The 72,089-nt window shown below is 41.8% G+C and overlaps 2 protein-coding genes across 2 annotated transcripts; one reads left to right on the top strand and one right to left on the bottom strand.

Annotated features, from left to right (window-relative positions):
- The first annotated feature begins 34,951 nt into the window (after positions 1-34,951).
- On the top strand, positions 34,952-64,061 carry pard6a (par-6 family cell polarity regulator alpha). Its single transcript, XM_076732592.1, has 6 exons — positions 34,952-35,380; positions 40,420-40,642; positions 56,558-56,847; positions 57,074-57,199; positions 57,569-57,768; positions 58,367-64,061. The coding sequence occupies exons 1-6, from the start codon at positions 35,315-35,317 to the stop codon at positions 58,686-58,688; spliced, it is 1,227 nt and encodes a 408-aa protein (XP_076588707.1). The 5' UTR covers positions 34,952-35,314; the 3' UTR covers positions 58,689-64,061.
- A 2,826-nt stretch (positions 64,062-66,887) lies between these two features.
- LOC143321838 (spexin prohormone 2-like) lies at positions 66,888-70,537 on the bottom strand. The gene is made up of 5 exons (XM_076732509.1): positions 70,511-70,537; positions 68,791-68,865; positions 68,656-68,704; positions 67,894-67,971; positions 66,888-67,130 (listed from the first exon to the last, which is right to left on the bottom strand). The coding sequence occupies exons 1-5, from the start codon at positions 70,535-70,537 to the stop codon at positions 67,039-67,041; spliced, it is 321 nt and encodes a 106-aa protein (XP_076588624.1). The 3' UTR covers positions 66,888-67,038.
- Positions 70,538-72,089: the final 1,552 nt, after the last annotated feature.

The following is a 72,089-nucleotide window of genomic DNA, read 5'->3' as shown; positions in this document are numbered from 1 at the left end:
TTACACTTACTTCAGGCTATAAGAAATGATCAGTATTTATACTTGGAAACAGAAACTCATCTCCGGGCAGCACCCTTAGAAAAGAGGAAATGCTGATTCAGTCTCAATCTGGACTTGAACAGTGACCGAATTCATGGTACACACAGACCACGTAATCAACTTCATCGTGAATGATACGCTTCCAGAACTCTACTATCTACTTATATCTGAGCAGGACAGATGAATTTGTGGGAGCACAGGAGCCAACCAAGTGGCCAAACCTTCACTGAAGAGTGAACGTAACTTAATACACCATTCAGCTGCTTGTTGGAAGCACAATGGAAATACCTTAAGTAAGAAGGAGGTGGGTGAACATTGCCAACATGTGGGCCACCCCCTGGGGCGCTCAGGCATTTCCAGCAATTCTCAGATGCACTTCTTCCCAAGTGGCAGCTCGGCCATAACTATATCTGTCTGTCTGTCTGTCTCTCTCTCTCTCTGAGTGAAAGAGGTGAGCATGCTAAGCAGATGTGTGACAACAGTTATGATTGCTTTCTATTTTTATCTTTACCTGTTAATGTTGTAAATAGTGGGTGTTGATGTGATGGTGTGTACATATATATTTGAGTGTTTTAGGAGAGCTGTGTGTGTTTGTACGCTGGTCGGCTTCCTTAACACCTGTATGGAGTTTACCAAAATGACAAAGACCAATGGCATCAAGATTGCACTGGCTTTCTCTTGTACAGTGGACTGCAGTCTGATTGTGGGGCAGGTTGTCGGTCACAGCAGCATTAACTCCACTAGTCATATGAACAATGATGAGGTCATCTCTGTAGAAACTCTTGAAAAGGTGACCATGGTGGTGGAGAATGGGACCTTAGTGAATGATATTTTTGTATCTGTTGTGCTTCTCCCCACAAAAAAGTGATTAACGTTCCCCTGTTCATTAGTGATGAAGTGCTGACACGGGAGTTATTTCGTCATGGATAAATAGTTTCCCTGATAAAGGAAGTCCCCTCAGGCTCTTAGCATCCTCTGTTAAAATATGTAGCATCACACAGAAGGCAGCTACACATAATCCTGAATAACAGGGATGAGGAGCTGAACTCTGAGTTTTGGTTATGTGATATTTGCAACATCAGATATAAAATGTGCTTGCAACAAGGCACCTACTGAGGGGAAACTGACCAGAACTATGAGACAGAGACCGTAAGACAAGACAATCAGGGCAGTGTGGAGGGACACGAGGAGACAGGTGAAGTACCATAGGACAGGTAGGTGTGTGAGACTGGAGACTGGAAACTCTAAATGAAAGAGCTATGGAGGATGTAATGTTGGAAGGAAGTGAAGCTGACATGGAAGGTGATGATGAAGTCTTCAAAGTACCCCATCTGAAAAAGAAAAATAGAAGGAAGTTCACAGACAAAGAAAAGTGACAGTCAGCTTGACATGACGGGTGAGAACAACAAGCTGGAGAGACCCAGGGTCTGGCTCCAGTATGGAGGACGAGTCTGCTGCTGACAGTCAGAGTGAATCTTCTGACTCTAAACTGGCTGGCAGCTGTAGGATCAGAAGAGCTTACTGTGTTGGAAAAATCAAACAAAGAATTTTATGAATGTGTATGCTCCACATTCAGTGCAGTCTCAACAAGTTCTGTTTTAGGTCAGGTTAATGTTGAGGATCTTCTTATTTCTAGGAGATTTTAACTGCACTGAAAATAATTTCATAAATAGAAATCAATGAGAACCTCACAGCGCACGCACCATAGCATGTGCTGAGGCAACTACTGGAAGCTACTGATTTAGTGGATGTGTGGAGAAGGATGGATGGTGATAAAAGACAGAATTTGGGTTTGGGTTTGACAGGTTTTTAGTGTTTTAAACATCATTTTAACATCTTTGAAGAGTGAATGCTGCCTGTTGGCTTTGCTGATACTATTATTGGTTTTAATCACAAAATTTAAAGTCTGTAAGTGCATACTGGTTACAGCTTTATTGTGTGATGTTAATTTTGTGGGTTTTCTTTTGTTTTTGATTTTTTGAGAGGTTTTGAGAGCAGGAAACAAGATTGTAAATTTCTGAGACAGTAGTGGGATTATGAGAAAGTCGAGATAAAGCATCTTTGTCAGCAGTACACTCAGTGTCACATGGGACCTTACTAGATCTGTGGAAGATTTACAGACTGGAATTGGGGAACTGCAGAGTGTAGCAGAATCTACCAGAAATCAAGGTCATGATGAAGAGCTGAGTCCAGTCATTTTTCCAGAGTGCAGCACTGATGGATGCACTGTCCGAGCTCTTCTTTGGCCTTAAGAAGAATGGGCTGAGAAGGTTTATTCATGCTCTGCGTTCTGCTACAGTACAAGACTTAAGTAGTGAGATACAGAGACGAGTAGCGTCTGTTGTCTCAGAGCTTTACAGCAGTGAGTACAAAGAAGATGAACTGTTTAGATCCTCTTGTGAAGGGTTGCCCAAAGTCCCAGAAGATATTAATGCTGAGTTGCAGGAACCGCTGGCGCTACAAGGGCGTCTCACAGCCATGCAGGGCATGCAGGGGGAATGATGCCCCTGGCATTGTTGGGATTTATAAGAAGTTCTGGAAGGTGACACGTGAATATCTTTTAACAGTTTTTAATGAGTTTTTAAAGACATGTTGCTACTGCTAAGCTAAAGGAGAGTGGTCTTAACTCTTTTACCAGAAAAAAAGGAGATCTACAAGAGATCAAAAACTGGCATGCTATGCTCCTGCTCTGTTCAGACTGTCCAAAGTCCAAAGACAGAGATGATCAGTGTTATCATGAGCATACTGAAAGAGCTCACATTTTTATGCAAACTGTGCCTGCCGGATCTGAAAAGCAAGTCAGAGCATCAGTCACATCAGCAATGAATTTGAAATGACACGTCGAACTGAGGCGAACCAGTCCTGGGAAATATCTCTGAGTGAATGATGATCTCAAAAAATCATTAAAAAGAGTAAGACTGACAAAGACTGAGGGAAACATACAGATTTAAATACGCTAGGAGGAAGACTAATGAGGCACAGGCGAAAACAAATGAGGGACAGGTGACACAAATCAAGCAATCACAAGGGTGGCAAAACAAAAGAAGAAGCTAAAGCTAAAGGTAACACATGAGGAAAACTTTCTACATAAAACAGGAAATAACAAAACTAAGACTCAGAACTATGACACAGATATTAGTGGACAGATAAACTGGGTGAATTAAACAGATGATAGGTTAGAAGAAAATGATTGCAGCATCCCAAGTTTTGGGGAACTGGGGTTGTAGACAGACTGGTGTAGTTCTATGGAACCATTCTACAATCAACATGTAATCGATCAGATGTATCCTAGCCAGTGTAGAATTGATCCGCTGCACAATAAACACGTACTCAATCAAACTGCATCACATCCACCATGTCAGCAATGAATTATACTGACTGCACCAGTCATGATTTTACAATGAAAGATAATTTATGATGGCATTCTTCAATCATCAATTTGATCCTCTCACTTTATTATGTTACATCACATTCATTTATCAGATGTTTTTGTCCAAAGTGTCTTACAATGAGTATGCTCAACCTGTACTGAAACAAGAGCTAGATAATATAGTTTTTATTTAGTTAGTATAAGCATGGGTCGTGAAGGTGTAGTCACCACAGGCTACCTGGAGTGAAAGAGCAAGCACTGTGGTGGTGCTCGGAGGGAGGGATCGACCATGGCTTGGAGGTGGGAGAGAGCAGTCCCTTCACTGTGCTTTAGAATCTTGAACAGGTGAACAAAGAGCCAGTGTAGTTAACAGAGCAGAAAAGTGGCAAAATCTCCGGAGGTTGAACTGGACTAGATGCACAGATGTGAAGAAGGCAATGCCGTAATTCAAGCTGGAGTTGACAAACGTATGGATGAGAATCTGATCCAGCAAGGGAGGCTAGAGCTTCCTGATGTTGTACTAGATGAATCTACAGGAGGGGCTTCTCTTCCAATGTTTGTACATGTGAACATAGGTTTGGGATCTCACACAATGTAATTTATATCCATCCAAACAAGGTAAAGGAATATCAGATACCTGTTTTCAAAGGGTAAAAGCTACTTTTATTGTGTGTTTCAAGAATAATAAAAGCTTAAAATTGATAAACTGGAATAAATCAAATTCTTTAGACAATAAACTCAAAAACAGTGAGTGGGGTTATCGGTCAAACAATAGACAGACAGTGTGCCCAATAATCCATTCGTAGCTGCTGACCAGGGTGAGAGTCGCAGTCTACAAAGCCGGGGGGGAATTTCAGGAAAGTCCCACTCTAAGCCAAAGAAAAACTTGGTAAGATAAAACATTCAGGGTGCAAACAGAGCAAACAACTCTCAACCCTGCAGTGAAACGAGCAGTCACATCTTGCATCAAGCTTTGGACAAAGGAAAATACACACTTTAGGTTTGGCAGATGGTGAGTAAACACACAAGAGCTAACCTTAACACATCCAATTAGAAGCCTCTTAAATACGAACACTGACAAAACAGCAGTCAGCACAGCAAGAAAAAAACAACAATACAATAACACACAGGCATGAGCCACTGCTGAAGAATGATCAAACACATTTTGCCTAAACAGTAACCGAATGTGTTCTTAATCAGCTCTTAACTCAGGGCAGGAACAGACATTCACCTCTGCATAATGCTGTGAGAAAGGTGGCTGAAACAGCTCTGTTATTGAAATACAACTCCGAATGTTTGGGGGGAGGATCCGGTGGAGCGCAGCAAACAGGTCCTGTTTGCTCAAGCATTGTGGAGTGCCACTGTATCACTGAAAGGACGGATGTCTCAGTTGAGGAACTCTTCCTTGAATCCAGACTGATGGCGCTAGTCTGGAGAAAAGGAAACAGTTGATTAAACTGGCTGATTTGAGTGTCTTAGAAAGTCAAGGATTAGAAGAAACAGTCCTGTAGTTTCTTTATGGTGTCTACATTCTTTAACTTACCCCTTTTATCTCATCAGGATAATTGTAAAATAGAATGAAATTGAATAAAATTACTGTGACAAGTTAGGGTTTCTAAATAGGAAGCACTCTGCGAAGTGGAGCTGTATTGGTAGCGACTCGATATACCATCAGCACAGCCTCTAGTCCTTCTTTGCATTTACCGTATACATCACCAATCATGCACACATCACTTGTGGTCTAACTGCTAGTTTGTGCAAGAGCATGCATAAAATTAGACCACATATCCATAGGTCTGTTGCCTCATTGTTTGGTGGGAGGAGTCCTGATGCAGCAACCCACTAAAATGCCACAATGCCCCCACCAGAGTGGTTCGCTATCCACAGGAACAATGCAATCATAAAGACGATTCAGGGATGAGGCTAACATTGTCGCAAGGTTGGCCTCATCCAGCCTGTCGTCACCTGAGGAATGACCTTATAGGCCGACTGTGCAAGCAGGTTAGTATGACCCAGACTTCATGTGAGTGCAGCGTCGGCCCCTTCCCTGAGCAGACCAGGGAGATAGTGTACCCCATGTTCATAAGTCTTGTCGCCCCAGTGTATGTTGGTAGGCTTTACTATACATCAATCCTCCCCAGAAAAAGTACAATCACAAAATAGAAGGATAGCAAAAAGGCAACAAAACTGCAACGTGGCAATATATCCACTTTAAGTTCTGAAACAACCATTTCCTTAAACCTGACGCAGTCAGCCGTTTTTGTTCTAAACACAACTCTATCTTGTACCTTTGTCATGGATTTTTCCCTTATTTCAACACATTAATGGGCAACTACTCCCTAATCTCTAACCATTAAAGTATTCAGTTTCTTGCTGATTTTCAAATGGATCTCTTTTTTTTTTTTGGCTAATTTGACAAAAGTGCAGAGGGAGGCGTAAACCAATCCTGGACAACCTGATTATCTGTGGTCATTTTATCTTTTAAGTCATCAATATGAGTCATTTTAACCCTGCAATTATTGGTTAGAGCAAGACAGCAAGTTATGTTGTTATATTGATGCCTGCAGTCCTCCCTATGCCTCACCACAATACACTCACGTATATATACAAGTTTCATACTGTCCAATGTCCCATCGCGCATACACACACACATACACACATTTCCAAACCAACTTTATAACTTATCTCACCCCATTCAGCCATGTTAATGGAAGCAGACCGCAGATCCAGCACAGTTTTAAATCCCACTGTTAATTTCCCACTGTTCACTAATGCTTCCCCCCAATTTACTAATGCTCTATTGCCACAAAAGCCACGAGTCAGCAACCCTCTCACACACAGAGACACACAGACTCACACACACACACAAACACACACACACACACACACACACACACACACACACAGAGGCCACTATGGCCCATTAAGTGGCATTAGAGCCTCTTTCTGGCAGATTATTCTGACTTCATGGCACCACAGCAGCATTCCACAGTCACCCTGTAAGACTCTAAGTCTCACCACATATTTCACATCACAAACCACCGCTAATGCACTGGTCACAATATTACAACATACTGCCGAGCATTACCAGGAGCTCTCCATAGAGCCCTGAATTTGCCATTCTGTCTCTGTTATCGTTTTTTTCCTGTGTTACAGTGACTTTGTCATACCATGGGTTTTGGAAGGGTACGTCAGACTATATATTAAATAGATTGCTTTTGTGCTCTGCAGTGTTTATCAAACTGAAAAAGGACCATTCTAGAGTATTGCTCGTAGCAGAGCTAAAAATCTATGCTTTGGATTATACTAGACCACACTTTTATTTTTATATTATGCTAGACTTTCTTTGATGCTTTTGGTCATTGGTGATTTATATATATGTACATTTTGTTGTCACCTTGTGAGGAAATGCTCATTGATGCGTTTTTAATAGTTGTTGGACAATGAAGCTCTATGCCACAGATGGCTAAGATAGATCAGGTTTTAGATATTGTAATAAAGAGTCTCTTATTTATGGCTGACTGGCTTCTCTTTGTGCAATCACAAAGTGCGCGTCTGTCAGAATGCAGTCCACCTGTTCCCCCAAGACTCAAAGATGAAGGCTGATGATCCGTTTATGGTGCCTTTATTTTCAGAACATCACCCTTACAAAGGTGGTTGTGCATGCGTATATACGTGTGTGTGGTTTTCTCTCTGGACGCACATCAACTCACAACCGGGTGATAAACTAACATGCAGCAGCATACGAACTTCATCCACTCGATGCAAAAACTACTACTTCCGAGTCTCTACTTCTGTCTCTACTTCCAGCAGTACACAGCTTGACCGGACGCGGCCGCGCCCCTAGCGGTCGGAGTCTGCACATCACCTGCCCTGCCACACAGTCTTCAGAACAGATATACACACAATATTTGGAAGTGGGATACATAAAGTGTTGTTTGGGTGTTTCCATGGAATTTGATGAGTATAAGAAAAATATAGAATATCATCAGACTTATCCTTGTGTCAGTAATAACTCACTATCATAATTGACTGACAATTTTTTATGGTAACATGATATACTAACAAGTCATCCAACCTTAAGGACAAAACAGAGAGCTTATCATTAGCATCCAAAACAAGCCATATTAGCCTCTCCAAATTCCATATGACATTACAAAATGATCATGTGTCAAGTGTGCCAGCTCTGTGTTTAAGATCTGGGTAACTTTAAGCAACTGAGCCTACTTAGTGATGGTTTGCAAAAAGATTGTGATTTTGGTTAAAAGAAGCAAACATTGACTGTCACTAAAGGCCACATTTCACATCCTGTTCCCTGCCTAACACGGTCAGATCAGTCACCCTTCACACGACCACAAGAAGTCCTTTGTAAGGAAAACATAAACATAGGCTGGAGACAATTACAAAAAACAAACAAACAAACAAAGAACAAAACAACAACAAAGAAATGGGTCTGAAATGACCCATGAATGATTAATCGGGGCTTTTAATATCATCGATGTGTCTTCGGGCTAAACAATTGCCAAGTCCAAAGGTTATTTTCTTGTAAATTGTCCCCACTGACAGAGAACTGTTCTGCAATCCACAACACATGCCCTACAGCAGAAACAATATGCTGCCCTCAATTCCTATTGGAATTGTAATACTGTGAATACTGCATTTGAAAAGCCCAGTACAGTGTCAAATGTAAACAAATGATTCACTGTACGCATATAACATACATATTACAACATGAAATAAACATAACTAAATATAGCTTATAAAACCGTGTCACCAGCATTCTGCTGCTAGTACATGAAGTGGCATTGTAGGAGCACTGCTATTCTCTCTTTCTGAAAATCTCCATTTTAGCTCCAGTCCTCCTTAAGGTTCAAGTGCTCTGATTGGCCAGTTCACACAGGCCGAAGCAGGCACCTCTCACTGTGTTTTCCGTCAGCTCTGCTGCTGTTTTTACCTTTTAATTAGCTTCACTTCCACCATGAGCATCACCACGATAATTGCTTCTAAAATGAAAACCACATGTTTGAGCAACAGTCTGATTTGTATTAGCTTCGGCCTCACTGCCCAGCCAACCACTTACGTTACAGCTTTGCAATGGCTTTGTACAGTCCGATCAACGTAGCTGCTGGATGCTAATCAAAGTTGCACAATGTTTGCAAGCATTTTTATGGCAAACAGTTGGCTACTTAAAAATACTGTGGTCAGTTACAAAAAAGCTTCAGTAAAATCCAAGAGCACATGTCATCCACAGATTTTAAGCATCAATCAGTTATGTACTAATGCAAGGCGTGTCCTGGTCCTTAAGCATTCTGTGTTGGTGTAAATAGTCCATTTCTACTGAAATAGTTGAACATTTGATTAAAAATTACTGACTATTACTGACTTACTGACAAGTAGCTTACTCTGCACAGGGAGTATATTAATAGGTCAAGAATTTGAGCCAGTGAAACATGCTTTTCCATCCTGGGGTAAAGGTATGATTTTAGACTCTTTCCAAAAGGTTCTACTGAGCAAACATCTGTTAAAGATATGACATATCTGTTTGGAAAGCAGCCTTGCTGCAGTTTTTTTTCATTCCAAGACCAACCTGGGGATAGCTGAAATAGTTACATATCTGCCACACATGCACTGCCACTGCTTTATTATTATTATTTATTGAACAATTAGTCTACAATGATGCACAGCGTCAGCTAGTGGTTTTGATAGTCGACTACAGAACTATTCAGGAAACCCCTCATGCACAGAAGACGTTTCTATCAAAAGTGAAGGTCCTCTTGTGCTAACTGGAGCCTTTGTTACTTCAGACATCTATAGGTACATTCAAGAACTGAAAATAGATTTCTCCACCAGTACAGGTTTTCTTTCTAGATAAACCCAGAAAACTCTGAGGAGAAAAAAACTATTTTTGCTCTCTTTGAGTGGATTGGGATTATTTGAAATGAAATGCAGCATATTAAGTTCAAGGCATGTTCACTGTAGACTTATCCAGACAAGCTGGTGTATTCGAGAAAGCTGGTGTTTGCATTGTGAACTGCTAATATGTGTTAAAAAAGAATGGGAAGGATCAGAAGAAGGCAGTTTGCCGAGAGGTTGACCTTGATTTGTTGGAATAAATGTATCAGAGTTATAAGTGTGCAGCTTTTCTTTTTTATGTCTGCCTGCAAACCAGCACATCACTATTATCAGTATGTGTTTTCTCATGAGTTTTTATATTAACTATTGATACAGTATGTGTGAACAGATCTTTTCATGCCTAAAGACGATGCTGAATCCATTTTGCAGCTGACTGACAACAGACCATACAGAGGCACGTGTGCAGCTGAAAGTATTAGCATAATGTTGTTCTGCCACTTGAGCTCAGCTTTACCACTATCTCCCTGTTTATGTGTTGCGTCGCACACAACACGCTCAAATTCACGCTATAAAGCCAAAAAGACACCCCCATAAGGTGTGGTGGATATGCATTCAGTCACTTTCTAAAATGGTACAAAATGCCTGCTTTCTAATTTGCCTCTCATTCACCCATTCACACACACAAACACACACACACACACACACACACACACACACACACACACACACACACACACACATGCAAGGTGTGCATAGGAAAAACTGGGGATCAATGGGCGACCTGCTCTACCAACTGAGCCTCAGTCGCCCTATGAATTGTAAACATTATGGCAACAAAATACGTTATCTTCGGGTCATTAATACACAGGAGATTAAACAAAAGAACAGAGAACCCAATTATAGAGAGGGCAACAGAGATATAGAGGGAGAGAGTGATAGTGGAAGAGGAATATTTAAGGGAAGAATAAATGAGGGGATAGAGACAAAATAAGAGGGAGAGAGAGATTTAAGATAAATTATAGTACTAAAGGCCATCCTCTCTTCCACATACATCACATCTGATCGTGTGTGTATGTGTGTGTTTAATGGAACGACCACAGGGTTTGTTCTTTATTAAAGTCATTACAAGGACATCTCCCACCCAGCTCACCACAGAAATCTAAGCCCATATTATCTGGAATACACACATAAACACAAACACACTCAGGCTTCTTGTTCATTCTACTGTAATATGAATTGCAGAGACTGGTGCAGGAGAGAAAGTTATAAGAAAGATGAGAGGGCTCTTCCATAAACACCGAAAAGGTCAAAAACTCCAACAGCACTTGGGGTATGAAGGAGAACTATTGGTAGATCAGCCACCAGTCTCATTCCCATGTCATAAACCCATCCACAGCAGCTGTATGATGTATGTAGATGCTCATTGGAAATGGTCTGCCCAAAGTAGAAGAAAGACAAACAAAGTCCTTGAAGGGGTGGAGGGTTGGGGTAGAGAGGTGGGTCATAAACAGGACCTTTCCCAAGAGACTGGGAAATTAAAACACGATTACCTTCATGAAAGTAATCACATTCAGTTTTTGTTGAAATTGTTCTGCTTGGAGTTTTTGGAGGCTGTATTCTGTGGTGCTGTTGAACTGAGAGCTGTTCCTCTTTTTTAGCCTACCCTTGGTATAAATACAATGCATAAAATAACTGAACGTATCAGTTACGTTTATTTCAGTTTTTAATCTGGAATCTGGATCTGAAAATATAAAAAATACAGAGCATACTACTTGCATAATGGTAGTAGAGTGAGTTATTAGTGTAATCAGAATACAGTGCCCTTCATGTGTTTCCTTCTTTCAGGGGATCTGATGTCTCCATCTGGACAAGCAGCTGGGACCATCTGCTGCTGCTGATCTGGACAACCTGCTCTGTTAAAGGTGCAATAAAGATGACAGTCCGACAGGCTGTAATATACCTACAGGGCGCTGAGGGGTTATTGATCAATACTAGTGGCTCAGCAGAAATTTCTCATTTTCTGAGGATATTTAGTGCTTTGATGACATCATTAAAACACAAAAAAAAATAAAAAGGTTGTCTTCACCTCTAAATATTGCCTGTTATGTTATTTGTGTTCCACTTAAAGCAAGAATAAAAGATTAACATGCAGTGTGTTAGTATGGTGCTGTTTCACCAAGAGGCTCCAGAACAACTTCAGTGCTCCTTTTCAAAGAATCTCCAAGTGTGTGCAACCCTTTTCAGAGGATGAGCAGCATTCTTCCAAAATAAATCCCCCATGGGCAGGGTTGTAACGACACCGAGGGCATGTTTTCAGGATTTTTGGTTTTTGCATTCTTTAGCTGTGTAACTTTTATATCTGGTGTGAATCAGTTGTGGAAAAAGTCAGAATAATAATCAATGGCTACATCAGCTTTTAGTTAGAAGCTCAAGCGTTAGCTCATGTATAGTCATTGCTTTTTTAGGAAATGTGTGTGCAATATGTGTGATCAAATAATGACATGTTGACTTGAACTTGGACTCATAACCTCATTATTTTGAAAATCTTGGCTATGCCCCTGGCAACTACACTGATTAATACAGTAATCCTCCAAAATTAGCAGGATGAACTGTAGAATGAGCTGTGTGACCTACACACTGAACATTTCCAGATTTGTGATTTAGTCAGAACAAGAGAGCAGACAGGCTGTCTCCTTTGGGAGAAAGCAAAGTATTCTTATTGTTGTTCATAATAATGTATAGAAAGCAGTTGTGGGTATTATGTGAGATAAAGAAATGTAAAAATACAAGTGCAAAACACCTGCCTCTGCTCTTGTCTGTCTTGTTCTGCTTAGGTAACAATACTAGAAATTAAATAGATGGCTATGGTGTGAAATTTACTAATCTGCAGGTCACACGTACAAAGCCACATGTCTTAACGGCCATGAGTCCTGGCATCTGCTGGGGCTAGACACTGACACTCTGTTAAGATCACTAATGAGCATCAGCTAACTAACAGGAGTGCCACTGAGCTGCTTTCACATGGGAACCCTCAGCCCTTGACCTTCATCATCTGTCGGGGAGTTCTAGGTTTCAGCTATCCTGTTTCCATGATAAGATCCACTGCTGAGACAAGATAGGACCACACTGAAGGAAGCATAGCGAGAGAGTTCATCCTGTGAACTATCACTATCACTGCAAGCTGAGGGATAAAAGGAAGAAACACATCATGTTTATGGCTGACTGAAAATTGCCATGAAAATTGAGAAGGAGAAGGATTATCACGTACTGTTATTAACTGCTTTTTCATATTACTTTTTTTGTTGTAATGTTCGAGGGTCGCACATGTCTCGTTCATTTGCATTAACAACAAAGCACAGAATTGCTGACTCATTTTTAAAGAAGAGAAAGAAAGTGAATGAGGTGACAAGAGCGAGTTAGAGTGAATGAGAGACAGGAGGCAGTGGCCGAGCGAGCTAGTGAGTAAAAGAGAGAGAGAGTTGCAGTAAAGAACAAAGTAGGTGATTTAGAGAAATACAAGTTCAGCAACAGCAAGAGGAAATACAAGGATGACTTTGTGCTGTTGTTTTATTGTGACATGAATGCATTTCAAACTCCACAGCTTTTTTTTTAATCAATTGTGGGTCTAATTTTCTGAATGTGCATGGTTCTTCAGATGTGGTGGAAATGCAGATAAAGAAAAGTTCATAAGATTAGTTCATCTGGTTTCATAGTTCCTGGAACTTCTTAGTTGAAAATGGGCTACAGGGGAGTCAGGTAAAGTTAAAAGACTGCGGACGTTTAGATTTGTTTTAGTTTTGTTCCATCCAGCTCTTAATGTCCAAAAGACAGGACAAAGCTTTGGTCGACAGTTGCAGTGGCACAAGGTCTTGGCGAACATACAAAAGTATATCATCAGGATAGAGGTGAAATACAAAGTTTTGTCTGCATGTGACCAGCTGACAGCATATAGAAAACAAAAGTGGTCTCAAAATTTATCCTTCTCGGACAACATTGATGAAGGAGGAAGATATGGACGAGGCCCAATAACCACAGAGAAACCTCAGCCAGTAAAGGTAGAAATGAAACCAGCTGAGAGCCATAATACCAGTCCATTTTTCCAGTTGTCCTACTAAAATGGTCGACTTCTCAGGCCCACACATTAAGATAAGTATCATTCAACTGTGAATAAACTTAGCAAGACAGTAAGACGTGAAAAAACATGAATGTGTCTACTGGAATATGTATGAAAATAATGTAATATAGAGTTCAGCTCAGTTTAGAAATTAAGAAACATCCAAATCATATATTTTCTGTTACTTTCGAGACCTATGGGCATCCAGTGTAAAGACAGTGAACATGTGAGTAAATTGAGATAAGCCAGCAGGGAGTCAGGAATCATTGTGGTGTTCCATTGAACTTCATTGAGGATCAGTGACCTTGTGTTCAGTGGCAGGCTATGGCGGCTCCAGTGTCGATAAGTGAAGTCCCAGTTGTGAGCACTGAGTCCACTCAGTCATGCTGGAGATGGCCTTAATGGCCATACAATACTGGAGCTGCTGTCTCTATGATGACTGCCCATGGCCACTGTGTTGTGCTCAAACTTCTGTGTGTGTGTGTGTGTGTGTGTGTGTGTGTGTGTGTGTGTGTGTGTGTGTGTGTGTGGTGTGCCTTTCCAACAGTGGAGCTTGGTGTTATTACTCATTCACCAACAGCGTGCCAGTGAGCCACATTTACGAGGTCCATTGTTGGTCAAGCTTTGAATCATGCTAAGATCATATCTAAGAGCCTCTGGAGTATTTGTTTAAATTTTAGCCCAGAGAGCCCCTGCAGGTATGTGAGTGGTCGAGTTCATTCTCAGCACTGAGCCCGGCAGGCTGGGGCAGAGATTTTCATGACTCCTGAACATGTTTCTTCACACTGCAGACTTCTACCAAACCTTTAAATTTGTGAGTCCCAAAAAATTCCCCTGACTGGATTTCAGTCAATTTCAAAATCATCTAAAATGCTTCTTTTTTTTTCTTTTTTTTTTTTTTTACTGTACACATTGACAGAGACCCTGTTTGCATTAACATACATATTTACACTTGTATTATGAAAAAACATCTTAAAACTCTATTCCATTTTTGATTTTGATGCTTTTTGTTTTTTTCAAAATGACCAGAAACAGAAATCCATCGTGGAGCCCACTGATGTCAATACAGGAATGTTGCTTGTCCAGATGGAGACACCAGATTCCCTGAAGAAGGGGGTGCTTGCTCTGTCTCCACATGTGCTCTCTTAAGTCAATACAACATACACCATGGTACTTTTTCACCAGATGCAGCCTTTGAACTTCATTATTGATTAGGTTAAGGTCATTCATAGTCTCTTTCTGTCTGTCTCTCTCTCTCTCTTGCACACACACACACACACACACACACACACACACACACGGTAGAACCTTGTAGATATTTGTGTTATTGAGTGTTCTTGATATTGTAAATGGTACACAGTCGAATATCAAATGTCATTTTTAAGGTTCTTAAGATTATGTCACTAACAAACAGAATGTAAAGACTACATTGTAAAGTTTTCAAACCAACATACTAACCTAGTGTAGAGCAGGATTTTCGTGCTTTGGTGGGAGCAAGCTGGGTCAGTCCGTCTATCAGTCCTCCTAAATTGATTGGTTGTGTGTGTCCCATTGCAAAATATAAGACTTGAATGCTCCATCAGCCTTGACTCCTGTGCCACATATGAGTCAGTCACAGCCATAAGAGTGGTTACATTACTCCTTATTATGCTGCTAACTATGTCACCTCCTGCCACAACATTAAAATACCATACCATATTCCTCTCAACATTAGCATTATCTATGTTATTCCATCAGTGGATATTGTTATTGGCATTATTTTTGTTCATTTCATTCCTTCGCATTGTCTTTCATAATCATAAAACTCTGTTCAGCTGGTACAGCATTGTCCATTTACTCATCTGAGAAGTCTTATTCTGTGTTCCACTCTTGTTGGACAACAGATGTGTGGAGACATCAAATTCCACATCTCCTAAGATGTGACATTTATTCAGACTGCTTCATTAATTGTCATTATCATTGCCAATATTTAGAACGTATTTTGTGTGCCAGTTTTCTCTGTGCCATTAAAAAACAAGTTAACCTCCTAAATGGAAGCCAGGCTCTTTCATGTCTTTAGTGGCAAATTAGTTTAACTGTCTGCTCAGCTGTGCTGGGGAAGCAGTGAGAGCATAATATACAGACACAACAAGCATTCAGTCACTCACACACCACATCGTCTACAGCATTAATAAAGAGATTGCCTTTGTATTATCATATCATGTTTCATGTGTATCATGTTTTTGTTCTAAAAAAAATTCAATATTTCCAGTTATTCAATGTTCATCATCATTGTGATTAGTTGGGGTCATATGTGTAGTCTTGCCAGTCACCCAACCAAGACACGGCATGAGTTTATGTGATCATTAGATCTGACACAGTGACCATCATGAAAGAATATTGTGTCATCTGATTCCCGCATAATACTAGAGCTACAAGTGCTAACCAATCCGAGGCAGAGTAGGCTGGGACATAACTTCACCGTCCACCCGCACCATCCCATCATCCCTTTCACCCCCAAATACAAGAAGAGGAAGACTTCTTCAGTGAGAGCGACAATGGCGAGAAGTTTCATTTTACATTGCAAACAAAAAGTGAATGATTGCACTCGGCTTTTACTTTCAATGGAGGAGCGACTGTGTTTTTGCGGCAGCATTAACAGGGTAATTGATTGACGGCTCCTTGAAGACTTTTAGCCTTTAGTCTTGGTAAATGCTGACTGAATCACAGGAAGTAGTATTCTGAGCTGCTCGTCTGGAAAAAATATTGAAATTTAATACATGGCTGCAGAAGTCCTAACAAAAACACGAAGATTCAATAGAGTATTAGAATCCACTCAATGCTACCTGCAATATTGATATTATATTTATTATTATCATTATTAGGAGGAGGAGCATTGGGAGGATAAGACGAGGCTGATCAATGAAGCAGCAGCAGATGAGCTCCTTCAGCATGTGACTGAATACATCCAGGAGATCAGGGCGACTAGTCAACATGCACATCATGCACAAGGTAAGCAGTATTGTTTTGTGATGATTGAGCACAAACGATAAGCCCTCTGGTAAATCAATTTAACCTCACAATTAACAGTGCTCAGCTTCTCCGAGCTCATGCTCTCTGGCTGCCTATTGAAGTTTTCCTGGCAGTCATGATGAGTATCCTGCATCTGTTTGGAGCGTTGGTTGTGCAAGTCCACAGGAGAATATTACACAAGCAGGCAATTTGAGGCTAGCCAATTCTGAGCCTATACTATCTACCTTGAGGTGTCAATCACTCACTCTCTATCCCCCAGTCATACCTATGTTTCACACCCACCCAATCCTTCTAGGTTGATATGAACATTTTTATGAGTAAAAGCTTTGTGTTTTATTAATTTCTGAAGAAAAAAACTATTTCAAATTATTAATATTTTGAAAGTCTTGGATGTAAATAATCACAATTTGTTTGCGAATTCTCAAAATGCCAAATGTTCAACTCACAGTATATTTACTGTATGACGGTAAAGCTTTTTCTATTTTCTTTTCTGTTTGTATTTACAGAAGGATGGTTGTATCCACTTAAACTATCCTAGTATTTGCGTTAGGTGTCCCAGTCATCCCTCGGCTGGGATCCCCTGTGAAGCCCAGGCTGAAGCTTCTCCTCCAACAGTTTGACAGTTCAACCAGGATCTTAACAAGTGTGCAATTGAGATGAGGCTGCCTATACACAGCACTTACAAAACAACAGGGTTTGTTGAGTGTGGTCAAGGTCAGCAGTAGATGCCACGTAGAAGTGCTTCACACTGGTGATGTATGTACAGTTGAAAAGTTGGAAATACAAACTGTTTGCACACTGAAAGGCTCCCATTTAGACAACACATTGATGTCCTTGCTTGAAATGTAACTTTGGTGCGTCAGGTAGAGTTGTGCTTCATATTCAAAACGCCCACATTTCTCCTCTGCGTGGCTGTCTCTCTCTCTTTCTTCATCTTTCTCTCTTCCTCCCTCCCTCACCCCTCTCTCAGTGCAACACGTTGAGAATGGATTACTGTGTCTCAGAGCAAAGGGCCACAAACACATGATTAAAGCAGGACACAATATTGTTCAAATGAAAATGTGCAAATGAGAGATTTTCACTTGTGGATTGGGTTGATAGCAGTGCTAGGTTGTTGTCGGCAAGGCGGATGGAGCGTTCATGTGTTTTATTCTGCAGTGGGACACACGCAGTCAGTCAGTTCAGGAGGACGGATAGATGGATCGACACAGCTTGCTCTCACCAAGGCATGAAAATCCTGCTCTGCTGTGGGTTACTGTGTTGGTTCGAAAAACTTAACAGTGGAGTCTATACACTTTAATTGTTTCATTATATAATTATACCTAATAACCAAATGAAATGAAACAAAACAATTAAAATGTCTGTTTATCTTTTACAATGTCAAGAACACTCTGTGACATCATTATCTACACAGTTATACCAAAACTAGAATGATTCCTTATGACAGAAAAGATGTGTTCATCCCATACCTTTAACGACCGTAGATTTTTTTTGACAAGGAATAATTCATTTCTAAATGGTCCTCTGCTGCCACCCTCAGGAATGTTACAGTAACAGCAGGCTTCATATATTTGAAAATACAGTATAATAGTAGTAGTATGAATACTACTACTACTAATAATAATAACTATAATAATAATAATTCTTATTATTATTATAAATAAAAATACACCCAAGTGCATAGTTGGGATTTTCTTTAGGCTGCCTAAACAAACAGCAAAAGAGACGAGTGATTGATTTGTGTGGTCTGTCCATCTCCTTCATTGATTGGATGACTACAGTTCAAATTTACTGGCTGTGAAAACCACAGGGTGGGGATCATTATCAAATACCACTAGTCATTTCATAAATGCCATCCAAGCTTCATCACACATGGTTTAAATGCTGTGTAGCGTTTATTAAACACCTGGTGGCGATTAGAATGGTGTGTATTAAACACCTGGTGATGGGGCAGAGCCGTACTGTGACCCTTTCAATATCGTGGCACTTGGTCGTGCACCTCTGAGCTTTTGACACTCTGCGTATGATGTGCTTCTCATTCAAAGATGGAAGCATTTGAAATAGTTACGAGGTGTAACTCCAGTTCTATGAAAACATGCACAGTGCTGTAACGGGCTTTGCTATTGGTTTTGCACATTCATTTTTTTCAAACACCTTACTGTTCAATAAACAGATTCAGATTCTGGCACATCACTAGTGTCACTTTGGTCTTTTTAGCAATAAGTAGATCAATGCATCCTCAGCATTGAGCAGCTGTAGGGCAGCACACACAGCCATGTTCTTCTGGTAAAGACTCATTAACTTTTCAATGAATGTTTTGTTTGTGTTAGGGTCAAGGACAGCCAAATGGCTTTGAATTGAAATGAACAATTTCAATTTAGAGGTAAGTGACAGTAATTACAGTACATGAATGAAACGTTTGGCAGTACATCATTGTTTACCACTGTTGCCAGGCAGCGCGTATGAGCCATGTTGGATGATGATGATGAAGAATAAAAGACCTGAAAAGAGAGGGGAAGGAGGTATGGACGTGACAGCTGAGAGGTAGGGAAGAAAGGACTGAAGGGAAGGATGAAAGAAAAAGGTGGTTGGTAGTGAAAGATAAGGAGGGATGAAAGAAAGTGCTAAAGGGAGGAAAAAGAAGAAATACATAAAAGAAAGGGAACAGAAAGAGATGGAAGTAAGGTCTGAATAGCAGGAAAAAGCGATAAGGAAAGGGAGACATTATAAGACAAAAATGTAAGCCAGTTATCAAGAAGGGAAGGGGAAAAGGGAACAATAATTGAAGGAGGAAACAATAATGGAGTCCAGACACTGGTGGTGGTGCTTCCTGATGACTGCTGAGACGGATTGGCTGAAGAGGTTGATGAAGTGATGAAGCTGGTGAATCTGTGGTGATGGGGAGGTGGAGGAATGCACATTACAGTAGCATGAACGTACCAAAGGCAGAGAGGGAGAGAATCCTACGGAGGCAACACAATCGTCTTCCTGACTGAACTTTGACTCAACAAGCTTCATGTCAAACAATGTCAAACCAAATATGAACACCACCCTGCTCCCTGTAGAAATAACAATAATGATCATGATTATTAATTATAATTTAGGTCTGGCTCATGTGTTGGGAACACTCCAATAAACTGTCTGCACCTGGTTGCCTAATGTAATATGGCTGTGCTGTTAATAAATGTTAAGAAAGGAAAAAAATGGTGGCAGATTGGTACGTCAAAAGCGGTGACCACACGATCAGATGTTCGACTGACTTTATGAATAGTTTCACCGTGTTGAGAACATTACGTGGCAGTCTGCCAAACACCAAGCTAACATTATTATTAGATGATACTAAGCTCATCTAATGGACTATAAAACATAAAAATGAGCCTTCATTTTCCACAAGCCCTGTCTCCTAGAAATTACATTTATATGCAATTAATTAACATCAGCACATAACTTTTGAAAGAAGCATAATGCCAACCCAATTCCGTTTTGTATTAGCATAATGAGGAAATGTTGTTAAATAACATACCTGAAAAAATTCAACATGTCATAAAAAAATAGATATTGAACGTATGTTACCTGACAACGTGATTCATTTGTAATATCTGCTTGTAGTGACCACAACATTATTTAGCTTTTTAATGGTTATATTTTGGCACTGGCCACACTTGGTTAACATTAGGGAAAGATCATGTTCAGCAGCATCGCGATCTTTCTCTCACCTTAACCAAAGTGCTTTGGTTGCCTTAAGCTGACCACAGTCTGGATGTGAATGCTGGATCCTGGTGTCACAGTCCTTGTGGACCACATTGAAGGTCACAATCCTAAAGCAGGGGGTGGCTTGGACAGTTGACAGGCAGCAGCTTCTTGAAGAAAGGAAGAACTTGCAAGGGAAGCTCTTCTGCACTGAAGAAGAGAAGAAAGAGTTGAAGGCTGACCTTCAGAAAGCCAATGAGGAGAGTGGACAGAGACACAGACAAGATATGATGCAGCCAGAGGGCAGAGGAGGACTTGAAAAAGAGAGACGAGCAGATCGTCTCCTCATTGCTCGAGCCTCTTCGCTCAGAGACAGGAAGCTGAGAGGGTGAGAGCCTCTTTTGATCAGCTCAGATCCTCCAGTGAACAACTGAATGGCATGGAAAGGAGGTGGCAGGCAGAAGTCAGCCAGCTTAAAGAGCTCCTCAAAAACAAAGAAAAACAGATCAGCAAGGACTATAAAAACGAGTTTGTATGGTTCTCACATTGAAACCTTGGCCCTGCTGAATGAGAAGAGAGAAAGGCGACCTGTGAAGCTCTTGAAGTGAAACTCAGAGAGCAGCTGGCTGAAAGGGAAGAAGCCCACCAGAAAGAGCTCTCAGAGAGAGGAGAGAGTTTCCTGAAGAGCTCTCTGAGAGAGAGGAGAGCTTCCAGAAGGAGCTCACAGACAGAAGGATCACATCCATGAAAGATCTGCCTCTCTGAGAGCTGGGAGAGACGAGCACAGCAGTGGGATCATGAAAAGAGAGAGCTGGAGGAGATGCTGCTGGACAAACAAAAGATATGGGAAGAAGACATCCAGCTTCAGGTGTGCTGCCTCAGCTCATCTTTTCAGAAGACTTTAGACCTTTTAAAGTGAAATGAAAACATGCCGTCTTTCACTTGTTGGGACAGTACGGTATTCTAGGAATGTTTTATTTCTTAAATTCACATTTGTAAGGTATGTATTTCAGGAGAAAACTCACGAGACTCATGAGATGCATGAGATTTGCTTTTAGGGACAAACATTCACTCCTTATAAAAAATCCAGAAACATCACTTGTATGTCAGCTGACGTTCTTATGTTTCAAAGAAAAAGTTTGATACTTTGGAAAATATGCTTATATGCTTACTACCAAGAGTTAGACGAGAAGATCATACCGCTCTCATGTCTGTAGAGTAAACAAGAAGCCACAGCCAGCAGCCAGTTAGCTTAGCATAGCATAAATACCACAAAGAAGAGGAAAACTAGCTAGCTAAACTCTGTGATGATGTCATGAATTCTAGTTAACCGCATTTCCTGTTTTATTTTGTAGTAATCCTCCTTTATGCAATCCTGCATGTTTTACTTCTTGTCATTGTTCAGTTTCCCTCCAGTTTTATCATCACCTGTTCTCCATAATCCAATCAGCCCTCCCAGTACTTATAGTCAGCAAGTAGTCTTTGTTCTCCCTGCAGACTGAAAATCAAATGGAAGAAAGAGAAGTTATCAAATCTACTGAGAAAGTTGCTGAGTTGGACATCACATGCCATCTCAGTCAAACGATCGGAGTTAAAGATCCATATTTATCATCTTTAGCTACGCTGAGCTTCTTACGGCTGCGCCTGACTCTCCATACACACCACAGCCCAGTGTGGCCTCTGCTTTTACTTTTCAACCACGTCAGCACCGACTCTCCTTGCGCTTTGCCTCACAGGTTATTTGTTTTCCCATCCTTCATATCCCAAATCTACCCTGAGTTCGCATCAGTTGTAGTACATACACACACTCACAGGTCCACATACACAACCACTCGTTATTTGTAGACATGCGCGCACACACACAGCACGCACACTCGAGCCCTTGTGCCACATGTATCACTCACTGTAGGCCCTGGAGCATTATTACAACTGAAGCACCAAACTATCAAGAGGCACTGTGTGTGTGTGTGTGTGTGTGTGTGTGTGTGTGTGTGTGTGTGTGTGTGTGTGTGTGTGTTGCAGGGCCTGAGGGGGCTCATTCAATTTTAATTTGAAATGGGATTTCTCTCTGTCTGCTCAGCAAAACAAAAGCAACAGAACACAAAAAGACCTCAACTCAATTATGCTTCCATGGTCTTCATGGGGATTGGGGGGGGGGGGGGGGGGTTAGCAAATTTCTTTGTCTGAATTTCATGTTGTCTTTGACTACAGACCTCATTAAAGTCTCACAACAGGGTGACAAACAACAAAGATATTTCTCTTGAACTGTTGATTTTTTTCAAAAGAGAAATTGTCGTTTTTAAAGATTCTTGCTGTGTCTTTTATTTTTCTGGCTGAAGATGCAGAAAACTGATATGACATCAGTATGAAACAAGGGCATGAATATACTGTAAATGGGTTCAGGTTTCCACTAGACAGTGGAGGAAAGGTTCCCAAACATTTAAAACACTTTTCTGTGTTTCAGTGTTTCTGCTGCATTGAGATGATACAAAGCATCACATTTAACCTTTTTCTAAGACTTGGAGAACGTGAGGATTTTCACTCAAGACAGGAGTGGATTGGGTATCTCTCTTAAGTACTATAGAAAACCATTTTTGATACTTGTGTTGAATACTTAGGGGTAAGCCAGCAGAATAGCAACTGTCACAATAGGATGATATTGATGGACAGACTTTACTCAGTTCAATTTGGATTAGTGGAGCCAATATGGACGGTGAATTTAATATAACACATGGCTCCAGTGCCGCCCGTGTAATTTTGCTCCTTCAAGGTACAGTAGTAGCTCACTTGAGGATTCAAAGGTCCCAGGCTGATCAAGTCCTCACCTACTTTTCAAGATCTCTTCTCTAAAAGTGTGCATTGTGCTTGTGTTGCTTCTTGCGGATATATTTGGTTCAGTAATGTATATTATTCATTTTATTCATGTGACATTTAATTCATAATATCTGATTTATTTCATATTGAATCTGTTAGGGCTAACCCATAATGGACAACTTCAAACTGTTCATAATGTACCTCTGCAATTCAGATAGTCCCTGATTCCAGATGTCATGTGGTAACTGGACATTTAGGGGCCCATGTGTCTCTGAGTTGACAAGTATTTATTGTAGAGGTAAAGCTGGCGATAAAAATGAGGAACAATGTTTATGCACTACCAAGGTGGCAGTGCAGTCTCAGGGCCGCATTCTCTGGTACCTGTTTTCCACTGAACCAGAGAGTTGTACCAAGCTTTTCATTGGAGGAGTAGCAGTTCTCTATCAGATTTGCAGGAAATGCTGACAGAGGAGGTGAGTTTGAACTGTGCTCCCATCAATCCATCTGGCAAATGCCCATTCTTTGGCCAACAAGGTGGCGAACTGCTGCTCCTCAACAAAGCAAACACAGACTTAAACAGGGCTGCCACCCTGCTGGGATTCCAACTCCTCTGAGCAGACAGCATTGATGGAGCTGTTGGGGGAAATGAGGGGAGACAGAATCTGCTTCTACTTCCTGCTCAGGATGTTCAACTTTGTATTGTCCTACCCTGATATATCTTCCATTGATGACGACGTGGTCATCTATTACCATAATGTTTTCAGTCAAGCCCTTTTCTGTCTGCTGAACATGACAGCCAGGTGACTGCATGTGTAGACAGTTATGAAGCATTTAAGGTACTGGCTCTTATACATTACTGCAAACTACAGTTGGCTGAGACATTAACACATGCACATCCATAGTGACACTAATAGGACAATAATACTGGTTTTCATTTAAGGACATAGAGTCAGAGTATATTCCATACCTCCACTGATGATGCAGGCAAAGGCAGCCTTCACAGCTGCAGCCTGGTTGTCACTGATGACACTGTTGTGCCTGGTTGGCCTGCACAAAGTGCACATGGTCTTTCAGGATCCTGGAGACCTCCTGCAGACCCTGAGATGTAAGGATGACATCTTCTATTTGTTCAACAACCTCTTGGAGGTCTGTGTCCTTAAGTCAACTGAAAAATATACAAAACACAGCATTAAGTGTGTATTACCTTTGACTTTACAACACTTCATAACATAATAGGGAAAAATAGTTGTTCTATATTTGAAGAATCCTTCCTTCCTCCAAATTAATTATCCCACACCAATCACAGTCCATCAGCTGGGACCTTTGGTATGTAATTTATCATAGACATCGTGCTGACCTGCATTAAGCAGAAATGCGGAGCGCCCAGGGCTTTGACCTTGCCAGTTCGAACCTTCGTCAGCAGTGCTCTCCCTGTGTGCCTCGTGGTCACCACGGTTTCAGAGCTCTGAAACACACCATCTTGTCCAGGGGGTCTGCCTCTGGTGTGCGCATACACCTGAAAATAAACAGTTTTGTATCATTTAACAACTCATACACAACAGCCTTTGGACAACAAAATGGAAAACACCTGTAACATGGAGTCTCTATGCAAAAAATAGAACATGTTTATGTTTGCACGCCTGCACCTCCTCATTTAACCAGCGTTCCCTCAATTCTCTGTTTTTCCATTTCTGGCCGGCTGCTCTGCACTGCTGTTCAAGCATAAGCATATACAACAGTGACAGAACTTTCCTCTCAGCGACTTGCAGTCGCATAGAGGCAACTCCCTCAAGAGAAAACTGTTGGCACCTCTCACCCTGGTCAACTTCAGAAAAGGACAGAGTTAGCCCCTCTCCAGGAGATTTGCTCCAGAGCCAGTGCTGAGCATAAAGATGAGGCCAACTATATGTTATTGGTACAACACAACCTCCCATGCCAACTGCCCTTCCTTCCCCACTAGAGCAGTGCTATCTGCCAGTGAATGTAATAAACAAATGTTTATGTGAACACTTATCCATCCATACAAAATGTAATCCTCATAGGCTTTTAGTTTGCAAGTCCCACTGACCCTGTAAACTGTGTTTTCTGGAGTATTAGCCAGTGGTCAGGCATCCTCTCTGTGAGTCAGCCTCAGCAGGACGATGATGGAATGATGGGTGTGGTGTGATGTCAGTCATATGAGTAGACCAAGGTGGAGGCTCAGGCAGACTGGACCCTGGCAGAGGGATGAGCAGCACAGATACATGTACATACATAACATAACATACATAAATAATTCTGAAATTCCCCAAAAATCGATTTGCTAAGAATGGAGCAAGAGGGAGAAACCAGCAGAGTGGCAGCTCGAGTTCCCAGAGAGAGCCGCCCGCAGGCATCTGCTCCTTGACATGCATGTTCAGAAATTTTCCACGTGATGCAAATCACTTGAGTGTAGCTGCTGGTCATTTGAATTGTTTGCACACCAGGAGTCTCATTTATAAAACAGTGCATGGGATCAATGCTAAAAGTTGGCACAAAAGCCAAAAATGGCACGAGCCAAAAATACATATGTATAGTTATAAAGTCATGCATATGTACACCTGCAGGCAGTGTTCCCTTTAGAAATCACAGTCCATTTGGAAATGTGTCTACCTGGATCAGCATGTAAGTAAGCCTGCTGAACAATAGTACGTTACAGTGAATCGTGGCAACCAACTGAATGGAGGATGAAGAAAAGGGTTTTTTCGTACACAAATTGAGGTGCTTGTGGGTGAGATCGAAGAATCAATTCACCAATAACACTCGATATTGAACTACACATGTTCAGCATTAACAAAATGCTTATTAGCGTGAATTTTGGTAGCATACTGGCTCTTTATTAATCATTATGTAGTACTTACTAATGCCTTATTCTGCATGACCATGTTTTATCACTACTAGGACATTAACTAACACTTTTCCCTCAATAGCTTCCTAATTACAACCTACTGATAGTAAGTAAGGAAGTAGTTGTACATGAATTACTATCTTCGTGAACTAACCCTAACCTTTAATAACCCTAACCCCCGAATAAGATGTTAATAATTGCTTCAAAATGACTAATAAACAGCCAAAATGCTACTTATATGCATGCCAATCAGCAGCATGTCCATGGTGAATATGTGTAGCTTAATATACAGTGTGACCAATTCATGTTACTATGTTGAGGAATCAGATGTACATATGAGGCCCTCCAGATGTCACAGAGCAGCTGAACACATGAAGCAGAGAGGAGGCTCTGCTGTATAGAGTCTGTAGTGCTGTGCTGAGGCTCATGCCTGCAGGGTAGCTGTGGAGGAGGTCTTGGCTTCCACCAATGCAGATTTATCTTTAGACCAAGGCTTTGAACATCACTTTCCACATTATTTCGCCACTGATCTGGAGATCTTTTGTGCTGACAGGGGCTCTGTTGGCACAGTGCAAACTTCTCTACAAGCCCACCGTTTCAAATATTCTCCTCCTCGAACAATTAGCTGTTACCAGAGGAGAGGGCAGGTGTGGAGCAGTGTGTTTATATGAAACCTGTGATTATTGAGGTCTAAGCTCCTAACAGAGAAAAAACAAGCATGCTGACGACTTTGTCGAACACAAACATGATCTCAGTATATTCCTCCCTAAACTGTGCATAAGATTCTCCAGTTGTCTAAAGACTACACGTTCCATCTGTAACCTTTTATCTTACTGTAGTCATAGTCAGCTCACCATGTCTGCCCTTGTTCTTAGCTGTTGTATCTGTTCCTGTGTAAGTACATTGAGAGCAATGGGTCACAATCCTGTAAAGCTGATTCTGTCGTGGGCAACATGTCCCACTGAAATTGACCACATTGACCAGCAGATGTCACCAGAGAACAGTGAACGAAGCATTGAATAAAAGCATTGTGGCTCAGCTCAGGGGTCGGATCCTTGGAAAGACCCAGCCCATACAAGAAGTCCCTCAAGACACCAAGTAATTAGTGATTCATTTCTCTGAATTTTAAGAAATTAGGGCAGGCTGTAGTTCTTTGTGGTCCTTTTAAGAATGATTGCATTTTGTTTATTGAATCACATTAACATACATGTATATATACCTTTTTTTTTATTTTTGGTATATATTCATAAGTTTACAAGTTGAACTGGAGAATTACATAGTGTTCTTTAACATGCGACAACCTGCTTGTTGAGCCAAAACACTGAAACAGGACTGACCTTAATAACATCGATTCTGACAAGAGCTCTGTTCTTTTCTCAGGCTGCTTTGCTTTGAAACAACCAGTGGACTTTCATTGTGATATGAAATGTTAGCATCCCGATGGCGCTGTTAGTCCACATTTTAGGCAGTGCCTCTTTACAGTCTTGCAATTGACATTCTTCACAGCTGGTGCATGTTTCATATCAACTAGTTCAAATCAACTGCTCCAAACATTGGCACTTGAGATAAATTATGAGGTGCAGAATCATCTAAACTGTGGTTAAAAACATTAAGATTTCTTGGCTTCTGGCAGAAATGAGAAGGCAATTAGCAGTGTAGGAAAAACTTTTAACAAGTCAAACAAGATTATAGGAAAATTAAAGGATCACAGTGTGCACATTGGAGAAAAACTGAAGATTTTTGGGAAACTGACTGATTTGCACCAACTCCAGCAGCACTGTGATTCTCTATTGGCATATAAACATATATCATATGTTCATTTAAACATGACAGAAAATCAACAACATCAGCCCCACCTTGTCCATTGTTGTCCCATAACTGCTCAATTCACTTATCGTAGCTGCTCGTGATTTTGCCATTTTAAACCATCAGAACTCAAAGAGGAGCCTCTCATCTCACAATAAGGTTATGGGAAACTGCAGCTGCTGGAAGGTAAAAAGTTGGAATTGTAAATTTGTGGCACCCTGTGGTCTGCTCTTATTCATTGTTATATTTTGTAAAAAAAAAAAAAAAAAAAAAAAAAAACAGTCATGGACTTTCTACTTTTAAATCATGTTTTGTTTTTTGTCATACACAGCTGCATTCTGTATATCACTCTGTGTTACTGTGTGGCAGCCTTCCTGTTGCTGGAGAGTAAATGTGGGTGAGGCAGGTCTGAGAGCCTTGGCAGACAGAAAGTTGGACCAGCTCGTCAACATTCCAGACTCGCATGCTTTGACTGAACGGAATGTATCGGAGTCACATGACCAGCTGGAGTTCTCAGGTGTAAAATGTAAACTACTTTATCTTAATACTTGCTTTTAAACACAAAGCGACTGTGCTATTAAAGCCGAGTGTTTGTTTTCTGCTCTTAATCTTTCTCTGTAGCGGAAAGATGAGGACCTCCTTAATGTAAGAGTGGAAGCTAATTAACGTCTGAGCTTAAACAGGATGTTCAATGGGAAAAGGACAGTTAGACTTAGCATACTTGCTCCCTCAAAAGAATGCATTTAGGATTTCTAAATAGGGCACGACGGTAAATACAAAAGTCTGCAAATGCAAAAAAAAGCAAGCAAAAGTGGAAATATTTGCGTTGTATTCAGTCTATTATGTTTACATTAGTGGTTTTTGATAGTGGTTTCAGGTAAAGGTGGAAAGAGACATGAGTATGTGTTTTGACTGAGGCTGTTAGAGGATACAATCTGATGCTGCGGACTGAAAAATGGAGGCTCCACCTTTTTAACCACTGGGTCAAGATGACAGATATTTCAAATTCATTCAAAGCTGTTTAACGTCAAACCCCAGCGAGAATAAAACAAGGTGTGCTATTGTGCTCATCAGTTTTCACTTTGAATAAATAACTCGGCATGTGCAGTAACTGTAAATCAGTAACTTGTTGTGTAACAATGCAAAGTATGCTGTGCTGTTGAGACTGTCATGCAAAGCGAAAGGCGTTACACAAGGTTACCATAATTATGACTGGACAAATGGGATGTGGAGAAAACCAAAGATGCATGCTTACAGTGAATTATGAAAATATGATTATCTTACTGATAAAAAGACAAAAGGTCTATTTGTGTTTGCAGGAGGGAGGAGCTGAATGTAGTCACTGTTTGGGAAGAAGAAAGTTGAATCGGTCCTTTGTTCGGTAGGTGGACAGGAGGAACAATAATTCTGTCAGTGTACATGTGGGCATGTGAGTGTTATATGAATATATGAGAGTGAAATTCTAATTCTAATGTATCAGTAATGGACAGATGGATGACTGTTATTAGTGTTAATCTTCATTTTTCTAGAAAATGTATATTTTTTAAACGTATTTTCATCCTAATGGATATTATTACATTCTATTGTATATATTATATGAATAGCATTTCTGAAAACAAACAACTGAAACACTAAGATGAAAGCAAGACAATAAAATAATAATATAATCAATAATTCATTACAACTAACGAGTATTCAGCACATTATTCACACTGTACAACAGAGAGTGTGGAGTGATGGATGAGGAGTGATGCTGTATCAGGGTGTTGAATGATGTATGGTTGGTGTCGAAATACTGCACATAATCAGTGGCTTAAAGTGACATGTACGTAAAAATAGCACATGCTTCAATGATGGCAGCACATAAGTCTTGTCAGAGCGAGGGGACGTCTGAGTTCTGTGGTGCCACAGCTTTTGGGAAAGCTGGTTTTCAGTCTGCTGGGAGAGCTTAAACAGATGGTGTCCTGGGTGTGTAATGTCTTTTATGATGTTCTTAGCTCTCCTCACACAGCGGGTGATAAGAAGGTGTTGGAGTGATGGAGGCTCAATGCCGACCATGTCCTGTGCTGTTTTCTCATGCTGTTTTGTCAGCTTTGGTGCAGCTGCTGTACCAGACTGTCACGCAGTTTGCTGGGATGCTGTCTATAAAAGCTGACATGCAGTTTTTGGGGGTAGACTGGCTCTCCTTGGCCTTCATCAGAAAATAAAGGCGTTGTTGTGCCTTATCCCACCTCTGCTGAAGTGTTGTCAGCCCAGGACTGATCCTCTGTGAGTCCCAGGAACCTGAATCGTCTGATATGAGTAGAATGAATTGTGGGGGGGGGCTCAGCACACAGCTGTAGGGGCTGCCAGTGCTTAGGGTGAGAGTGGAGGATGCATGTTGGCCCAGTCTGACATTCTGGAAGCAGTTGATGAGGAAATCCAGTGTCCGGTTTCACATGGAGGAAGTCAGTCCCAGTGCGCGGAGTATGTCAGCCAGCTTGTTCGGTATGATGGTGTTAGACGCCAAGCTGTGAAGATGTAGTCGAATCGTTCAAAGATTCAAACATTCATGACCTGTTTTATCCCTCAAACTCAACCACCACCAATCCTCTGCGTATTTTCCACATTTACACACCATTCTAAAAACATTTACATCTAACATGACTGAAAAGACTAAAAATAGACAAGACCGACCGCAGATGATTCCCATTTTAGCAGAGCACCTACCCAGGCGGTTCTGCCTTTCAATTTCATGCCATTTATGTCATGTAGCAAATCTGTTGAATGCATTTTTCTCAGTAAACATGGAGGCAGCCAGACACAGAGAGACTCCATACAGGGTTCTCAACCCCCTAGAGCCATTATTATAATGGAAGTGGAAGGTTTATCATCACAGGCCACATGATCAGATGTCTCTCTTGAACACAATGAATGCTGGATGTCTGCAATCATGTAAAATGTTAGGGTTGGATCGGGCATGCAAAAAGATTCTTTCCTAGGTGTAACACTAGAGAAGACACTCGGTGCACTGCTGCAGCTCTCCATTAATTAAAATGAACAGTGTCAAAGTGTGACTGTTTGGAGACAAATGTAGTTGCTCAGATGTCTATCAAGTGTTTTGGTTGCATTAGTTTATTTTGAAAGACAAAGTATATATAGAAATGCGTGTCCCCAGTTGTAACAACCTGTAAATGTACTTTTAGACTGTCAGTGGTAACTGTTCGGCTAAACAGCCAATAAAGCAATCATTCAATCATGTGGTGCAGGCAGACACACTGGTATGTAGATCCTACTGTGACAAGCAGACAAGGGGCCTGATTCACATGCTATTGTATGTCAAAATGTGTGCCTGTGTCTGTGTGTGTGTGTGTGTGTGTGTGTGTGTGTGTGTGTGTGTGTGTGAGAGAGAGAGAGAGAGAGAGAGAGAGAGAGAGAGAGAGAGGGAGGGAGATCCACCCTGTATTGTTATTGTTTCACTGGCCAGCAGCCAGAGATGAATGAAGCCACCTGACTCAGATAAAAACCTGTCCTTCCAGTCAGCACCTGTCACACCCTGACACACGAAACAAACCTACCCTGACTGGACATTCCACACATAACGGACATACGTGAGCTGGACTTGATTTAACGCACCTTGCCAAGAGAGGCGCGTGACTCACAGGACTAAATAAAGTCTTCATACAGTCTTGCATCGCTCAAGTATGCCACTTATTGTCTGTGCACTGGAATAGTGGTTTCCATTTTGAGCAGTGACAATGTGAGCTTCAGTAGGGTGAAGACAAGTGTGGAGCGGGACTAATAATAAGGCAGGCTGAAGGGAAGGAAAACACATTGCATGGTCCAGATACTTTAAGGCGACATGAGAGGCACTGGGACATGAACAGAGACGAAAACATGCTACATTGAAAAGAGACAACGTGAAATGAGAAACAGAAACAAGAAAGCAGATAGGACATGAAAAAGGAAAGAGCATGAGGAGAGGAGAGGAGCGTTAGATTAAAAGCAGTAACAGGTTGACTGGTTCACATAGCTGACATTCTTGCTCACATACACACTTCTGTCTGTCTCTGTCTCGCTCTCTCGCTCATATCCCCGGAGGAAGAAGCCGGAAAGCGGAGTAATAGAGGTGAGGTGTGAGTCAGGTTTAGATTCATTGAGCCTGAGTTATCTGGTTTCCCGGGTGTGGCTGCAGGTTAGTAGAGTCACATACAGTACCTCTGTCTCATCACACATACTGTGCATACACGGGATAGACCTACTTATTGCTTCTGGCAGTTGTTTTAGAAAATAGTAGTTTCCCTATTTCTGTCAAAAAAAAGGTTCTTTTTCAGTGTCTCTTTCCAGCAAAAAGGTCCATTCATTATTCAGTGCTATGACAGAGTGCAGCATTATAGCTGGATTAACCTGCGAGGAGGCCAAACCCTAATTTGGCCTGAGGCAAAAATGAGCTCTGGGCCCCTGCTGATCCCCCTCATTCCTCCCACTGTGCACTCTGTGTATTGTGTATGCATCCCGTCACCTTTAAAGGGGTACTCCACCAATTTTACATGCCAAAGTCAGTTTGCTAGACATGGGAAGTCCTGCTCAGTCTGTGAAAATGGTTGTATAATGCTCTGGCTCTGGAGGAGCTTTGTCAAGTCTGAGAAATAATCCTGATGATGTAGTAATGCCAAAGTCTGCATTACAAATGAGAGGTGTGGAGTTTCAAAGACGTGGACCTTTAACAGGCAGGGACTGTCTGATTAAGACTCTCCTTGCCATTAATTAGACATTAATCTGGGTGCATTATGGTAATTGTAGCTAATATTTTCAGTGTTTAACTCATACAACCCAGAAATCTCAGAGACGGGTATCTGTGAAGCTGGAGAAATTAAAAAAAATATATCTGCATGGGTTTATTCCACCAGAGGGAATGCTACTGGAACTCTTTGATCTGTTCATCCAACACTCTGGTCCAGAGCGATACATCTCAACAGAAAGGTGTTGTGGATGTCCAGAGGGGTCATTCTGGTGACGCCTGCCATTTCTTCAAGCACCACCATCAGCCCAAAATGTACCGGCTGACAAGAAATGTTAAAATCTAAGTAGTTTGCCGTGGAATTTACTGAGTCCACTCTCGCTCCCCAGAGGATGAACCCATTCCATATTCAACAGTCAGTGACCTTTCCTGCTGACTGGTGTGACATTTGCTGAGCACACTCCTGCATTCAACAGGATAAACCCATTCTGAAACTACCATCGCTCAATTATCACCCTCAGGTCAAACTTTACATTTTTAAACATTGTACAAGTAAAGCTCTGTCGCAAAATTCTGAGTGTCATCTTAATTTCGATTAGGATTTTCATATGAATCAATTTCCATAACTGAAATGCGCACCCACATGTATTAACTGCACGTGTAAAAACTACAAATGAGGAGAACCGTTCCCTGCGTGTCCTTTGGATTTCAGCTGTCAGAGGAATCTTGAGGCATCACAGTAAAATACAAGTGACTCAACACTGAATCATCTCTGTCATTTCTAGTTTTGTGAGCGCAAACACACCAACACACACACACACATGCACACACACTCACACAAAACAATCTGTGTGTAAGCATCAAAGTTTGGGCTGGCTGTATGAGTTCACACTGCCAATCCAAGTCCTCCTATTTCCAACTCTCCTTGCATTCCATCATCGCTGAGAGAGGAGGAGGAGGAGGAGGAGGAGGGGGAGGAGGGGTGAGAGTGGGAGATGGGAAGGAGGTGGCAAGGATATGAGAAGAGTGAAGGGAGAGAAAAGAGGAAGAGATGCAGGAGAGGAGGAGTGTTAAAGCAAGCAGAGGAGAGGGGAAGAAGAGAAGAGGTGAGGACAAGGGAGGGAGGAGTGCAAAAGAGGAATGGAATGAAACAGAAGATGAAGAAGATCTGAAGGAAGGATGATAGTTCATGATCAAACACAAATTTTCATTTTCTGCTGTCTCCTTCTCTTTGGAATGCATCCTTATCTGGAAAGCTTGCATGTTTTTGGTAATTACAGCCTCTTACGTAAGCATGTACGGACCCTGCCATGCACACACACACACACACACACACACACACACACACACACACACACACACACTGGCCCCGGTACGGGCTGGTACTGAAATGATTAGGACAGGTTAGCACAGGGCATAAATCTAGAGGAGGAAAAACTGAGCAGGAGGAAGAAAAAGAAGTGAAAGGCTTAAATAAAACACACCACTTCCACACGTCACGGTGAATCATTTTCACATTTAATCCTAAAAGTGTGAATGCAGATAGCAGTCTGACGTGTTCTGATACCTGATGACGATACGGGGAGCGAGTGACTAAATCTCACCGTCTGCAAACTATCAGATTTTGGGAGCGCAAACAGAAAGACATAACATGAGCCAAAGGTCGCAGGTAAGGGCATGTATCACAACCCTGCATGCCATCGTAAGCCCACGGCTCTGTTATACGTATTGGGACAGCATTGATGTAACTAAAGCTAGTTTAAGAGGCTGCTTAAGTTAAGTCCTATTGACAGTGAAGCATTAGCTGGGCTGCCGTAGAGGTTATCTGTGGTCATAATCCTGTGTTTCCTTCATGAACTCTAAAGGCTGCTGTTGGAATGGTTACTGTTTTTGTTAGTAGCTGTAAAAAACAGATCTATGGGAGATATTTTGGTTTACTCATCTCTGGAGACCATCCTTGGGATTTTGGTCAGTGAATTTGGCAAAAACACAGACTGTTTGATGGTTCACGAGTAAGATACATGTTTCTCCAGCTTCATGCGGGGCCTCCTGTCCCAGCGGGGCCATGATGATGGTACTAAAAGAGGGCTGTGGTCCACAAACAGGATCCTGGCAAAGGTTCCTGAGGAGTCCAGGTGCTGGATGATGAAATGAGGGGACATGTTTGTAATCAGCAGTAAAACTGGTGCCTGTCGGGTCTGTGATCTTCATCTATTATGAAGAAAAAATCTTCTTGTTTCCTCTCTGGTGTCTTCGGCTGCTCTTCCGCAGGCTGAGACAAATAGTTTCACTTGTTTGTTGAAGTAACTAGCAGCCTCCCTGAGCGACGGACATGAGGCCACTTTGATGGCAGAGAATACTGGTAGGAGTACCTGATAATACTATTACAGTCCTAGAATAATTAACACACACACACGCACGCACGCACGCACACACACACACACACACACACACACACACACACACACACACACACATATATACATACACGCGCGCGCGCGCGCACGCACACGCACACACACACACACACACACACACACACTGTACCTACAGTGGCTATGCAGTAGAGTTGGGGGTGTGTGTACACGCTCATATTGGTGTTGTGGTGTGGTTGCTCCAGCGTCATGTCCCGCCCCCTCTCTTGTGTCCTCCAGTCTCGTCAGGTTAGAGGAGGAGGAGGAGGAGGAGGAGGAGGACTGGTTACACGAGCACCTCAAGTCCCATACTGGATCTGCCGGACTCCACCTGTCGCGAGCGCTGTGTTTGTGTGTGTGTGTCCGTGTCGTAAGCCAATGACAACAGTCCGCTCTGACACAGGACGGCACGAGACATTAGCACGGGCGCAGACCTGGTTGTTCGCTAAGCTGAGTATCGGAGGAAAACAGGAAAATAGCAGGCGCTTTGACTCGGCTCTCATCGCCCGCTTCATGTTTTGATTTTTTTCTTTCACTGGAGGACACAGGAGGAAACACCAGCCATAATTCCGGTGGATGGTTTTATCCGCAGTGCCTCAGCCAACCGGGGAGCAGAATGTCAAGACAGCAGCACCGGACGCCGTTAAAACTCACCGACAGCGTGGTGGAGGTCAAGAGCAAAGTGAGTGGTGCTGTGATGGAGATGTTTGACTGCTCAGTGGTTCAGTGACAGGGACACGACACGGGCTCTGTTTGACGCACAGACAACATCGACATAACCTTGTTGTCGTTCGTCTAATATCGTCATTTCTCTGCCTTTCGCTCTCCAACAAACAAACAAACAAACAAACCGTGTTACGGCTCGACGCTGGTAATTCAGGGGGGTTCTGTGTAAATGACAGGCGGGCTGGCTGACAGTGACCGGCGGCCTGGGTGCGCCTGCTGTACGCTGAGCAGGCTGCCAGAGCCGAACCTGCTCCGTGACATCCCACATTTATTCCGTCCCGATCTCCTCTGTGTCAAAACACTGAGTCTGCCGTTCAGACTCCGCAGTCTCTTCCTCTTTGTGTTTCTGCTGGTCAGTCTCTTCTCTTTCATCTAATTAGCTGTCCCGCTACACAGTTCCTGTAATACTGTAGTGAAGACAAGTATTACTGTCGGTGTTGGTAGGTTTTTGTATATCGCAGCAGGAGCGTTTCTAAGATCAGACCTTCAGGGGGGCCCAGTCCCCAGTGAGAACGTGACAGACGTGCAGTGACTAGAAAAAAATTCACTGGATAGCGATAAACACATTCCTATATATATATATATATATATATATATATATATACACACACACACACACACACACACACACACACACACACACATACATACATATAACTTAAGAACAACAATATCTGGATGAGTTTTCCACCACACAATTATTCAGAAAATGAAAATTGCAATGTTCCGTTTGCACACATTATTTTTTTACCCTAATACATTTACAATTCTAATGTGAATGTCTTTTTTTTTTTTTTTTTTTTTTTTTTTAAATAATCTTGACTTCACTATGTGTTGTTCTCACCTGGTTCTTCCTGCTCTATCTCCATGAGATCTTTCTCTCCACACCCTCCTCCCCCTCTTCAGTCACACACAAACAGACTGTACGCGGCTAGAAAATAAAATACAATCTGATAATAAGTCAAGCAAATAAAATATTTATGAAAATCAATGTAAGAAGAGGTTGGATTTTTGCTGCTGTAGGCAGTGCAGTCAGGTAACATCATTTTGACCTTACGCCTTCACCCTTCATCCTCTGAACCGTAAAACTATCTGACTGATGGCCCAGTGTCATGTAATTAAAATAGTAAAATAAAACCTATACAGTTGTGTGCTTATATTTGGCTATACAATATGCATTAGTACGCATTAGAGATTACAGTGCTATTACATTATTAATTTTATTGGCTAAGCTGGCTCCCCCAGATTTCCTTTTTCTGCATTTTCAAATATAAAATACTGTATTTATACGATAGCAATTGCTAAATACTTGATGGTTATTATTTCCTTAGTGATGTGCACCTATATTTCCCAGTTTGCTCAGTTAATACACTGGTAAATGCATAGTCGCACAGCTGAAAAGTGCTGTTTTTCTGAGCTTGTTGACCTTTTAAGAGAACTACAAGTTGTTACAGGACGGAGACGTTGCAAACACATGATGGTCTTATAGAATATGGTGCGTTGCTGTAGATTAAACTACATCTTGTGATGGGATCACACCGGCCGTGACACCCATCAGCATGTTGGCGTTCTGACCCACAAGTACACAGTAGTCATTGATACATTGTTGCCTCAGTACTCAGTACTCAGTGCTGGACCACATCCATCTTCAAACTCTGCCTTCATTTTGCACACCTGTAAAGTTTCCTGATGACATCTTGCAAAGTTGTGACACTATCATGTTGATAGAATCTGTCCACAGACAGACAGACAGACATATAAACACCTGGCGAAGAACGCAAATCCATTTTTGTGATAGTTCCTGCTACAGTAGGTGTGTACAGGACCACATATTGCCACAATGACACACACCCACACACTCGCACACACACACAAAATGAAACCAGTCACCCTGTTGCAGCTGGTAATTAGCTCAGCTGTAAACATATACAGCAGTAAAATGTAACATACACATAATGCAGCAAAACCTTTAATCCAGAAACATAATTTAAAACACTGACAGGGACCATTTAATGCACAACGAGTGCTTTTACTTTTGATACTTTGAGTACTGATTATATTTACAAACTTGTACTTCCGTAAGGAATGAATGCAGTGGACTATTTTCACAGTGTGGCATTGGTACTTACACCTCTTCCCATTCCTGTAAAATGAGCCTGAAATGTCCAAGGCATGCCTAGGATAAATTGAAAGCTGTACAGATGAAAATGGAAGATCTTAATTGGTCGAGTGAAGTGTCAATCGAAAAGTCAGAGTGCATTCTGAGGCCAGCATGTCACCTTTGCGTACATATTTACTGCAGGTATAACCTAGATTAGCATGTCTGTTAGCTAATTTGATTATTACAGTGTTTTGGACAAAATAGTTTATTGGACTGAATCACCTGGATTTTTGCCAGTGAAACCAAATGTTATCAATTGCTGGATTACTGTGAGACTTCATCAGTGTCGCCTCAATTTTATAATGGGTTATTTGCTTGTTGTTGACATTGATTGTACCTGCTGTATCTTGAAATAGTTTGTGTCAATCAAATCACAAGATTCTGAGCTTTCCAAAGATGTATGAGATGAGTATAAACTTAAACATACCAGTTGTGAACATACTCTGAACACTTTGGCAGCCTGCAGACGGGCCGTAGAGGGCTGAAGGAGGGTCTTAAGGTTAGCCTATATTTAATTTGTAACTACATGTACTCAGCTTCTGTACTTAAGCAGCCTACAGGACTGAAAAACACAAATCCAAACTGTGCAGTAACCAGTGAGGAGGTCTTTTCATGAAGGCCTTTGTGCATTTGAAGCTACTGGTGAACTGTCTGATCAGATTGTAGAACAGGCCAAATGTGCTGATAAGGTTTGAAGTAATGTGATGCATTGACCTGTAAAATCACTGCAGACTACAAGTGCACACTGATAAAACAAGATTTCAATGCATTTAACTCAGTATTCAAGTGAGACACCATCTCACACCTCCACCTGCTGCGCTGTGAGCTGCTGGACCTGCTGCTCCAGCCCTCGCTCTCTCTAAATATTTTGGAATTTGCACTGCACCAGTTTCTTCAAACATCTTGCTGTATTAGTCTCTATTAGCAGATTTCTGTTGAGTGTTTGAGGGTTTGAGTTGATCATGATAGCATGACTTGCTGTGTATATATATATTTATGCAGCAAGTCATGCTGTCGTGATCACTTCTTGTGGTTGCTGTGTATGTTAATAGGAACTGATCAGCAGACTGCCGCACTGCTGATCCAGAATAGGTCTGACTGGCAAATTCCTTAATTTGCTCTCCCATCGTGCATTTTTTTTCATGATAATCTGAATTACACAGATTGTTACTGTTCCATTGTCGTGTTAATAATGGCTTCATTTACTCGAGCACAGTAAAGCACACCAACACAGTGAGTTGAGGCAATAGTCCTGTTAAGCCATTTACATAATGACATTAACCCAATTTTCCACATAATAACCCATTGAACTAGACTGAAGTATTTTTAGTGTTTCAATTATTCATAAAAGTATTCATCTCCCCGCCAAAAATAACGTGCCCTGTCCCAGTGCAGTAACACCTTACCAAAACAACTATGAGCATGTCTCTGCACACACATCACATTACGTTGGTGATGTATCGAAGCATCCAGACATGTCCTAATGAGGACTGAGGAGGTTGGGTCGTCCAGAGGGAGTTCAGTGATTTACAGAGGAGAAGATTAGAATGAAGCTGTGTGAGTTACATATCCACAATACGCCTTAAAGAAGGCTGTGTGCAGGAGCACGGTGCACAAGAATAGATCAGTGATGAGGCATGTGATACTGTGAAAGACCTGAGGAGTGCACACAGTATCCTGTCAGCTGTAGGTGGTATGTGGAGCACACAGCAGTACCTGCCCTGCCAGCTCCAGAGAACAATGAAATGTTGTTACCTTAAAGGACAAACCAAACTAAGTGAATATCTGTCCTGACTGTTGGCATATAACACGCAAAAATGATGAGGTTTTTTGATGTGCACATAAATGTGGATTTTAAGCTTTGGTAAAAATGTGGCAGATAAACATAATAAGGGTGTGGAAGTGCACTTTACATAGTCTATAGACAGGCACATTGCAACTTATGCATACTGTACTGAACAGAGTCTGACATATTCAGGTAATTATGGGCTTTGATGACAATTAATGTTAATTGGCTCCTTGTAAGACATTGGGACACATACATCTACCTCAGTGGTCTCTGCTGAGTGAAGCAAACTGACCTCCCTGAAATTATAGAGTGAAACACATAAATACACAAGTCATAAAGGATGTTTCAGGGTGAAAAAGGAAGTGAAGGAAGGTCAAAACCTACAATAATAAAATCCTAAAAGATAAAGCTTCATGTGTGGATACCACAAGAGATAAGAGAACAAACTGTAATGGTGATGGCCTGACCCTTTAAACCTGGAGCTGATGTTATGGCAACTTTGAATGTTGCCTGTATAACAAAAGGCTTTTTCAGTTTGGCTCTGTGCTCACAAAAAGCTGCTCTGAGCAGAAAGTGTATGAATTTTCAATCCCAGTGTGAGCACGTGCTTGAAGGACACCATTATTTTGAGTGACAGAACTGGTAATTTGGCTTACCAATTCTCCTGTTTTGTCCCATTAAAGAACTCATTCATGCACATTTGTAGTAATGTAAAAGATAAATAAACATGATTAAATGCCTGGCATTTCTCTCCTGAGGAATTCTTTGCTATGACACACCGTGTTAAAGGCCACTCCTGGAGTGAATTATGCTGTTACATGATATTACTGCAGTGTTATGTAATTGTATGTACCTGACAGTCTTTCTGTCTTTGATGTTAGCAGTGCTAGCAGCTAGACACACATTGAAAATGGCAGATATAACATAAGGCTCAAAAGAAATTGTAAACTGTAAACAGTGAGAGTAATCTAGTTTGTCTCAGGTGTGTGTTTAATATCCATTGGGGGAAACATGACTTGATGTTCGTGTCCTCTGTCTTCTCCAGTTTGAGGCAGAATACCGTCGCTTCGCTCTAAAGAGGAATGGCCCGGGTGGCTTCCAGGAGTTCTACCTCCTCCTCCAAACCATCCATCGCATCCCTGGTGTCGACGTGCTGCTGGGATACGCCGACGTTCACGGAGACCTCCTTCCAATCAACAATGATGACAACTTCCACAAAGCTGTCTCATCAGCCAACCCTCTGCTCCGCATCATCATAACCAAGAAAGGTAAGACAAGTCAGCTGGTTTCAGACCAGAACTCAAGGAACAGCTTGGGCTGAAGATTTCCTCAGTGCTCGACAGCTCTGCCTGTTGCTGCAGATACAGGCTTCGTTATCCTCATCAAACATGGTTGACTCTTCAGACGCAGCACCACCTGATGACTCCCTGCCTGCCTGCTTTTTTCTTCTACTCTTTTCCTGCAGTTCTCCCTCTGCGTAGGCTGTGTTGTGATATTTTTCTGGGTCACGTCTACTTCATTAGACGCTGCTGTCTGGGCAGACAAAGAGAGCCTGAATAGAAACACTGTCAGACATTACAAACTCATCACTGTTATTGTGTTGGAGTGATCTGTCAATTGTACTGTGTGCATAAAGAAGCCCCAATATTAGTGAGGTCAGTGATTTTAATTCCATCTGAAATGTATTTGTCTGTGATTTTTCAGCACTTTTCCCAGTAATACTGTTACTACAGCCCAGATTTCCTACTGTTTTTTAACTCTCTCCTGTAATTTAAGTCTAGCCCAGACACTTTTTAAAGTCTATCCCTGAGTTTTTATAGACAGAGCTGCGTTTGCTCTTTACCGAGTTCCATCATTTCAGGGCATCATGTGACAGCAAAAAAAAATAATTTTACTCACCTGAACTAACCCGATCACTTGTTAAAATCAACCTCATTCAAAGACAGAGCCAGTAAAGATAAACTTTAGATGAACACCAACAGCCTGTACACTCATCAAAGGGGCTGTTGTGATGTCATGTTTCATGTGTTTCTGTCTCTGCTCTGCTACCTGTGTGGAGCCGAAAATGCCAAAATGGCGTACAGAACACTCAACTTTTATTACAAGCAAAAAGGGACATATTTAATAGCCCTCGTCACCCTCCCATAATTAGTAATAATAAATAAAAGTAAATAACACAGATGGAGGATCTAAGTTCAGTAGGTTATGATCATCTTGCACACTGATGATGAACTTACATTTAAAATCAGTGTCTCTCGTTAGGTGCAGCACAGACAGATGGAACCAATTCCATACTGCAAAAACAGTTCTATGATTATTGTGCAGCTTTTTTTCCCCTGCAGAGTCATGTTGTTTACTCGTGGGCGGATAGCCAAAGCTTTGTGGCCTGGTGCCGGTCAGGAGTTGGTGACCACTGACTAAATATAAAGTATCTTTCAAACAAGATGAAGGTGTAGAAGTAAGCTGTCCCTATTATTTTCCACTCAGAAATACTGTGAGTCGGTACAAAGTTTTAATAAAGAATTCATATCTAGCAGAATCACTAATGAGTTTTATGGCACAAGAGGGATATATCTGCTGGCTGGGATAAAACAAAGGAGCTTCTCTTCCTGTCTTCTACTCTGTTCCCATCCATCCATCCGTTCTTCCCTCTCCATGCTTAGCTCTTCCATCATGTAATATTTGACTGATTATTGCATCCTATTCCGCTGCACTGTTGTATCTCAGCGCACCGTGGCTTCCTGTGTGTCTGTATCTTGCAAAATTCATGATGTAATGATGCTAATCTGCTGCTTAGCAGGCCGTTGTTCAGAATCACAGACAGCTTTGACTTTAATCAGATTAAGTTAGTGGTCTGGAACAGAGGGAGAGGAAGACAGCTCGAGAAAGTAAGGCGTTAAAGGCAGAGAGACGGACAGAAGAAGAGGAAATCAACATCTTGTCCACTTTTGTTTTAACATCCTGTTTAGCAAGGCCACATATTTCATTCTGTATGCCAAAACATGGAGAAATAACTCTGAAGTCCATCAAATCCAACACAGTGAAATCTTAAAAACATGCACATTGCATTAGAAATAATGGCGTAATTTAATCTCCATTGTGCTTTAGAAGCTAGCCTGCACCTCATTAGTAAGGATTAGGCCGTGAGTTAGCCGACTAAAAATCTACTCGCCCAATCACTTTATTTTTCCTCCCTGTAGTGTAATCCTGTTTAGACACCACATCCACGTGAATGGAGAGACTCCTACAGCCGAAGCCTTAAATAGAATTCATGCAGTGGTGCGCTCTCTCTCGGTCTTCAGGCTACATGATGATACAGTTTGGTTTTTTTTATTAGGTTTTTCTGGATTCAGTTCGATAAAAACCTTCTTGAATTATTCATAGTAGTTCTCTGATATAATATTGCACTGCATTAGGACTTCAGAGTGTGTTAAGTGTATGTGTAGATCCATAAACATCGATAACCTTGGTGCATCTTTGTCGAGGCATGAAGTTCATCTTGCTCCTGTGCCCCTCTCTGTCTCTGTGTCCTTAAATCCATATTACATCCCTTCATTCTCTATGACCTTTACTTGTTGTCGTTGTCGCAGTGTGTTTACATTTGTGTCTGCATTTGTGTGTGTGTCTGTGTGTGTGTGTGTGTGTGTGTGTGTGTGATTTAGTGAAAGTGTTAGAGACAGAGAGAGTGATAGCAGCCCATCTGGTGTTGTAAGCCATTAGCCACTGAGTGGGATTATCTTACTCTAAAAGACTTCATCAATCATACCAGCTCCACTCACTGCCACCACTTTGTGTGTTTATGTGTGTGTGTGTGTGTGTGTGTGTTAGAGAGAGAGGGGGTATGTGTGTGTATGTGATGTGCACAATGTAAAAAGGTCTGAAAGGATTATATGGAGGGGGTTGATGTCTAATGCAGTGTGTGAATTACATCCACCCGCAGCAGTACTGCAGGGGTCGCCTGGCCAACAGTCTCATCCTGTATTAGTATTACAGTGGTCGTCATGGTAACAGTTCTGCTGTTGTACTACAGAGGTACTTGTGACAGCTCCATATTAATTTTACAATGGTGGCCATGGTAATGATTCTGCAGCACTACACGGGTAGTTGGGAAACAGTTCCATATTAGCAGCGGTAACCTTGGTAACAGTCCCATACAGATGTTACAGTTGAAGTACTCCCGCAGAACTGTTACCATGGCTACTGCTGTAGCAGTACTACATCGGAAGTTGTGGTAACGGTTCTGTTTCATGGTCACAGCTGTAAGCGTAACGTTTCCTCCTCACTCTGAAAAAGTGGCTTTGCACACATGATGCTTCTTAACTGACGGTCCAGTGTTTGGGAGCATTAAAGCTGCAGTGGGTAAGATGGAGAAGAGAGCAGACTTAGCCTGAAAGTTTGAACCAGCACAAGTTCCACGTTACCCCCCCGCCCTCTCCGCTGCACTCATGCCCTGCCTCCAAGCCCCTCCTCCCTGCGGCGTCTGCGCGGCTGCCGTGACAACCAGTAACGTTAGCCTTAGCATTGGAAACAAGCTAACTCTGCCCAGCCGCTACATCAAAGTCGCTAACATACCGTACGCGCTGCAGAGTGTTACTGTAACAATCACCATATTAGCTTTCTGGTTGTTTGTTATCTTATCCGTATATGCTGTTGTTGGCAGCGGCGGTATGGGCAGTTTCTCCTTTGCAGGTGGCTGTTGCTCCGCCATAGCTTTCACTAGCCTCCTGACCGCTCACAGAGCTGTTTGACTGAGCGGCAGCCGGCAGCATGAGCGGAGGGAGAGGGCAGTTCGCAGCGTCTGTGAGTAGTGATTGACAGATGTCAGACACTCCCTAAGACACTCCTCTGGCTCTGATTGGTTGTTTTGCTTCGGGCGTGGTAGATTCTTGCAAATCGCAGTAGGAGCAGTGGGTGGGACCAATGGAGCGTTTTTTTTGTTTTTTTTTCACAGATTACATGTTTCATGTGCTGCTGTCCGGGCATAGCGACAGTTTCAGCAAATATGACAAAAAATTACTTTTATACAAGTTACCTACTGCAGCTTTAAAACAGTGTTTATCTGCTGACACAATTTATATGCAAGTAAAACAATTGTCCTGGATATCCCCTAATAGTCTGTTTACCATATTAGGTAAGACTGAAGATAAATGTGCATACTCAAATCAATGCGGTCATGTTGCCCATGGGGCAATGATACAGCTGGTAGAGTATTTTTAATGAGTACAGTTCTCAGAGGGTGAGCCAATGGCAGGTTCACTGTGCTTCCTCTTGGGAAAGGTACATATTATAAGCCTTGAAATAGAAACTGGCATACCAATACCCCAAAGCTTGTTATATGTGTGTTTGTGTGAAAATGATAGACACAAACTCACAGAGAGAGAGAGAGAGTGAGGGAGAGATAAAGAGAGGGAGACAGAGACAGAGAAGGAAATGAATGATGGAAAAAGAGATTGGAAGAAAGGAGGTGGAGGCAGAGAAGGAGAAAGGTAGGAGAAAGAGTGGGGGAGAGGGTGGATGAAGAAAACGGGGCCGAGTATCCTCTTCATGCCAGAGGGTGCCACAGAAATAACACCAACACACAGACATACACACATTCAGACACTTACTGTAGAATTGTGCCACAGTTGCTGACATACTCGTGTCTATAAATATGTACAGGAATGTACTTATATAATGTTCCAGTTGTGAGTGGCAATGCTCCCCCAGCCGCTGACTGAAATCTCTGTTATGGATGGAGAGCTGTCTATAGACACTTCAAAAAATATCTGTGTACAACATGATGAGAGGAGGGGGAAATCAAATATTTATACACGGCCAGCGAGATGCAGACATGGAGGGAAGAAGAGAGACAGAAAGACTGAGATCATCAGAGAGCCGGAGAGGGAGAGGGCTTGTGTCTGCAGCTCTTTTTCTCTGCCTTCTGTCTTGACACCCTGCCATCATAGTAATTCATTTAATCAGCTGAAATGAGTCAACTTGGACTGAATTGCTACAGTAGGACTGGTGACATAAGGAAGGCAGCTGATGTTTGTGGTGCTTTGGCACTGCTGGCACAGAAGGTGCACACTGAAAGAGGAGGAGACGTGTGTAGGAACTGAAACAGAGATATCTTTGATAAATGCAGATGAAACAGAACTTATGCTCTTAATCGCTTCAGGAACAGAAACATCTGCAGTGTAGTGGTCCACAAACTGGGTTTATGTTTTAATCAATGACCAATCAGTGTCTCTAAAGGTGCACAGACAGCATGTTACAGAAAGAAGTAGAAGGAAAGAAGTCTGGCTTCTATTTTTGTGTGAGGCAGGAATTGATGGACTGAGTCCACCTTTTTATCTTACTGATTATAGAGATGTGTTGTACATTAATACCTGTGCTCCTTTTCTTCACATGCTGAACAGCATGTATCACAGGGCTCAGAGATTCATAGTAAACTGTCTTTATGTGCACGCTGCTTCAGTCATTGGTATGTTTTTCTTTACAAAAGCCACTCTGGGCAGAAGTCATATTTACTTATCGTCTCTTTTAAACCTGAAATATGGAAAACACAATCTGTGATCTGCAATGTGTTCTTCCCAAAGTCAGAACTGAATTGGGAAAGAAACCTTTTAGATTTTCTGCTGGTCCTGCATGAAACAGTTCACAGACTGATCTTAAACTTCCAAACATTGCACCCATGAATCATTTTAAAGCTGTGGTGAAATCCACATTTTACTGCCTGTTTATTTACTCTTGTAACTCTGTGTTGCTGCTATTATTGGCCAGGCCTCCCTTGTAAAAGAGATCCATGATCTCAGTGGGATAAACCTGCTTAAATAAAGACTAAATAGAATAAAAAACTGGGGGGATAGTTTGAAGTTTGTCATTGACAGGTGAGAATGTGTCACATGTGTCTGTAGTAACAGTAGACAAAGACTGCAGTGTAAAAAGTAATGAGTAATACAAGCCTTTTTTTAGTAATGATGTTTTCAATGACAGTCGCACCATCTGACTGTTGAGAAGTGAAGAGATAGACGCTGAAAATGAGCTACAGCAGGCAGCTTTTTCCTCTTGTTGCGAAGCCCAAAGGGAAGTGAGTGAAGGGTCAAATTACCATACGTCTCCTCCTGCAGCAGTTACTCGGAGAAGTTGCTGTCAGCTGGCAGCTGTATCAGTGGTTCACACAGACTGAGGTGGCCATGGGAGAATCTAAAACCCTCTGTGTTCTGCTCAGGAGAGACGAGAGGAGGCTATTCAGTTCTACACTGTGTCTACTCACCATGTAAACTCACAGTGAGAAGCAGGTCTGGTGTTTGGACTCTTTGGACTGTATGACATGTGGTCACTATGGATGTGATATACAAGTTCTATAGACTGGACAGAGTTATCATTGAACATGGAGATATAGTGATGGTCAGGTGGACACACAGCTGTCAAATCACGCCTGCAACAGCACCCTGATGCAGTGTTTATTGATTTGGATTCACACAGTCATAACTGCGAGCGGATTAGAGCTCTTAAGTTAGAGTACAGTAAGACATCACAGGCGTCTTTTCAGTATGATTCAGCTTGTGATTTGTGCAGAAGAGGTGTGTGCCAGTGATTAAATGAGGTGTATGTGTGGCTTGGTTTAAAATCACAATAAAATGATTAATGTCTCCTTACTTAATGTATTACCAGTTGACTGGAAAACTGACGCACAATGAAACAATGATTATGTAAACCAGTGGGGACTAAACACAGCCACAACAATTTGTCTCTTAAAGGGGAGCGTGACATTGGTTATTCTGGTTGTAGTTGTACGTGGGTGGTAAGGATTAATACCACGCCTCACAGCGTGAAGTGTGCTCTTTGTTTCATGTCGTGCCCTCTGCAGCTCTTCACTGTAAGCACCAGACCGCTGTAGACCTGCTCTGGATTCAGCCATATGGCCGCCCAATGGGCTCCAGATGGTGGGCACTACAGAGTGAGGTCACTGTTACACACACACACACGCTAATGGCAGTTGCAGTTCTCAGACAGATGATGCATTTGGGGCAGATGATAACATGATAATATCATTATTATTTATTTATTCATTTGTCATCCATTGTTTCAAACACTGAGCCGCTTTCTAAGCTGCAGCTGCTCACATTTGTTGTAATTTAGCTCAGCAGCCTACCTAACCTACCTACCTCATACTAACTTTACAGCAGCTGGTTAGTCAGGTAGTCATTCATACATTCATCCAGGAAGTCAGAAGATGTGCTATGTGACGCAAGTCGCAGGAGCTGCAATTTGTTTGAAAAAGGTCAAATTTGTCACAACATACAAATCACATTCTCCAAACATAAGGGAGCATGGTTGTTTGGTACAGACCCCGGCAAAAAATCACATCACAATCACTGTCATATGTCTTTTTTCAGTGAGAGTGAATGTGGACACACATTGGATTTAGTCGACGGACACAAATATGTAAATACTGTGAGAGAAATATTTGTGGCTTCAAGAGAACACTAGCAGTTTGTCACTGCGATGGCATTGTGAATGGCTGAGAAGAATGAGGAACGATAGAAAAGACACTTGAGACGCTGCAGTCTGTTCTGCAACCATTTCCCCGTCACTCCACACCTGAAATATCCTGCAGATGATTGAGATAACAAGAAGCATGTTTACAACGCCAGTCACGGGATATGTGAAACAGAACTGTTTTTACTTTGATTTCTCCATTTAGCAAAACACCAAGGATTCATCGGTATCTTTAATGAATATTACAGAGTCATCATGCATGATTTTCAGAGAATTAGCAAGAGCACAGGTGTATTTCATAAGACATTGTTTTATAATGCACAACTGAGATAAATGTGACAATCATGATATTGATTTTAGATCATATTGTCCTATGCAATGACCACACAGGGTCAGGTCCCCCAGCACAGTATAAATGTAGCATGTAAATATTTTATTGTGTACTGGCAGATGAGTTTATTGTTCATTTCACACTCTGGTCAGTCAGTCATTTAATCAGCCAACGCTCAAACTAGTCAGTGAAGCAGTCAGGTTGTGGGATCCAGGAAGTAGTTTCTGGTTGGACAGCTATTTATTGTTCTCAGTGTCCGCCAGCGAAGAACGACCCTCACATCAATAAACTGAGCCCCAACAGTTAAAACATAGAAGCATTCCATTATGTTTACCTTTCTATTCTTCGCTGGCCGGTCTTCGAGTTTATGAAATACAGATCTTTATTGACATTCTGAATATATATTATCAAGCTTTTTGCAGCCACAGTGCAGAAATATACAACTGACACAGCGCAAACACACACCTCAGAGTATTTGTGTCTGTATGAGGATCATTCCCTGTCCCCTAAACCTAAAACTAACCATCAGCTGCACCTTTACAACTGCAGCCCTCATCAGCACGTCATTTTAACCTCGAGTTTAATACCAACACTTGGAGCCAGATGTATAACAATGTGGACTTGGACTCCGAATGCAAGTGTCGATCCAGGCACTGTTTAGGAGCTGAGGCCACAGTCCAGTCCTGTCCCTATCGCTTTGGTGCTGTTTGTCATAAGATCTGATAAAGAGAGCTGTAGTAGGACATCAGGAAAAAAAAAAAGGGAACGCTCTGGGAATTCAGCAGAGGACCGGGAAGGAGACTCTAATGTCTCAAACCACAAGAGAATGATTATATCAGTATATGTTACAAGGTCTCACTCCTCCGAGAAAAATATTAGTATCTGACGGAGAGCCAGAGGACAGAAGACCCCTCACACGAGGCTTCTCCATTTCAAGCTCCTGTCCTAACACCTGTAAAGCTAAAGACTAGAATCTCTGACATTTTTTAGTTGTTAGAAAAGAAGGGACTTTAGCTGAATGTTGTAAACAACGCCTTGGATGAGTGCATGGAATGATCAGGACCAGGGAATCATCTGTAGTTCAATAGATCAGTCTGATCTATGAGATCTATAGATCTATGATCTGTCTCCTTTTATTTACCAAAACTGAAAAACATCCAAAGCCGACGCCTGCGAACTAAACACTGGGAGCTCAGGGGGTTTTACTGAAGCTAAGGTCAGTGCTCCTGCAGTGTATATGGTCAAAAACATAAACAACACAGTTATTCATTGTCTAAACACATATTTTTCACATTCATATCGGCATTACTGCTTCAGTTATAACTGTTTGTAACTGAATGTCGTCTGTGTGAAGACAAGCAGATGCGCTGTTCCCACAATGATTGATATTTGTAAAGAGAGTGGGGCATGTGCACATCCTTAGAAATCTGATGAAAAGAATGTGTTTGCATATTTCTGTCTGTGTGCCTACACAGAGTTTCAGTCCTGAATCTACAGAGTCTTATGCATCTGGCCCCTGGCTCTTAAACAGCTCCTTGAAAACAAGGAGAATGACTTCACTTCACAAACATGCTCTCACTCTGAAGTTTAAAACTCTGATTGGCTCCCACGCAGACTAAATTACACAGATACACACATGTCTACAGTACCCGTCAAACGTTTGGACACACCTCATTCAGTGGTTTTTCCATTCTTTTTTATTATTTTACATTGTACATTATAATTTTTCAAGGATAGAAGAGGAAGTACATATGATCACATACAATCACACAGTACAATGTAGTGAAATTTGTTCTCTGCATATGACCCATCCCTGAGTAGCATGAGGGCAGCTGCTGCCCGGGGACCAATTCCAGCCTCTAAGCCAGAGCCTCATAACACAAAATACAGTCTTTTTGTTCTTCAGTGTTTCAGAGCATGAAAGACCGCCTAAAAGCTTGGACTAAGACTTTGTTTTGGATGATGCTGTCACACACTTTCCAAGATTAGAGCAGAAATGTAGGAACATGACAGTCTAACAAATACTGGAGGATTTACATGGCATTACAATAATCATCAGATTTTGGTGCAACACCGCATTAAAGGACACAGTTGATCTCATATTTTTGGGAAAGAGGAAGCCGACAATATCTTTCTATCAATCTACAATGTGTGTGTGTGTGTGTGTGTGTGTGTGTGTATGTGTGTGTTTAGAGGGGGCTTAGCAATGTCTGTGCCTTCGGGCTTTAGTCTGGCCCTTTCTGCTTAGGTACTGTCTCTGGTCTGTCTGCCTTGTCAGGAAGCACACACGCGCACGCACCCACACACACACACACACACACACACACTCTAAATGGAGACAGTGTGCGTAGAAATGAAATGTGTTTGCATTAGTGTGTTTTATCTTACATTAATGTTGCTCTCCGTTGGTCGATACTGCTGCTCAGAGAGTGACCTAATGCACTCACACACTTACACGCCCACACACACACACACACACACACGCATGCAGTGAGGGAGACGGTGTGTGTGACAGACAGAAAGAATGCTGTATGAGGAATGCAGCAGGTCAGGTATTTGTCTCCAGCAGAGAAGATGTCTTCTCTTTGTTTGCTCCTCTTCTTTTGCAGCTAAATAAAAGCTCAGCATGAGAGTTGGCGAGTAATGTGTGTGTGTGAGTGTGTGGCTGCTTCCTTGAGATGCTGTTTCTTGCTCTTTCTATTTCAAATAACCAGTTTCACTTGCGTTTGCGCTTTGAGTGAGCATTAGGGCCAAGTATGAGTGACTAAGCTTTCCAGGTGTATTTACCTGAACCAGTAACACACTTTACAGTCGCCTTTGTGTGCTAAGATCTCTTGTTACCTGCAGTTAAGTCAGCCAGGTCCTTCAGTAGGGCCAGAGCAGCCGTCCTGGTGCTATGGTTTTCAATTTAGGTCGTGAATTGAGCTGACGTTCCAACCCAAACACAGCACATAGTGTATATTCTTTGACCAGCTTCCCCCTCTGTGTCTGCAGTTATAGGCCGGTTCAGGTCTCGCTTTGGGGGAGCAAACTAAAGCTCCAAGTAAAGTTAACTCACTGACCACATTCCTGTATGTTTTGTATCTATTTTGGAAACATGTGCACTGTAAACTGTGTTTTATGCTTATCAGTCGTGACTGGGCTCGTTGGGATCCAACATTAAAGAACTAACACTTGGAAAGACCAATTGATGCACTGCCTCATGTCAGGCTGCATTTCACTTGCCTTGACCTCGCCAGTGATGTTTCATGAGGTTTAATGAATATTCTGTCCTGACCTGGAAGGGCTTTTTCCAGGGAGTTAGATTAGATAGAGGTCTCTCCTTGTTCTTATGCCAAAAGTGAGTTGCCAAGACATTTGCATTTATTTTCCAAATTTTTGTAAAATGTTCTTCAAAATGTTGTATCGGGGTTTAGCAAACAGCTCAGTCAGAGAGCTGAAACCTACGCAGCCTCCAGTTTTGGTCACACCCCGATCAGTGACACCACAGCAGGTGTTTTCCCTCAGCTGGCACAGGCAGATTTTATTCAAATAGTTTGCAAAGGCTGACAAGGAGGCTAATAGGTCTATAACCGAAAGGTTGGTTTATTTGGCTGTGGATTCATAGCAACACAGGAAAACAAAAGCGGTGAGTCTTGGGTGCACAAGACTGTTTGAGTGTCTCTACCAGCTGTTTTGGTTCATGTTTGAGCAGCAGCACAAAGTGGAAACAGGCTGGGTGAAGGTAAATAATAGATACGCTCTGAGCCAATCACATCCCTGCTCTCATACAGTGGTTCTTTGCAGAGCCGCACGACTTGAGCACACAGCGCCAAGAGAGATGGTGTGTTTTTTAACAGTGAGTTATTATAATAATGATAAAAACAAATAATTGGAGAATAATTTTGTGAAGTATGATCACATCAATCCAACACTATTTCAGCCAGACTTCTACTGTATGTCACACTGCAAATGATTTATCATATCTTAAAATATGACACAGCAGCGTAATGCATTTCAAGAATAAAACATGAATGGCTGCTGTCTGTAGAAGTGGTTGGGGTTGTGTTGTTGCAGCCTGGTGTCTTGCACATGTAATTTATTGAAGCCAAACAGTGTTTGGATGTGCTGCTTAATGTCACTGCACTCTGACCCAGGACTCGGCTGCAGGGGTTTAATGAACTGAAAGACTGATTGTCAACAAGCCTTCTTTCACCACATTGTTAACTGATGCTGATGCTAAAATGTATCTACTGGTTGAAGAGTGTATCATTACAATCGTTTACATATTTTGATAAACGTTCTGTTATTTCTGCATATTTACTCCAATGTTCAGTTTGGTGCTGGCATTGAGCACATAACAATCATTAAGTTTGTGATATGTAGAGTCTAATATGAAAATACAACATCAGCGACACAGAACACCAAACAGTTAGTGTTTTTGCAGCGGGTCATGTACCGTCAGAGCTCCAGAGGTCCCTGATCAGTGGTTCAGTGTGTTGTCCCTCCCTCAGTCATCATTTAATGCTCCTTCCTGTCTGTCAAACAAGAAAAAATCTATGCAAGTAGGTCTTAGTAGTCCAAAGCTTAAGAAGGAATTTTGATGATGTGATAACAGCTGGTTGTATATGGGGGGAGATGATAACCTCTGTCTCTGCTCAGATGGTCTTTGGCCTCAAATGCATATGAACTCTTTGATCTTCTTGAAGTGTGGCAACAACAACAGACTTATCTCTGAGTTGTTGCAGCTCTGATGCATCAGTCTGAATGTGTAAACTGACTTGATGACAGTTATTATGTAAAATGACAGTTATTATGTAAGACCAGCAATTGTTGTTAAAACAGCAGGACATGTGGTCCTGTATGGAAGCATCTGCATTCATTATGATCCTCACTTCACTGTGTCCTTTTTGTTGTCACTGCTCTATACTTCAAAGACAGATTTGACACTAGTTTGCATTGAAATGGGAAGCGGTTGTAATGTAAAGCTGTAATATAATCTGGTTAAGAGTGATTGTCAGATAGAAACAGAAACAAGACGTGCTGAAAACAGAGAGGGTGTGGTTGTTGCATTCTTCTCTGTGACGTTCAAAGCCAGAACACAAACAGCAGCTATCTAACAGAGAGTTTAAAGAAGGTGCCGTCAAACCGAGAGTATAATTGAAGATTTGTCACCCAGTCATGTGATGACTGGCATGACACATTGCCTCCAGAGAACAGGAAAAATGAGTGTGTAAACTGTGTTAACATGTCTGTAATGTTGCTTCCAACAAGTGATCCTGAGGTTAATCAAAAATCTGTTTTTTTTATTACTTTTACTATGCTGTATGTACAGGCAGAGATCAGTGGATAAATGGATCATATATGAGTCACATCCGGAGTGGAATAAACCTTTAAACCTTTCAGCCTGACGCCCGTCATCCTGCCTATTCAGCACACAGCAGTGCTTAAAGATGCTCCCAGAGCCCAGTAAAGGCTGTCGCTCATATGGTTCCCTGGTAGTAATAATCCACAGTGCGTCCGTGTGTGTATACATGCACACACACTGATAGAGGCAGCTGAAATGTCAAAGAAGGAGACAAAGAAAGAATCATCTGCTGCTGAACAACAATGGGATTATAGATTGAGATTAAATCTATCTTTGATTAATCTGCTTCAGTCTCAATCCAAGACCCAGACCATCCACAATTTGCTCAGACACAGAGTTCGTCTACAATCCTTCGGTATTAATCTTTAATCAGTAAGGCAAGTTAATGAGGGCTGTAGTCTTCGTTAAAGTGTCAGCATGGGGAGTGGTGGCAGTTTCACTGGGATGCACACATTCAGATTGGACAATCTAAAATCATCTTCTGATGTCGTTGTGAAAATGGGATTCAACACATTTTACATGCATCACTTACTAACATACAAGAGTTTGATCTGTTCTCCCCGTCATAGTACACACTGAAGCCTTTTGTGGACCACAAATTCTCAAACACAGGCCTTAATGCACCTCAACGACAGAGAGAACCAGACCTTCATGTAGAACAGGCCTCTTTAAGAGACGGGCCTTTAATTTGCTAATTTCTCCTGCTTTATTAGAATCATATTTTAGTATTTTCTAATCTGATTTTCCAGTGGTGTAAACTCAACAAAGCACAAACCTGCAAGAAATACCGTTTTTACTTCATTAAGTATTTACTTTTTTGATTGTTCATGAACTGCTCTGAATTACACAGAATACTTCCCTTAATAGTCTGATCATTCCCCTTCCTGTCGGGCTTTTAATTTGAACCAGAGGAAAGGTGTTACCCTTCTGAAGAAAGCATTGAGCATCGCTGACAGTTGGTTACAAGCACTCTAAAAAGGCTGAGTCGGAGCAACCAGAAGTTAATTAGTCAATGAATTCACGATGTGATGAGTAAAGGGCGACACACACCACACCCATGCATGGACCCACCCAGGCAGGACTTTCAAAGGCTCAAATTAATTAGAATGACCAAATAGAAAAGTACTCAAAGAGGTCTATCTCTGTGTTTATACCATGTTAGAAAAAAAAAATTAAACTTATACAAAACACTCAGGTCATTTAGAAAAAATCTGTTGAGGAGCCTCGAGGTTGGGTTTGTTTCACAGGAGGACCCTCAGTTCCCGGTTCTCATTCGTTCCCAAAAGTGTGAGTCCCTGATTTAGAAATCCAACATGCTTCATATTTCAGGAGGACTTCCCTCGGGTTGCCTGCTGGTCTGGAAATTTGATCTCTCTCACGGCCAGTACACCAGCCTGAGACGTCGGCGATGTCTCATATGTGCAAAATTAAGGGCAAACCGACTTTGTTTGCATTTCTAATAGTAGAACAATGTTCTGCATTTCTAGTCTTCAGATATCTGGTTGTCATGCTGATGTTGTCCTTTACCACAAGGACTCCTGATAAGGAATATAACTCTATGGTTGTACATGAAATTGTGCCGTGGATTTTGTGTTCTTTTCCTGTCACAGAGGGGAAAAAGGAATTGCACATTGCATGTGTTGGCATTGTGTGCATCGACCACATTAACTTGCATTATTTTGCTTTATCAACTGTTATTTGAATACCAACTTCTATTTTAGAAATTATGGTAGATCATAATGAATTCTGGTCTTTTGCAATGAGAGAAACATCTGGACAAGCACAGATAGTTTGCTGTGTTTGACTGACCAGTATTACTGGATGTGGTTTCACTTTTAGTTATTGTTTTATTATAATGAGTGTTTGCAGCTGAGGTTTTAGCTGAGTTGAATTGATAGTTGTTGAAGTTTTAGAAGTAGCCTCAAAGTGGTTTTCAGGAGTCGCAGTCATGGAATTGGTTATGGAGGAAGAAGTCAGGAATATTTCTTTATTCAATATCCCGTCTTTTTAATCTAATATCTTTTTGGTGAAGTCATGCTGTCAGCTGATCACTGATGTAGCTGCATGGAGAGATGCATGGCAAAACAAACAGAAGAGAGAAGGAGGAAAGAGATATGGTGATGCCCATGGTGAAGGGTGAGAGTAGGAAATTATGTGAATATTGTAATCCAAATATTTAGAAATTCCCCTTGCACATACAGTCAGAGTAATGGACCCCGAAATGAAATTTTACACAGAGAATAATATTTTTGGACTGAGTTGTATTAATGTTCCTCCAAACGAAAAAGAGGAAAAATATTTCGATGTACTGTTCCACTTGATTAGATTACATAGACAAACCTGTGATGGTGCTCTGAAAGTATGTGAATGACCCTTCCTCTCCCTTTGGCACCTCTTCCTCACCTTTCTGTGAATGGGGTCACCCCGGCTTCACGTCCCCACAGCCTCCTCATCAAAGCTGATTGTCAGCAGTTCTGTGAAATCTAGATTTCAGTGAAGCTTTTAGAGTCCACTGCCCATCTTCCTTTCATTCCTTTAATTATTACTACAACACCTGCATGTTTCCATTATTTTATGTTAGAGCAGGTTTAAGCAGCTAAAATACTTAATATGAATCTAAGCCACGAAATAATGCATATTATTTTGCAGTGTTATCGCTAGTATGTCTGCAGTAGTATGACTGTGGTATGCATGGTGTATGCTGTGTTAGCCTGAACCTGTATTGCACTCATAACTGTGTACTCCAGCTGTGTCATTAAGTGTTAACATTGCTCCTGCAAACATACATGAAATGTGTGTTAGCATTTTAAAATGGGGAGTGCAGTCACTCAACATGGTGTACTGTGTGCTAAAGTGTTAGCATGGAACAGCTAAGTTATATTTAAATGCAAAATTTTTTTGATATTTCTTCTAATTACATTTACTTTAAAAAATCCCCATAACTGTAAATTTTTAAATGTTTTTAAAAGCATCACAGTATAAATAATGAACTCTTCCATCCCTCTGTGTGTCTTCCTTCAGAGGATGAACCAGTCGTTTTTGCCACCAACTCCCTCCAGAGGCGTAAAAAGGGGCTGGGCTTAACCGGACTGCGCACCACCGGCTCAGGCTCCACCCACTCAAAGAACAAAACGGGCCTTATGATCGGCATGCCGCAGAACTTCAGACAGATCTCATCCATCATCGATGTGGACATCCTACCTGAGACGCACCGGCGTGTACGACTCCACAAGCACGGTACCCACAAACCACTGGGCTTCTACATCCGAGACGGGGTGAGCGTGCGGGTGACACCGCAGGGCGTGGAGAAGGTGAGAAGATTATTACGGTTCAACCCACGCACAGTTCTACACAACATTCCATCGGTTGTTATAATCAGAAATGATAACAAATTGATCTTTACTATAATCGGTAGTTGTTCGACTAATCGACAAATTGACTGCTGTCTGTGTCATAGATTTGTTGATATGAAATCTAAGTTCTCAGGTAGTGAAACATGTGGCAGAGAGATTTAATCAGCTCTTTTGCCTTCTGCAGGTTCCGGGGGTGTTCATATCTCGTCTGGTACGTGGTGGTCTGGCAGAAAGCACAGGGCTGCTGGGAGTCAATGACGAGATCCTTGAGGTCAACGGCATCGATGTAGCAGGAAAATCTTTGGATCAGGTAATCACAGCGTCCAACATTAATCTTCCTGGAGACCTTCCAAGCCCCAGCAAAAGATTAAGTGTGATGAATCAAGTACTGTGCAAATCTTTTTCTTTTTGACATAAAATGTTGTGGTTCAAAGGTCATACAGTAATATTTAACAGTGAGACAGTAAAAGGGACAGATGTTCACTGATCAAATCTTTTGTCACACTACAATAAATACTTTTCTTATTTTTTGCCTCGAGTTTTAGAGCCACGTCTGATTTTTCACTTTGGTTGTAGTCTGATGAATTAAATGGTTCACTCACTGAATTTGCTGGGGAAATAAACAAATCCTTGAAGTTTGCACTACTTTCAGATGACACGTCTCTGTGTGTCATTTCAGGTTACAGACATGATGGTGGCCAACAGTCACAACCTCATTGTGACAGTCAAGCCGGCCAATCAGAGGAACAATGTGGTGCATCGTGGGAGTAAAACCTCAATGGGTAACTCTGGTTCTGTCGGCTCAGCTGGATCCACTGGCTCTGCTCCATCACATGACTCACCAAGCCCCGCCTCGCAGAGCAACCCCATTACTGCAAGGTAAGACATGGTCAGGATAGATGGACTTTTTTGCACTGTAGCCACTGGTAATGAATACTGTGTTGTGCACAACACAGTGTGCAATGCAAAGCTTCACTAATCAATATTTGTATCTAAACAGTGGATGTAATGACTATATGTAATGTAAAGGTGTCATTCATATTGATGATCCCACAGACTGATGACACATGACCATCAGTTCCCCAGTTCCTAAGCTTTTAAGCCTCTTTTAGCTCCCTGTTTTGGTTTGACAACAGACAACTTTAGTGTTTTGGTGAAGTCTCACTGCTCTCATCAGTCTTGCTTCTGGCAGCATCAGCAGCTGTTTTCAGTGGAAAAGCTCTGATACACTTCGTGTACTCCACCTGTTCAGCAGCACTCAGCAGACAGACACAGTTGGAAACTAGCTGGTGAACATAGTGGAACATTTAGCAGCCGAAGAGAGCCAGATCTTTTTCTCAGGAGTGGGCAGAGAGCACAGAGGAGAGTGCGTGTTGGGCTTTGACTCATTTTTGGCACAACAATGTGTTACACGTCTGTAGTAGAGTGTCATTTTTAGATTAATAATTGCTTGCCCTGTCGTCTGTTGTTACCATAGCAACAGCATTGCGGAGGGCGACAGCGATGATGAAGATGACGATGGCGACCTCATTCTGGAGAACGACTGCCTGACACCCTTCAGCTCCCAGCAGGTGACCAACAGCAACAACACTAACCTCAACAGAGACTCACCGAGCAACAGGCCGCACAACCCCTCTGCGGTTAGGCCCCTCCCACAGAGCGTCTCATTGCCCAATAGCGTTGGAGCAACCCTGAGCGACAGCTCCATGATGATGTCCAATCACAACGGAAACCCCGCCCACACCTCGAGTAGCAGTCAGGAGAGCATGAGAGAGGACGGAAACATAATAACACTGTAACCATGACAACACTGACAGCGACACTGTCACAGTGAGGACTGAGGAATGTTACAAGCAGAGTGCTGTTACCGTGACAACTACAGATGGCTGTTCTCCCGTCAGCCAGGTGACTCGGCGGCACTTTTTTGTTTTAAAGGTTCTTCCTGTTGATGAAAGTGATGGTTTGTCTTTTTAAAGTTGAGGAGTTTCTCACAGCTGCGGAGCCCCGACGGCGCAGCAGAGGTACAGACACAGGGTTCAGCTCGCTTCTTACCCCTCTGATCATGGACTTTCACAATCTACAGGTGCAACAACACCGACTCTTTACATGTCTGAAGCAAATGGTACTGGCTAAGTACTGGAGTGTGTAGTGCTGCATTGTCAGGCTCCGCACAGAAAAGATCATTTATACTCTGATTAGGGAAATGTTCCAGTTAACTGATCAATGTGGTCTGATGGAGAGCAACACGACTGAGAGGGAATTGCAAAAAGCTCCTGTAAAAGCCATAGTTTGATGTCAAAATATTTCCTCTCTATTCCAAAATTGCTTTTGAAGTACTACAAAACCTGCACCAATCAGAAACATCACTCTAACTGCAGATTAGCTGACTCACTGACTCCAGCTAGACAATGGAAAGAACAAAATCACGTTATCGTTAACGGCTCTGTTTTCCTGGCAGCACAACAAGCAGCACAAGCAGCGCTCGAGCAGTTTGGTATTTTCCTGACTTTGAATCAGTGTCGCCTGTCTGTGTGGTGTTTTTGTGTCCAGCACAGAGCGCACGGTGCACAGGTGGAGGACAGGAACAAAAAGGTTGGAGGCTCATTCATATGAAGTGGTGCAAAGTGAGTCATTGGTATTTTTTTTTGGTGGGGGGGGTGGCAGGGGGCGGATTGGTCCTTTGACTTTGTTTGGAGAGCAAAGTCACTCTGCTGGTGATTTTATCAGCACGAGCAAAGTAAATACCTGGGGCCAGAAAAGGAATAATCTTAAAGAAGTCAACCTAACGAGCTACAACTTGCTTTCCAGATACATTTAAATTGACATGTAAAATCAAAAAGACATTCAACTTCATTTAATCTGTTTTAAGCAGGATTGTTGATAAATCAGTCTGCATTTATCTGACTGAGTTTGAAAGCAACAGGACACATGTATCATCTATTTTGAGGCATGTAATATTACAAATATTAAATCTAAGAAGCTGAGAGGCATCAGTCCCCCTGCCCTCCTCAGCCATGCAAGCCCGTACCTCACAAGCACACACACACGCACACACACTATTAACCATTAGGCAGTAGGGGTCAAAATAAGGAAATTCCTGTCATGTTTGAATAGTGCAGTGCAGTGTGGCACACAGTGTTTTTATCCTCTTATCAGGGTCGTATAAACCTGTGTGTGTGAGGGAGAGAGGCCACGTCTCGTTGCTGGAGCTCTGGGGGTATTGCCTTACAGCCAGAAATGTTGCTGGCCTTGTAGTCACACACTGCACTCTTTCTTTACTGTCCTCCTCTGTCTCACATTCTGCTTCCAATTACACCCAAATATTTTCGGTGCGACTGTCAAACTGAATCAATATCACAATAATGTTTACAAAACAATATCCGCTATATGATGCGCAACAGAAGATGTGCAAGTGATAATAAACCCTGTCTGCCTGCCCGAACTACAGTTACTCTGTATGCTATGATATCCTAATAGAAGTGTTATCCAGAGCTCCACAGTCTGCTTGTATTTAGTGTCCTCTCAGTCAAAATGCTCCTTCAGTACCCTCTTAGTCTAATCCTGCTCAGTGCAGTTCTTGTGCTTGAAGACAGGTAGAAGAAAACCCTTTTCACAGCGCTCAAAGTGAGCCAGTACTCACAGATTCGCAGTGCAGACACTTCTACGTTGACTTTATCTTCCCACAAGCTGCCCGTTCCCTTTTCTGCCTGGGCGATTCATAATGGCCCAAAGGAAACTTCATTTCCCAGGGGTCACTCTGTGAAGCTGTCGCTGGGTAGTCTGAGTGATGATACATTAACCTTACAGTAATGTTAGACGGGCTACAAAAGGGCACGAGGAGTCAGACACAGCAGAGCTTTGAAGGTCAGATCCTTCCCAACCAGCACTTAATGCAGGTCTGAAGCACAAAGATTACGTTCCAGTCACTCCTAGCAGCAAAGAGCCTGTTGATGTGGCAAACTGCAATGATTGAAATGGTTGATACCTAAATTACCCTATTATCTTTATTTCTCTGTAGAAACTCAGAATGTAACACTTCACGATTGGCTGACACACACACCAACATGTGAGTACAGAAAGTACTGGTGGCGAGCAAAAGTCAAGCAAACTGTGTAGACATAGAAACTATTTAATCCACTGAAAGGCTGCTTTTCATTGGGTAAGAAGAGCTAACATTCTAACCATTAAGGACATACTGACTAACCACTGATTGAACAATCGACCAATCAGGGCGTTCTAGGTGCATTTCCATCATGGCCCTGCATAGCTAGCCTTTGAGGATAACATGTATGAAATATACTTCCAGGAAAATGGCAGATAAATGTAATTTTACTGAAACATACTTTTATTGTGTCTTAGCTTCTGAGGGAGTGAAGCAGTTTGTGAGACATCATCATTTCTGGTCAGCCACTTATACTGAAAGGTCATCGCGTTATATGAAGTCTTACAGGAGAAAAACAAGTATTGATTTTCATAAGAGCCGCAACCTTTTCAAAGTACCATGAATCTGCCCTGCTCTCCAACGCCTGAAACACTTTGTCTGATAGCCCTTTCTCACAGGGTTAACCCCTGATGGACCCATTCATCTGGGACAGCCATCACAGGTTAACTCCTGGTCAACACTCATTCATATATTTTATATATACTTGTGTATACTTATATAAACCATAAAATTACACAGGATTACATTCAATAATTACCTGATTAGAGGTTCAGATGGGCATTGTATTTCCCTGCAGCAGACCAGTTATTCCAGCCACATCCAGTACTATTTGTGCAGTGCAGCCTGATGTAACTGCCTCCTGCTCCTTCAAATTACAATTAAAATGCAGATGAAGCTTTCCAGGGAGGCCGAGCTGCCATGGAGGCAGTAGATGTAGCATCTCCAATCAAACCCTGCTGCTTATTGTCGTTAAACTAAGGTACTGAGCTTGGAAATGAAACCCTCAACACGAAACCAAGTTGAATCTGTGTTGGACGCCAGGTAATACACACTGTCATGCTGCCTATTAAAATGCAACCAGTGAACAGCTGCATGTGTTTTAAGGAGCGCATGAGGAGTGCTTGATTTATTTACAGGAAACATAAATCAAGTGCACCAGACCTGAATATATAAGTTTGATGTCAGCAATTGCTTAATGCACACTCACACTCTCTCTCTCTCTCTCTCTCTCTCTCACACACACACACACACACACACACACACATGTATACACAATCACACGTTTTTAATTTTAATGTGTGTTATTGTAGATTATGAAACAAAGGAGATTTTCATTATGTGGGAGAAGTTTTTATGTAAGAGATCGTTTTATAATATGTGTAAAATATGGAGAGTATTTTTCTTATTCTTGTACTTTTAAATTGTATATGAGAGGTGACGGGCGATGAGGCGAGCAGCACGCGTGTGGTCGGCTGTTGCTGAATGTGTTCACATGCACACGATGTTCTGCTGGCGTGTTGTTTTAGGAGCTTAGTTAAAGATGAAGGATGTCTTTTTCAGACACAGGTATTTCTAAATTAAGGTTAAACTTTAGTTCTGCTTTGATTTGTAATGAAGGCATGCCTCAGTGTTCCATGATAATGCTGGAAATCCTGGAATATTCCCCGAAATGAAGGACCATCGGTGTGCATGTCAGCGCAGTCATTCCAAGGTTCACGTGTTGGTGCTTATCATGGTTTGTAACTTAATCCATAATTGTATAGATTATTTATCCTCGCTGTTATATGATTGGCACTTTGTGTCCCAACAAGCACAGGGTTTGAACTCGTGGAGACAAACACTGAGCAACTGATGGTCATTTAAAGGCAAACCCCAACAACAAAAATCAAGAGTACAACAGAATTAAAGAAACAGTCTGATATTCTTACCCAGAGTCAGATTAAGAGATCAGTGTATCTCTGTGTGGCAAGTACACAGATCCAGGGCGTGCTTATCCCAGCTTAGCACAAAGAACAGAACAGGAGGAAACTGCTGGCCGAGCTCTGACTTTGCTGAACTCCTAAACAGTCGTAATTATGCTGATTTTTCTTAACCAACCACAGTCAGGTGTTGCCAGGTGGACAATAATCAGGATATTTGCACTAAATAAAGTCTCAGTTTGATTACTAAAATGGTCAAACAGCATGGAGCTGATCTCAGAGGCAGTGGCTGGCACGGCTCACAGCCTGTCATAAACTCTCTCATTTGCATAGTGTGCCCTGCACTGTCGAACCATGTACCCTCAATCTGAAGTCTTTGATTATTTGTTTGCAGCTGGCAGCATCTTGACTCTTGTTGTCTGTATTAAACACTGTCAAATTAAGCTGATTTTGTGTGGTTTGGTAAGTCGCTTCCAAGCTACTATTTACATTGTGTAGAGCCCAAATCAGACAGCGCTGAGTTCTTGGAAGGTGTATTTTCTCCATCTTTGATGATGCTAGTCACCAGTGTTCTTGCTGAACCAGGCCTAACACATCCTGGATGTAACTCTGTGCCGGACAAACAGATGAAACTGATCTTCTCATGTGATTCTGGATAAGAGCATAAGCAAGCATGTATCTCAAAACATCAGAGCGGGCCTTGAGCTCATGTAGCTGGATCAGCCTCACACTCATTATTGTGATGAATTTCATGTAACAAACACAAACAAATGGTTGAACGACTTAAAAGGTGGAGGCGGCGTGACGTCTCCCCTCTAAACCACACTGCTGAAGTTCGGCTTTGAACCGCCAACCGGCGCTTGTGATGATCATGTTGCCAAACCCCTCAATGTCACATCACTGTTAAACTCTCTGTATGCAGCCCATCTTCATCACAGCAGGAGGTGGACGTGGAGACGGTTCAGACGGTCGTGTGGTTAAGCAAAAAACAAGGACGTCCTCCCCTGACCGGACAAGCTTTTAGAAAACAAAGGAAGTGCCTTTTTGAGTGAGGATGCCTGTGTTTCGCTGGACGCGACGTCCTGTGTGATGAACAGCTGAAGCACCTCAGCGCAGCAGGTGGTGTCAGGTGATGGAGGACGGCAGGACTTACCTGCCTGATGAAGGTTTCTTATGAAGACGTGTGTGATATGTGTGACCTGCACCGGGCACACAGCTGGTTCTGCAGTATAAGAGTCTATACCTAAACTGTGAATGTCATTTGGAGATGAAATAAGATGGTTATCAAAAATAAAGTATTATTGAAAGGCAGAAAGATTATCTTCGTTTGTAATAGTCCACTTTCCTTTTCCTCCTCTGTTTCTTTCCTTCCTTCTTATCTCATTTCCTTCTTTCCATCCTTCTTTGTTTTTCCCTTTTCTCTTATTGATCTTTCCTTTCCTTCACTGCCAGCCTCATGTTGTCTTTCCTTTCCTTTTCCCTGTCTCATTTCTTTCCTGCCATCAGTCATGTTTTTTCACCCTTCCTATTTTTCTTTCACTCCTCCCTTTCTTTTCTCATTTCTTTCTTATGCAATGCTTTCCTCTATGTTTTCTGTCTTTCTTCCTTCCTATCCAGTCCTTCCATTTTCCTTCTTTCCTCCTCTTTGCTTTCCTTCCTTACTTTCTTGTTACTTGTATTTTAATTCATTCAAGTGTCTCTTTTCTGTGATCTTTCACAGAGTGAGCGTTCACAGTTGTCCTCTCTTCAGTGACAGAACGCTGCATTACAGGACAATGTACCATCATATTTGAGTGTGGTCAGATCAGGCTGAAGAGACGTTCATGTAGAGTTAGCCCCTCTATGCTTAAACCAGCAGAGAGCAGCATAGCGGCAGATCTCTGCTCACACAATGTTCACTGGTCCTCTTTCAGGCCTGCGGTTAATCCCAGACCCGCTTCAGGGTGAACGTAGGTTTAAGTTCATACGTCACCTCTCCCCCAGCCTCCCTGCCAAAGAAAAAAGGAAGAAATGTCCAAACTGATTCCAGCGGCAGCGTGATGAAATCTAGCAGCGTTGGCCAGAAATGTGATCAGTCCAAACAGAGGTGATATCCATGACAGGATTAGCTAAACCAAACACTGCCGCTATTTGCTTAACTGAGGCTAATAGAGGCTGTTTATATGGTTGGAGGAAATGGAGCTTTGAGTGGTGGGGTGTATGAAGAGGACAGAGAGGTCACAGTGCTCAGATGGAGGTTCTCTGGGTGTGGTTTAAGCAGCTACAGAAGCTTATCAGGCTACAGCTGCACAGAACGCCTTCATTCAATACAGTGACGTGATCAGACCCTGCAGCACAACACTGGAGGGCTCCAGCCTGCAAAGCTGGGGTCATGTGACTGATGGGGGTCATCCACAATATATCAGTGGAGTAACCCAGCTAGCTCTGCTAATAGTGAACTAAGCTGCTAGATCTGCTTGGTGTTCCTGAGCACATGTATTAATGTCCTTACTACAATCACAAAGTGGTGAACCTCGCTCCATCTTTGCTTGTGATCGACTGAGCCTTTCCAGGACTCCCCTTTCATACCCAACCATGATACTATCACCTGTTACCAATCAACCTGTTTACCTGTGGAATGTTCCAAACAGGTGTTTTTGGAGCATTCCACAACTTTCCCAGTCTTTAGCTGCTCCTGTCCCAACTTGTTTGAAACATGTTGCTGCATCAAATTCAGAATAAACATATTTCTACAAAAATCTATGATGTTGATGAGATAAAACATTAAATATATATACATCTGCCCCTGGAACAACATCTGAACTGCAGTCTCTGTCTGGTGTGTTACTGCCTGAGTGGAGACAGGTGTGCCCGAGCCGGAGCTGCATCAAGCTGCATCTTATCCTGTAATCAAGACTCCTATAAGGACTCAGCTCTGCCGCATCCACACCACCAGACTGTACTTCCTGTTCAGTCAGTCTGCGTTTTAAGCCTTTTCTAGTACATATGAGCTTTTTGCCTTTTTACCTCTGGCTGATCCTATTTCTCCTCTCCCTCCCTGCAGCTCTGTCTGCTCCGTCAGCCCTTCGTCTGGTCAGCTGTGCTCCTCAGCCCCGGACCCTTGCGTCTACCCACTCCAGCTCCTCACTCTCTGGACTCAGCTCAATGTTTCCAGCCATCCCTCCTGCCCAGCTCCTCTCCATCTCCATCCTTTCTGCCCTTACAATAAATAATTCTCTTTATTCAGACTCCAGTCTGCTAACCTCAGTGGGTCTCACACCAGGGTTCACTTGCTCACCCTTAAAAATTTGACTATGTTGGTTTATTAAGTAGCCCTGCACATTCCATCTATGGCATGTCTGTCCATCCTGGGAGAGGGATCCCTCCTCTGTTGCTCTTCCTGAGGTTTCTTCCATACTTTTCCCCCATGAAAGGGTTTTTCGGCCGAGTCCTTCCTTATCTGAATAAAAATAGATGGTGTTGTATATTTTACACATTGATAAGCCTTTTGAGGCAAATGTGTGATTTGTAATATTGGGGTAGATAAAATCAATCAGTTGGTATCATAATCTAATTTAGCAATGTTTCCACCTTAGATATGTCTACTATATATTAGATGTATCCACATAATATATGTGCTTAACTACTATATCTAGTGACCAAATAATATTTGCTTGTGTAATGCTTGCCTACATCTACCTAGGTGAGAGGAAAATCTACTCAGTCAGCAGTCACATCTGAGAGTGTTTGAATGAGTAAAAGCAGGCTGATGATGAATGATTTTTGATCCTGCTGCTGCAAGTTTTGATGCCTCTAATTATCTTACGTCATATCATTGAGTACAAAACACTTCATCCGTCAGTTACCCTTTCCATGAAATCTCCCAATCAGGTTTCCTACTATCGACTGCTGCCCCCTGGTGGACAAAAAGACACACTGCAGCCAAAGAGACCGAGACAAAAAGATGTAAAGAGCATCTTCCATCATTTATTCAGAGCATTTTTTTTCCCTCTTCTGTTGCTTTATATACAGCAAGCAGAAATCTGTACATAGAACATTATTCATGCATTAAAAATACAAAGAGGTAAACGTAACAATTCACTGTTTCACTGTCATTGTTACAGCATAAGCAGAGCTGTCATGATAAGTTGCTGATGGTCTGGTTGGATTGTAGCACCTCTTGTCTCCGCCTGTCACGTTTAATAGAAACTGGACCCTGACTGCTGTGAGCTGAAATTTATTGTTTTGGACATGCTGTCAGTGAATTGTTAGTTTATTTCCCACGTGTAGACCGTCTGACAGTGTGTCTCATCTTCCCTGCAGGTAGTGGATGAGGACTCTCTCTGAGCTCACAATGCGACTGGGTTGACTGAACTCCTGGGACTGCTGCCTGTGGATGCCTGCATGCACGCACACGCACACACGCACACACACACACACACACACACACACACACACAGAGAGAGAGAGAGGAGAGAGAGAGAGAGAGGAGAGGCCCCATGTTAAAAATAAAGCTGACATTATCACAGCCATCAGTATCAGTAAAGGTGTTCACAGTGTTTCAGAGTCACTGTAACAAACCTGTGGTGCTTATTATGAACTCAAACGCACTTTGGATGCTTTACAATACATATGGATGTTTGGTTTATGATAGTTTTTGGTTAATCCTGATGCACTATGATAGATTATTATGGTTGCAATTAATGCATATAAAAAGCAATCATGCAAATCTAGAAACTTGAGCAAGTATTTAGCAAACAGCTCCCAACAACCACAAGATACAGATACAGAGACACATTAGCATTCATTTGAAGTCGTGTTCATGTCCATTATTCAGTCTGTTTTCAGCCTGATTTGGTCTCCACCAAATCTCTGTCTCTTTAGCTGTTAAATGCCTCACTATGTTCACCAGCTGGTCTCAAACTGAGTCTGTCTGCTGAGGTGTGCAGTGGGTTGATCTGCTGCAGGTGAAAGCGCTGAGGCTCAATCACACAGTCAATGAGCTGCAGCCCAGTAGAGCTGTGATACTAACTCTCTGCGGGTTCGCCACTCTGAGCATCACTAGTAATTTGATTTATTGTTAATATAAATGAAGCAGCTTTTAGGAAGCAAGCTCAGTAAATCTGAAGTAACAGACAGGGATGAAGTGAAGTTGTACTGTACCTCTGAGCACTGCATACCAGCCATGCACACCCTCCTTGAAAAGACTGTTGTCATCCTCCGACACAAACCTCCTGCCATCTGAAGACAAGAGCGGCAGAAAGCCGGGTTAAACCGAGATGTTGCTGTGTGTTTCTCACACACAAAATACTGAAGCAGAACTCTGTTCATACAAAACCTGAAACTGTTACTATGACACATTAGAATTGTATTTCACATGTAGTCACATTTGTTAAGCTTTTAGGGTCCAAACAGGACAGATCTATATTGTTCTGTTACTGTTGCATATTTAGACCTACAGGAAACATGACACCAACTGGCCACACAGGGGTGCCATGATTACTATGCCTAATACTTGTAGTTTACATGTCTGTATCATCCACTACAGTTGAGACATTGTCATAAAACATGGTACAAAAACTGTGTGTAACTCCTGCAGATCTTCACATTCGCTTTGTGTGCAATCAGAGTGAGTGTGTGCAGATTTTCTGTGTAATCACTGTGTAAATCTCCATTTGAAGAATTGAGATGAGAACATCTGTCTGAAACATATGGAACAGAGCACACTGACAAAACGAAAAGCACATTACAGAGGAAGAACATCATGAAGAAACCAGCCATAATGTTACAGTCTAATACATTTGGATCAGAGTTGGAAATCAATCTTTGTCTGACTGGTGATAATGAAGTGGTTCACAGGATTTCAGTTCACTTGTGTTAATAATCAAACTGTCAGCAGAGCGTCTGCTTCGTGCTTAAACTCACGTTTGCCCTTCAAGTACATCATGGACTGAGGACCCCAGTGGATGTTCAGCTGAGGGGAAACAGACAGCAATTTGCTTTGGTAAGAGGCGTCGGACAGGAAACCAGTGGAAAATGTGAGCGGCTGTTGAGGTTTACCTTCTGTGCATGACAGGTCTCGATGAACAGGGAGATGGCTAAAGTACACGTCCAGGCAATTATGACTTTTATCTTCTGGAACAAGAACACACAGACAACACAAATCAAACGCTCTGTGATCGCTCACTCTGTCATTCTGTGGTGGAGTGAAGTCAGGACAGCAGAGTCACTGCACATGTCTGCACATTAATGTGTCAACATGATTAGATACAGTGAAATGTGTTAGCCCTCATATGTTTTGGGTGACATATAGGGAAGCAGCAACATAGAGGAGGTTGAGACTGACAACAAAAAAGGTGAAAGAGATATGAGCTGCAGACTGAAGCCAAGATAGAATGATAATTTATGACCAGAGCTGATGTGCTGTTTCCTTCAGGGTTTCATTAAACATGCATCACATTCACAGATTAGCTTGTAGATTCATCTTGACTACACAGTTTAATCTCATCTTCATGCAGCTGACTCATAGATTCACCAGTAAAGAAGCACAGACTGTAGGATAGTATACTATAAAACCCATCCATGTGTATTATAGGTAGACAAAATATTAGAAACACCTCTCAGCATGATGCAATACGAGTCGATATTGGCACAAACTACAGCCTCCAAAGTGGCAATAAAGTTGAATCAGCAGCTTCCTAAAACAGCCTGATCTCTCACGTGTAACCACTATAGAGAGTCCTCAAAGATTCCACAATGGGAGAAAATAGTGCCAACTACATGTCCACTTTTTCTAAGAATGACGGTGTTCTGATCATTAGAATTGTTGTTGCAGTTCTCATGATCATGATTATTGCTGTTGTCACTGCTTTGTTATTTTATCTTTTCTTTTTAATTAATTTATTACGTTATTGTCCGCTTTGTATTAAACGTGAAAGTGTTCAAATGTTATTATTGCTGTTATTAATTAGGTGATTTCAGTAGCCATTTATCATTTATTTATCGAATAAAAACTGGCATCAATAACAAAATAATTTGAATAATTTTGCGTAATAGAAAAAGATTTTAAGAATAGCAAAAAAAAAAAAAAGTAAAAATAAAGTAATTTGGAGTACATTAGGACTATTAGCATCAGTACACAAGTAAATGAAATCACTTATCTGCACTTATTGTGTCATGAGGAGAAATTAAACTAATTCAACCAAATACATTTCAAATGATGATTGTTTGATAATTTCATGAAAACAACTTTTGCAAAACTAGAATAAAAGTTAAAGAAAGCAGACGTACGTGCACTGGCACAGCTTTGAAAGAATAAACTCACATCAGACTGAATGTAAGACCAACATTTAAAGCATGGACTCGTTTCCACTTACCATATCTGCTGCAGAGAGAGCAGCCGGTCCAGTCGCAGCATGTGTGTGTGTGGTTCAGACCGATGTTCCAGGCTGCTTATATCCCCCATCAGCAGCAGTAACGGGTTCGATCCTGCACCCTGTGAGGCCTGGCAGGACTCCTGTTTACTAGAGGCTAAAAAAAAAAGAGCACAAAAACACAGGCTGACGTCACAACCGTGATCTGCAGTGAGGAACATCAATACTATGGACCTGCTGTGTGATTCCCACAAGTGGTGGGCTTCATGTTTGTGTGTGTGCGATGTTGTCCCAGTGAGGAACAAACAGAGGTATGTCATGTTGCTCCTGTTTTTTATTAGAGGTTGCCCAGTATCGGGAAATGACCATATTTCTGAAAGCTCTCAGAGCTGAGCGTCACTGATTACCTTCACAATAGCGTCCACAGCCTCCATCATTACTCACATATTCTAATCATCTGGATTTGGTACATTCAGGAACTATAAATAGACTCAAAGCAAAACAAACACATTTAAACAAGTCCACTCGGCTGGTTTAAGCTGTTAGTGGAAGGGCACCTATGTACCGTCCTACAAATAAGCACTGTGTGTGCACAATAAACTAATCAAAACTACAATTTGACACAGGACAAAAAGAAGGAAATGCAGTAAATCTGGGGGCTTTGAGCTCCTTGACAGTTTCAGGCTCTGGAGACATTTTGTACTTTGCCTGGTTGAGAATTAAAAACTCCCAACAACTTTACTGTGAGGTGAAGCACATTATTATACCAGAACATGTAAATAGAAGTATAAAAGATTTTTTTAAGTTAAAAATAATTAACCAGTCACATACATGCACATACTGAGCATGCTGTATCAGCTGATGGGGTATGCACTTGGAGAGGAGGGGGAAACAGTCCGAGGCTGAGGGTCAGCTGTGCCACACGGCTCTGCTTCCTCACTTTAAGTGTGACTTGGTGGAAGTCCTCTGTGAGCCTTCATCATAGGCTGGCAACAGACCTCAGGCTTACAGGAAGACAAACTCTGCTTTACGACGGCGGCACCTGGAGTGGACCTAGGTTGGGTTCTTTAGTAAGGGTTTTGGAACAGCTGTTTTGAAGGCATCTGGGATTGACTGCATTAGCACTTAACCCAATAGACAGCTCTTAGAGGGAGCCTACAACATTAGTTACACATTGTAACTTCAGGTTCTACGACTATAGAGACCTCCATGTTGGAAAATCAAATGTACACAAAATATAACTGACCAGTTAATTGAATTAATAAGATTTAAAAAATTTAATTAAAGAAAAAAAAAACAAATAATGAAATAATACTCTTCTTGTCAGGTTATTTTTTTCTGGAAACAGAGGTAGTAGTATTTCTAAAAAATAATAAAGTAAAAGTGAGATTCTCTACCTCCAGTACCGTCAACAGTGAAACACCAGATACAATAAATATTAGCTTCATTTTGGTTTATTGTGGTTTAAAAACATCTTGCCAAAGGACTGCAACAGAAATTTACACACAGGCTAATTTCTAGAAATGTTGATTAATATACATTGTCCTATAAATAAATAAATACATGAAATTAACCTGTTTAACCTATAAATTAAGTTATAAAGTAAATAAATAAATATGCTTTAAAAATACACATACACACATATACACAGAACAACTGTAACAACAACAACAACACTGAATACAGAAGAATGGATAAATTCAATGAGTTGAAGTGTGAACATTTCTTACATTGATTTACATGTACAGATGGGCCAGTTCATTTTATTTTATCTCTAAAGACCAGCAATGTGTTGAAAAGCCAATGCCTTGTGCAAATGTATATAACAATATTTATGGCATAAACCACTGGAACCGTCCATCTACACTGCATTTCAGTGCTGAATGCTCAACAAGTCACAGTCAGAACCACTGCAGCAGCAACACTGTGCCAAAGAAATCATACAGACAAATAATACAACATTACAAATAATATACCTCCAAGCTC

This window comes from Chaetodon auriga, chromosome 6, assembly GCF_051107435.1.
Source record: "Chaetodon auriga isolate fChaAug3 chromosome 6, fChaAug3.hap1, whole genome shotgun sequence".
NCBI classification, from domain to species: domain Eukaryota; kingdom Metazoa; phylum Chordata; class Actinopteri; order Chaetodontiformes; family Chaetodontidae; genus Chaetodon; species Chaetodon auriga.
The sequence above is the reverse complement of the archived record's forward strand: the minus strand, read 5'-3'. Positions and strand labels throughout refer to the sequence as shown.

Coding starts and splice junctions, on each gene's coding strand:
- pard6a (XM_076732592.1), top strand. CDS start 35,315: ATGTCAAGACAGCAGCACCGGACGCCGTTAAAACTCACCGACAGCGTG. Junction 40,643..56,557: donor CATCATCATAACCAAGAAAG/GTAAGACAAGTC, acceptor GTCTTCCTTCAG/AGGATGAACCAGTCGTTTTT. Junction 57,200..57,568: donor CAGGAAAATCTTTGGATCAG/GTAATCACAGCG, acceptor GTGTCATTTCAG/GTTACAGACATGATGGTGGC.
- LOC143321838 (XM_076732509.1), bottom strand. CDS start 70,537: ATGGAGGCTGTGGACGCTATTGTGAAG. Junction 68,705..68,790: donor AGACCTGTCATGCACAGAAG/GTAAACCTCAAC, acceptor GTTTCCCCTCAG/CTGAACATCCACTGGGGTCC. Junction 67,972..68,655: donor GATGTACTTGAAGGGCAAAC/GTGAGTTTAAGC, acceptor TCTTGTCTTCAG/ATGGCAGGAGGTTTGTGTCG.